This window comes from Cygnus olor, chromosome 1 (assembly GCF_009769625.2).
Source record: "Cygnus olor isolate bCygOlo1 chromosome 1, bCygOlo1.pri.v2, whole genome shotgun sequence".
Classification (NCBI taxonomy): domain Eukaryota; kingdom Metazoa; phylum Chordata; class Aves; order Anseriformes; family Anatidae; genus Cygnus; species Cygnus olor.
In genome coordinates, this window is record NC_049169.1 from 45,780,719 (window position 1) to 45,836,378 (window position 55,660).

Here is a 55,660-nt window from a genome sequence, read left to right on the forward strand (position 1 = left end):
AGCCAGTTACCACTGTGCAAAACGTAGTCAGCTAAATGTGGCTAACTTTGCAAAGTCTTTACTGCTCTCCCAAAAGTGAACAGGTCTAAATGCTAAGAAAGGGTGACAACACACCTAAGAGAAAACAACCACAATAACTATTCTATTTCTGTGCATAGATAAACTACTATAAAAACAGGGTTTTTTTTTTTTTTTTTTTTTTTTTTTTGTTGTTGTTTTTTTACTTTCACAAGGCAAAATAACTTGTAGCTGGACCAGAACATTTGTGTGATGTCTGCAATTTATTTGAAAGTTACTTAGGTTATAGTGACACCTTATGGCAGTTTTATTATATTTTACAGAACGATTGGAAAGTTAAGATCTACAGCTTGTTAAAGCCTGTCATTATCAGCAAGGAACTGCTTTGATGTTTTTAGAAAGCATTTACCTATAAATTACTGAAAACCTCAAAATAGTCTGGTTTTCTTTTCACTCTCACTGAGGAAATAGCTTTCTAAAGATGCATAGTCTTTGGAATTGTCTTCTCACCATGTTTAACAGGTTATCTATGCCAGTCAGCACATGCATACGCTCTATTAAACATTACCTATGGCAAATACAGGCTGTTACTGAGCTGATTCACCAAATTGTCATGTAGTTCATTGTGTTCCTCTAATCCCACAGCTAAACTCTTTAAAAGAAAACAGCATGAGAGAAGCTAATGAAAACATTCTCCCCCTTTAAATGTTGTTGAAAACCAAACCTGTAGAATACATAAATACCCAAACCAGATACTAATTACAAAGAAATAGTTGATCAAAATCAGAAACTCATCACATCAATTTAAATGCCATATTAGCTTGAAATAATGACCTAAAGAAGAATTATATTAAAGTGAAGAATTTAAAGAAGGACATTTAACAAAGAGTATTTTATAAATACATCAGTTATTTTCTTGGACCCAGCAATTTCAGCAGTCTGGAACACACGGGTAATCAAAATACATAGTCATTTTATTTTTCCTGATCTTCTTGCCCTGATTTAGTAATATATAATTGTTGTAAGACAAAATTATTTTTAGCAAATCTCCCCAAAATTTATCTGATGGTGTGCTAGGACAGATTGTTTAGACAAAAGTTTGTTGCTCTAATTATAGACGTATCTGATGGTTTCTTCAGCATTTTTGGCTATTTGAACTTACTTGAGGTTATTTCTGTGACTTCAGCAAAGCACTTACAGCTTTGACGACGTAGCTAAGAATCTATTTTATCAGCATGACAGAGGCAGAAGTTTATTTTCTATTTTTATTTATTTGTATTTTTTGAGTTCTTAAGACACTCGATGGAAAGCAAACTCTCTAAAGTTTTACTTAGTTTACTCTTACAGAGACTTACACTAGCATGAAGTAAACACACAAAACAACCCCAGCTTGTGTAGTAACTGACACAAGCAGCTTCCATCACCAAAGCGCTGTGTTCAGGCCAATGATGATAATGCTTTTATTGATGCTGTGAGGAGTTTTGAACGGAGTTTCTCCTTTGATTATCCTTGATTAATTATTGCAGAACAGTGTAAAAAAGTCTTTTGAATGTTCTGCAAAAGATGCACTGTGAGAAATTCCACTCAAAAGGCAAAATAATGATTAATGCACAAGTAAAAAGGCCAGAACAAAAACCTTCAAGAACTGGTAAGTAGATACAGGCAGGACATAAATCTCTAGCATTTCTAATTTTCAAGTTGCTCCACGTCCACAACTGGCTTACTTTGCAGTAAAAAACTGTATTAGAACCATAATAACATAGCTCAAAGATAGACTTCATATGCAGGAGGAAATTAAAAAAAACAAACACTTTTAAGACCTCTACTGTTAAATCTTAAATTGATGTTTAAAGTACACTGTAAATTATTTGAAAGCTATCAAATAACTAGTATTTACTTAGCTGCTCTTGGGTTTGTGCACAGGTAGGATTTTAATTCTGAATTGCAAACTGTATTGCTTTGGGGGGAATGTTTTTACAAAACAGACTGGAATCCCCCTTGTCACACCAAGAGCCAGCCTTCCAATCTACCAAGCAACTGCAGTGGTCTCCAGCTGGTGATGTGAGCACAGTGAGCTTCAGAGATCCAGATCAGAAGTGTACATTTCCACTAGCAATAGGAAAAGAACACCAAGTGAACCATGTCTTTTTGCATAACTCCTGACAAACAGCTTATTTCCTACATCTACCAAGCTGCATTCCTCATGACTGCAAACTTGATAGGGCAACACAGCTCTAATCAATTTTAGATCAGTGTTTATAATCTTAAAGCTCTGGTGTACCACATACACCAAAGGAGGAACTAGAGATACCAAATAAAGGGATGGAGACATAATTAGCTCCCAGTATCAAAGTATTTGACACAAGGAACAATAAACTGCAAAGTTTTCCATCTTTTCCTGTTTGAAGTCATCAGTTACCTGCATTCATGAAAGAAAGTATGAAATTATGAATTCTAAGCCACTGCAAACCAACCCAGAACAACTGGATTTCAGCGCTTAAGACTTTCCTGCTCAAGAAAAAGACAATAGTTATGAACCCCACCAATGCCCAGACCCAGAAACGGAGGGGACAAAGAGAACATTAGCATGTCAAGGACTCTCAAGTCAGAGATCAGGACCATGATTTTCATTGCAGGGTACCATCAAGTACATCACTACTGTACTGAAACCGTACTCTCTCATCTACTACCATGGACCGAAAGCTGGCATATGGGAAGGCTGTCCTCCCTTGAGATACAGACAGGGTAGGAATGGGGATGCTGTCATCCACAGCAAACAAACATGAAGAGGGAATTGGAGCTACTTGCTACCTTTCAACTTCTACCTGATCCACATCTTTCTTCCTTTACTCTTCTCTCTCGTATCAGCTCCAGCCAAGGATGACGTTTCTAAGCATCTGATCTTAGATGTCTCATACTTGATCAATTTATGCCATACACAGATCTGAGCACTGGCTTCCTTCAAAGCACTGGCAAACTTGTGAGCCTGACAAAGCAGCATATTCTGAAAGCCAGGTTCAGAGTAAGGGCTAGTTTCTGGGAAATGAGCGATGAAAACGCAAATTGAGATCACTATGTAGCATCAAAACCCCAGATTCGGGCGTGGGCTTAGTGTATTTTCAGAAGTAAATGCTAACTTTAGAGATATCTAGTCTGTCAGTTTTTCCTAACAACTTTCATTCTTTTGTACAGGAAATATGATCACATTTCAAGGCAACCACTTGTGGACAGCAACCACGATAAGAAATAAACTCAAAATTACATTGTATAAACTATGTTTCAAACAAAATATAAAGTGAAAGTTTTCCACACAAGTTATTTTATAGAAATTGAAAATAAAATTATCATCCAACACCAAAATATGAAAAGTTCATTTATTTCTATAGGCAACCTCATTCACAGTACAAAGTGATATGAATTTCTCAAAACTGTCACTGTACCTTTTACATTTTTTTTTTTAAGTAACTGATCTAAAAGTTGATACAAGAATAAATTTGTTTCTGAAGAGCTGTCCGTTAAGTTGGAGATACACTAATGCCATGCTATGACAGTTCTAATTATGAATCACAGCTGACACTACAGTAACACCACTTTATACATGAGAATTTTCATGTTTTACAATCAAAACATAGAATTGCCACTAGTACAGAGACTGTACAATTAGACAAATAAACAAATATTAAATATTTTGCACAAGGCCTGAGTTCACTATAACACATTTTGATTTACAACTTCATCTCAGAAATCTGTACAGCAGTTAGAACTGTTTCAGAGAACTTAAAGACAATACATCTTCAGGGGCTTGCTTATATGTTCAGTTGATACAGGTGTGAGGCCTGGAAGGCAAGAGGATTTGGTGTATGAATCCAAGGTTTTACTGCCCTGCATACTTTCCTTGTACAGCAGTCAAAACCTAGTGGAAAGATAGGTACGAACCAGGACCTCACTTGAAAAATCAGCTAAATCATCTGAAATTCTCCAGATAGTTTTCCTCACAGCTATTTCAGAATAAAAGTTCACAATGAGTATACAAAATGCAGCATTTCTCTTAACAAAGAACAAAAGGGTCACATATACAACAGGATATTTCTGTATTCCCCTTCTCTACATTTCTTTAATTGGAAATGGCACAAATTAGTGATATCACTTCCCCCATAAAAAACTCATCAATAAACAAAAATCACTGCAGAGTCCAAAAATTTCATCTGTAATGAGAGACCCAGTTTTCATAAACTTACCTTTTAAAAACCGTACTCTTTTGCTCAAGTCATGTAGATGTAGGTGGACTAAACAATATGAATTTATAACACTTAACAGAAGTATCATATAATTTCTTGCCTGTATGGAAGTCTTGTGGGATTTGATTTAAATTTAACTTCTCATTTAATCTTTGCTCTCATGCTGAAATTGATCTTAAAAATCTGTAATCTTGCAGTCCAAATACACACCTACCTACCTATAGACATATAGACAACAGGGATCACAGTAAAAAGAAGATAACTTTTTTTTCTAACTTTAGGAGGCCACTAGGATATTTCTGGAAGTTCCAAATCAACCTGAAAGAGATATTGCTAACAAAGCTTTACAGGAAAGAAATGTTTTAAATAATAAGGCTCGAAACATTGCACACCCATGCATTCAAAAATTCAGCATTCTACTTGGGAGTACTCAACATCTGGGCAGACCTCTAAGGACAACTTCCCTAAGCCATTTCTAATTCACAGCACTACTGAGAGAGGCAGACATACAATCTTCATTAAAACAAACTAGGACACTCTACCCATGTTCCCAGTAAAATTTCTCTTCATCTCCCAGATAGGTGGTGGACTCCATTACCTTTCAAAAGACTGGTACTGCCGTCCTCTTTACATATGCAGGTTCCACAGGCTGTTTGCTGCCTGATCCATACCACTTGTACAAAAAGAAACAGAAAACCTGCTCCTTCCTCCATCCTTGAAATGACACTCACAGCATTTCACTCCCATTTCTCTCCTCTTGAGAAAGGCAGGCCTACAGGCTTTTAAGCTGCTCAGTAAGTCAATAGTTTCAAGGTTCCTCTCCAACAGCCCCAGCAGAACAGGTTTTTGAAGCCTCTTCAGTACAATCCTTCCATCTACAGGATTAGTTTTCTAAGACTGGGTTTTCACAGAATGCTTCAGAGACTTTTAAACTTAAAAAAATACAAAAACATTGAGCTAACAATTCTAATACGGAAAAGACTGTCTTGCTTGGTACAAAAGTATTCATTTAGCATACAACAGAACAGCCAAAGCACCATTAATGCTTATGCTTAAAATGTGCAGATATTTCCACTTTTCTTTGCATTTCTCCTTTTGTAGTAAATAGATAAATCAATTAAAGAACAGGAACTTACTTCCCTCTCCTCTTTGCTCCTCCTTTACAAATGAGCAGAAAGTGAACCAGGTGAGCTGGACAGGCACAGTGGATGCGCAGGGTAAAGGGCTGTAGTATGATGATATAACCTGCCACGTTTCCATATATTATTATTCCTTTAAATTAGGTTGAATATACAGTGCAGAAATTTTATGTAACTTAAATTTGTCAAAGCATTATAATAAATATGCATATCAGCTTACTATTTCTGTAACACAATTTGCAATTTCTTCATCAGATACCATTTCAAACTTCTTTTTTAAAAAAATAAGGTTAGATAGTCCCCTCTATTTCAGGCCAGACTAGATGTAACTGCTTTCCATCCAAGTCCAGAAATAGAAGGCCCCTGGAAGGCCCACGATTTATAACATAGTCCCTTCCTCCTACTCTTATCCAAACAATGAACTGGATCTGAAGTACGGCTGTTGCTTTCAGACAGCGGTGTTCACTTTGGCCACAACATGAGTCTTTCAGCTTCAGAGCCACAGAATGATGACGTGCAAGGGGAAAGATGATCTGGACAAGGCTTCCTAGAGAAAAGCTATTGTAGCAGGCGCTAAGTGGCATACGGCCTTGGTGACTTACTTCTTGCAACTGCTCTTCTCTCTAAGTTAAGCAGAAATAATTGGAGAAGTTCACAAATATATAGCTTCCTGACACACTAAATAGGAAGTACTTGCATGGAAGAGGGATGCGACCCTCTGATTTTAACTGAAATTACTTTTCCATTTGTATTTTTAAATAACTGAAAAAAAAAAACTGCTATTGTTTTCATAAGCTCCCTTTTCAGTTTTTTTTTTTTGTAGCTATTCTTCTACTCTGGTCATTCTGAAAATTGTGACAGAAATCAAAATTATGTTCTGAAATACAAAAGAGAAAACATTTCATATTACTTGAGCAAGATAAAAATATTATTCCAACACATTAGCACTGCATGGAAGAATTTCTCTTACTTTTAACTTGTACATTTTTTTGGCTTTCTTACAAAATACTTTATATTCTCCAACAGCCCATGCCAAAAGTACATGCCCCAAACCCCAGAGTTTCAGAGTCTAGTATACAAAATTTTATCACAATCTGATCAAATTTTTTCAGTTAACTTTCCCTCCATAGCTACTTTCCCTCCACCATAACTTAAACCTAAATCCAGTTCTGAATGCTTCTCACAAAAGAAGGATCAGGTACTGAAAACCCAAGTCACGACACTGATGTGTAAGACTGCCTTTACCATAGATATGGTAATGTAATATACTGTAGAGTCCAGAGAGATGTTATTTTTAATATAACCTTATTTTCTCAATAATTTAGAGGAATACAGATTCAAGTAATTCTTCAAAGTCTTGCCTTAAGTTACCCTAACAAAATGTAGGTTTCTAAAGTTGACATAAAAGACGACATTAGTGTGATTGAGAGTATAGAGTACTAGTGACTGTAAATGAACTTAAATAGTTTAACAGTTCTAGTATCGTAGTTAAGTTTACACAGATATTTTAACATAACCTACGATGTTTACCATGAATATTAACAGCACATAAGCATCACAATGTGTTAGGCATTGTTTTCTAAACCACAATTTCACTGGTCCCAGGTATTTTAAAATAATAGGACTAAGGCAGCAGCTATAATACATAAACAATTCTTTAAGAAATATGCTTAATGCTATTACCGCTTAGAACTGTGGAAATATACCAAAATACAAGTCACATTTACAGCATAAGGCCCTTTGGTTTCTTAAGCAGCAAATGAAAGAACGATTTCTTCAGTGAAAGGCTTTGAAAAATAAAGCATGTAGGCTTTCCATAAAAAAAGGTAACTAGTTCTTTCCTTCTCAAAATAGCCAGCTAGGGTCTCCGAAATATTACATAAGAAAGTTCCTGAAATTCCTAGGAAAGCAGAAATTAAAACCCAACAGTAGTATCTGACAGAGCAGAGATTCTATCATGGGCAAGCTGAACATCAGCCTTCTGGGAAGTAGAAGAAACTACTGCTTCATTTTCTGGAGAACTTTATTAAATTTGGAATAATACAATAAAAGGGATCTGAAATACCTGTGTATTTACCATATATTCTAGAGCTTACAAATCTGTATTTGAGAACTCACTTCATAGTCATCTATCCTTCATAAGGACTTAAATTAAAACAAAATTAAAATATAATAGTTTATTCTAGTCAAGGCAATTTATGGCAGTCTGCTTTTTCACAAAACCATGTGAAACTTCTACCAGGCAGCCCTTTCTCGTCTTCCCAACAGAGCCCAAAACAATTAATCCAAGATATTTCTGTGTAACCAAACCAACTGTAAGAAGCTGGGGCAGTCAACACTTGAATTTTACAGACATTTTTTTTCTGGGAGGTTCCATAATAAGTCATATTCTTCTTTTTCACACCAGTTGGAAGCAGTATCAAGGTAACCAAAACACTGAAATGTATAGTAAACACGACCAAGTCACCACATGCATTTTAAAATCCCACTTAAGTGGTATGTGGCTTTTGCTGTGGGTTTGGTAACAAGGATCTGACATTGTAAAACAGGTTGTCAATTGGAGCAAAGTTCTTCCTCTATTCCAAACTTGGACAAAATTTTATAACCACTCAATCTTGCAGTTTACTACCTCACCAATCATCTCATAAGAGAAGAAAGGCAAAATATTTTTTCTTAGCCTCTTTCACAGTTATCAGTTAGAGATATTACTATATAGCATGGCTAACAAAGCATTCTGAGGTAACATAAGAATGTACTTTCTGCAAACTGTCATAATAGCGCATAATGACAGTGTGAAATTCAGGTGACAACTTATCAAAAAAAAAGTTGAATTTAGCAGACACCAAAAAAAACTGATCCACAGGACAGGATAGCACTAAGTTGTATTTGCTAGTGTTATTACCCCCTAAGCACTTCTGTTTAAGAAACACAGTTTTGTATAAATCCAGGAGTTGATTAAATACACTTCTAAATATATTTGAAATTTTAGCTCCTTCTTTTTCAATTCAATACATGCATCCTACCTTCAGTGCTCTGAAGTTGGGTAAAGAGATGGGAAATCTTTAGTACATAAGATGGCTGTGCACTTACGCAATTCCACTGCATTACCAGGTGAATGCAAGAATTAGTCTTTTTTCCAGTGCAGAATTCTTTACTTTGGTGGGTGGAAAGTTTCCCCAAGCCATGCTTTTACTAATCAAAAAAGATGTTAATCAGCTTACCCATGATTCAAATTTTATCAATCTTTGAAAGAAGAAAACAAAACATTTTACCCAAAAAGATCTTTTAAGTCATTGCTAGCTGAGCTGCTGTTTGTCATCGTGTTTGCTGGTTGTGCAAAGTTCTGAGGAGCAAAGAAAGGATTACCCTGTATACCAAAGCCAGGCTGTCCTATCATGTTCATCTGAGGTCCCATGACTGAACTGCTCACACTTGGGGACCCTTGTGGGGGTACAAACTGATTAACCCACTGGTTTGACTTCTGTTGAGCCAACTGTTTCATGCTAACTTTGGGTTTTTGAGGACCAAAAAGGTTATCTAAAGCAGACATATCTGGGGGTCTGTTTTGTTGTGTCAGTGGAGAGATTGCAGATGCAGCACTCATAGGACTGTAATTTGGCATATTGGCAGTTGGTACAATGTTCATCTTGGTTGTTCCTGTTGCACTTGGACCACTGAAGAAATTCTGAGTAGTGGGACCACTTCCCATACTGAATCCAGCAGTCTGAAAACCCATAGTAGTATTCAGTCCATTTGTTGTTACATTTCTCTTTGTGCTGTCAGCAGGTGATGAAAATCCCATTCCAACACCCATAGAAGGGACAGACGAGAAGCTGTTTGAAGATGCCACTATAGCTTTGTTGATGGAATGGCTAGTCAAAGATGACATATTATCTATCAGTGTATCTGTCAAGTCTTTTGTCTGCAAAATATATAAAATGTAGTTAATATATAAAATGTAGTTAAATGCTTTTCCTGTATATGCACACTAGTAACAGTAGTTATCACTGCTCCCGCGGAAGTGGCATTCATTTTTCAGAAACTCTAATTTATTGCATGGAATTGGGCATCAGATGTAATTATGTATAAGTGGAATTAGGTTATTCTCATTCTTTGCTACTTGGAACTAATCGTTTTGCAGTTTTTCTTTCACAACGAAGACTTTACATCAAGTACTACTTGGTATATACCAAGCACAATCTGCTTGCAAGCCCCCCATTCCTAACTCCAAGAGCTTTATGTATTTAGATAAGAAAAAAATTGCTCTGAAGACTTTTTATTTTTTTTTTCTTTCCCCTATATGCTTTTCCCATATCTAAACAATGGTCTTCAATGCCTTTAGAAACTCTACAATTTTAGAAGTGGGAAATATTGCTAATGATACAAATGGAAGGGAGGTCAAAATTTAGTTTTTCTCAACTGTACCATTGTAGCACCAGTTGGAACAAAGGTGATTCACAGGACAAAAATGCTAAATACACACAGTAGTTGAAAGAAAAAAGCATCACGGCTCCAATGGAAACAGTACAATACTTTGCTGTATCTCACCTGCTTCACTGAAGGTGTTATTGCAGTTGCTTGTGGCTTAAGAGGTGGTTGGCTTTTCAGTTTCTGTGCCTGTTCTTGTTCTTTAGCTAACTTTTGCTTCTCTTCAAGTGTAAGTGATGCCTTGAAAAGGGAAAGTACTAACACTAAGTTGGACAGTATGGTTATTTATTGTTATTTTTATTTTATAAATAGCACTGTCAATTCAACAATATGTGGTAGAACAGAAAATACTACTTATATAAAACAAAGTGGATAAGCACAAAATCTCTTACTATAGATTGCTAAAAAGTACTTAAATAAATACAATATTAAAAGCACCATAATGAGAAATTCTGGGCAGATCTGAAATAAAAAGGTATCGCAACAAAATCATTTTAGCTTTGACTTCTTAATATTGGGCATAAGATAAAGTCTTCCCAGTTTTTGAGTTCACGTAAGTATCTGCTGGTATTTGATACAGAACTACAACCAACAGTGGAATTGAAAGGGAATTTTATTTTAAGATTGCTTAGGAAGCCTTTCAGGATTTTAACTCTTCTTAATGAAGGATAAAATCATAAAAATCACACAATGGTTGAGGTTGGAAAGGACCTTTAGAGGTCATCTGGTCCAACCACCCTGCTCAAACAGGGATAATCCCCCTCCACCTAAAATTAGGGAAAGGCTTCAGATAATTAGAAATAGAAATGATAAAACGTATATAATCTGGGAAGGCATTTAAATAGTTAATAGCCATAAAAATAATTTTATTAATTTTATAATTGAGTATTAACTGCAAGCATAAGCTATGTCATGCTTTTTCTTTGTTTCCTGTACCGAACCATAATTTAACATATCCTAAACATAACATTAACAATCCTTAACATATTGACTGTTCTTTTTCACATAACTTTGAATTTCTGCACTAGAAGTTAGTGTTGGTTACTACATGAAAATCTATTTTTGATCCTCATCTCCATTTGTGATTTTATAAAAAAAAGTTGCCTGATCTACTGAAGCTTTAGTTTTACTAATATCTGTAAGGAGGAAGAAAGTGATGAAAAATTTATAATCCTAATTTGCCTACTTTGTGCAGAGCTATTTTTAAGGAAAGGCTTTCACAGAAATTCAAGGATGTGATTTGAACATTTTTCAGTACACTTTCACATCTGAGTAGGCATTGCAATGTATAATACAGGAACAGTTTTTCTTTTAAAGCTTTAAATATGGTAAATATTTACACATACTCATTTTATGCAACCATACCAAACTTGTAGTAGACAGACACATATAAGAAAATTCCAGAACAAAGAAAAGAAACCCATACCTTTTTCTGTTTTGATGATAACTCATTGTCTTTATTGTCAGGCCCACTAGTTAGAAGGTCCGTTCCAGTATTATTGAATACCTTGTCAATCTATTTAAGATCACACAAACAAAATTATGTGAAATGCTAAAATTTAAGATAATGTAAATATTGACTTATTTTAAATTTTAAATTTCTATATTTAAGTAATGCAATGAAATACTGACTCTTACCTGATTACTTGCACTACTAGATCTTGCCTCTTCGGACACATTCATTTGATTAGCTATATCCAAAGATCTATACAATATTATAAAAAGATAGCTTTACAGTCACATCCACAACACTAATTCAGCAGCATAGAAAATTCTTCTGCATTTAAATAACATGTAAAAAGTGCTACAACAGCACTGCCATATTTAGAATGCTTACAAAAGACTGGAAAATTATAATATTCTAATCTGTAAAGGTTTCCTAACAATCATTTCACGTGGTTTTTAGTTCCTCCCTTTGAATGAGGTGACACAGACTTTGGGTAGCTCAAGTTAATTTGACTCAGAAACTTCAAGAGTTCAAAAATATTTAAATACTGCTGCCTTCTACCACTGCCACTATGTTTATGTTTCTCCAGCGGGCTTGTGTTCTCAACAACTACAGAAATGCAACTATTCTTGGCATATACATGTAAGGCACAACTGTACTACTGGAGCTGAGTATGAACTATAATAAACTGTGACTGAACAACATAAGGGTAAAGGATTTTACTTTATAAAACCACTTATATCAAAATAACACTATCATTCTAGGACTAATACATCTTTGCTAACAATTGCGCTTATTTGAGGTAATTCTCAACCACTGAACTGAGAATTACCTAGATTTTATTGGTATGGCTAGTTTTCTCATATTTGCTAAAAAAGAAATTTCTGCTTACTTAGTTCATCTCTAATACACATGCACTTACTTCTGTTGCTCTTGCATGACATGAAGTTGCTCAAGTTTTGTTTTATGCTCTGCTTCCAATCTATTAAGCATATCTCTTATAACACAAATAAAAGAATTGAACTGTAAAAGAAACATACAAGAAGTTTGGATTTTGCCGTGACAGAATTCAGACGTGTAACTTAAAAGGCAGTATCTCATAAAACTTACAGTATATGATGTGAGATAAACTACAGGCTTTTAAATTATTTATAACCCAGTTTCAATACGTTGTGATAGATACTCAACTACAAGTGGAGTGTATACTGAAACAGTGAAAACAATATACTACTGAAAAAAAACAGAAGTGAGATAACTCAGACAAAAAGCACAGCTGAATGCTACCAGATACGTTTCCCCTCCCCCAGAAAAATCCTATTAGGTATTCCATTTCGTAATTATTTCATAGGAACACTGCTAAACCTTTACATTATCTGCAACATTTACATACAAAACTAAATGAAGAAACATTAAGATTGCACTTTAACTTTTAATCTGAATTATAATTATGCTAGTTGTTAACTGCTTTTGCAGGATATTTGGAAGGTGACAGCGTTCACTTTGAAGTGTTATACTAGATCAGTTATCTCCACTGAGAAAATAAAGTTAAGCATGCAAATACAGTAATATTGGAAGCATTTATTACTTTTTTTTTTTTTAAAAAAGAGACAAACAGCAATTTTTTTTTTCCCTGTGACAACAGTTTAAATATATTCTCTGCAAATTTATCAAGTAAAAGCATGCAGAACATTTTTGTTCCTACCTGATTGAGATTAAGATTGTTCTCAATACTAAGAGGAATCAGATGGGGCAATACTTTTCCTGCAAGTTGTTCTTTGGTAATTCCCAACTTCTTATGAGTAAATGTGCATTTGTAAATACCTGACATACAATATCAAAATAGCAAAATTGTTAAGTTTAGAAAATAAAGTGAACAAACTCCAAGTTGCGCTCTCTGTATATTGATCACCTGAGTGAGTACATATTGTTTCTTTGAAAATAAGAAGCAAGTACTCATCCACAATATAAACACATTACAGCAACATGTTTTGCTAACATTCAGAACAAGAGAACACCCAAAGTAATACTTGGCAGCTATGAAACCTGGTATTACTAATCAATGTATTGTTCAGGTCAATTATCTAAGAATACGTACCTTTGAAGAGATCACCATGAGCAAATGAGTTACCACTAACTGACAAATTGCCAAAAGAAACTAACCTGCATTAACTAAGTGTTCTTGCCTAACAGGACAAGTGACTAGGAGTAATTATTATGGTGCTGTAACTAACACTGATTGCATTTTACAAAGACTCTTCTTACCTAGAAGTTTGGGTCTGTGTTATACATAGGATCAGAAATCATGGGACATATTTTATTTGTTGTGAAATCACTGAAAAAGAAACAGTGACAGGCACAAGGGATACAGCGTTAAGCATACCAGTTCTATACAGCTCCTGAGAGAAGGATTCCTGTGTGCTTAAATAGTTCATTTCTGGTGGCAAACACTGAACATACTGGCACAGAAAGTGCTTCATCTGCTATGGTTTGTATTAGAACAGAGTGGTTAGCTGGCTAAAGGGGATACCACACACAAGATGCAAAGCATTATTATTCCAAAAAAAAAAAAAGGGGGGAACCCTAGTATAATGAATTGATTTCAACCCATCATTTCCAAACGGCGGTTCGCTTATCCACTGTATCCAAGTAGAATTCCAGAATAATACAACTGAGGTAAAAGATACACTTTCCCTCATTCTTAGATAGCAAATGCAAGCCAAAGAATCACGGATTAAGGAAGAGAGGGCAGCTAAAATTACTACAGATAGATGCCCTCTTGCTGATTTTGAGCATGTTAAAATAGTTTTGCCATCACATATTTGTTACTCTGATGTTACAGCTTAACGAGGATTGCTGTGTGTATGATTCAACTGTTGCAAATGGTCTTCTGTCTACCACTTTGCTAACAGTAAGATAAATGGTCACTGTCCTCCACACCTGGCCACACAGTCACCTCTTTCTTGGCGGTGACTCTGGTCAACTGGTCTCCGCAAGCCCATTCAGGCTGTTAAAAATCACACAACCTAAGTTAGCCAAGCACCAGAAAAGCACAAGTGGGAGTGAGGTCTCCCCCTCTAGAAGTAATAAGCCATGCCAGGTTTTGTTAGCAGTTTTGTGAAACCTCACCCAGACTACATTCCATTTCAGTGCAAAGGCACTGTATGTTTGCTTAAAACTCCAACAAAATAAGTCTAACAAAACCGGCAGTGAAGAGCAATACATTTGTACAGACAATGATTTATAGCACCTGACACACGAGAGTGGTAAGAAAAGCCAATAATTACACCTTAAAAGCTCCAGCAAGGTGCTCAGCATCCGAAGAAGGAAAAGATTATCTACTCTTCTCAAGAAAAGAAGCTCTGTCACTGTGTGGGCCATGAAAGTGTCACAGCTTAAGAACTGCAAAGAACACTCATAACTACGTTGGGCCTTGAAGTCTACAAATATATATACTAGTGATCAGAAGTACCAACAATACATAAAGTAACTGAACTGAGACATACTTAAGAAACAGAAACAAATAGTTTTTCATAGACGTTTTTAGCAACACATTATGTAAAGATCATCATGATTACAAAGAATCTCTGAAATTTACAACATCAAAAGCATAAAAGAGAAAGTTGAAAATATTAATTACCTAGAATTCCCATTAGCACTGCAGGTTCCTTGGATGGAATTTGTTGTAGAAAAGGTAGAATATCATCAAGCACAAACCATTTATCTAAGTACTCCAAAATCTTTCCTAGGCAGACTAGTGAGTTTACCCGGACCTATGAAGTATGGTAACAAGATTTTAAACAAAAATCTTAACTGTATTTTGCCTAAGAACACACAAAACTCAGAAGAAAGGCATTTCTGAAACTACAACCTTCAGATCTGAAATTTCAAGACAATTTAAAGCAAACTTTTGTGTTATGAAAGGAAAATATACAATTGCATATTGCTCACAAAAAATTTAGCTTTTCTACAAGAGAAACACTTAACATATAATACTCTGGAACACACTTTACCAATAGTTACAGTATTGTTAACAGCTGGCAATTGCCAACAACACTTTAAAAATTGTTAAAGTAAACAAAGAAGTAAACTATTTTGAAAAAAGTAAAAAAATCAAAGAAGAAATTTGGGCACATTGATGATCTTTCCTTTGAAAACACAACAGCAGTAAGAAACAATGGAATTAACACTAACAACATTTTCTGAGGACTAAGAAATAGATAAAATTATTAGAATACTTACAGCAAGAGAAGAAGTTTGCAAACATGCATTTTTAATTCTTGGAATTAATGAATTTTTCATTGATGGATAATCTATTAAATTGGCAAACGTGGGAATTATGTTTAGGCAAAGCTCCTATAAAAAATATTTCACATAAGTTTAAAGAGAAAGAAGCCTGTTTATTATAAAATTAGTACTAATATTACTCAAGGTCAAAATTAGTTTAAAATGTCTTCTCAAGCTTTCCTTTTAAGGAAATATTCATCATGTTCAGCTAAGCAGACTCACTTAAAAATACCTAGAATGATAAAACAATGACACACAGATAGAACTTGGAAAATGTATTTTGAAAGAGTATTCATAAATTTATAATAAAATACACAGATAACAAGAATATCTTGCATTTTCACAAAGCACCTTTACAAAAACCACAACTTATATTACGAGGGTCATCAAAATGTAATGTTTTTCTACAAACGTCAAGCAAATTTGAGCGCTATCAATAATGCTCTGCAGCAGTATGATAGCAGATTGAATTATAAAAGAGCATATTTAACATACTTAAGAAACAAAAAAAAAATTACCCAGTTTCAGCCCAATCTCAAAAAATAAGAGACACAGCAATACTAGGTATAGGTTGCAAGTAAATACCTGAATAACTGAACTGCTACTGCAGAAAAATCTCAAGCCAAGTATGTAGAAACAAAAACTTCTCTCCATAATACTGCAAAGGCTTTGCAAGGGTAAGAGTCACATCTGTTTATCCAAATCCTTCTTTAATTAATATTGTGTTTATCTCCCCCCTCCCACTCCTGAATACCTTTGGCTAAATGGAAGTTAATTCCAGTGGAAGTTAATCCACTTCTAGTGGAAAATTCCATTTTCAAAAACAACAAAAAACACCTTAGAAGTGTATAGAAAACAAAGAGAAATTAAAATACAGATATGTAAAAATGTCACCGGAAGTTAGTTGTACTAACATGATTTTACAGCAAAGCAGATCTTCCACGTTAACTGTCAACACAGATGTTCATATCAGCGGGACCTCAGCGTAAGGCACCTATCTCTAACTGGTAAGAGCATGCATGCATGCACAGTTTCTGCAGCACAGGTAATGTGTCATAAAGGTTCATCCTACTTTTTGCTATGGTACCTAGTTAGAATCCAGGATAAGAGCATTAGAACAACAGTTAAGTGGTTACTCCATGTGAAATCAGGCAGTTTTAAATAAAGGTGGCAATTGCTATACCTGGATCTGAATTGAAGGTGCTTCCAAGGCTCTATAAACCATTGGTAGAACACTGTTCTTTATTTCATCCGGTGGAGTTTTGGTTAGGAGCAAGTCCATTTTTTGCAGGAAGATCAGTAAGATCTATGAAAAGAAGGACAGTTCAGAAGCCAAAAGTTTTAACTCCAGAAATGTATACTTACAATTTAAAGTATATTGCATCTATCATTAAATGTTCAGAAGTTTTCTTGTAACTCAGTAAATGGTATCACTTACCATGTTGCTTGCCTGAAGGCATGGAAAACAAAAAACACTTTGACATATTATTGCATTTTAAGAACAGCAAATATAAATCAAACAAAATGTCTTCTAGACATATTTCTGAAATAAGTAGCCATAATGACTGAGGAGGGCGTTCTTGTTTCTATTTACAACATGGTCTTTTGTTAAAATCAACCCACAGAAATTCTTTACACACATCACTACTGAAAAATCTAAAGACCCCCAAAAACATGGATCAAATGCTGTCTTCAAAGCATCTAATCACAACTCCACCTGTAAAAGCCGCATTCCATGTGAATCTGAAATCAAAACTGGGAACAGATGAAATGAATATTACAGCTACCACATGGACATAAAATAGCTTTATTCCATTTCATGTTGGTATTGTATATCATAAAATGGAAAAAAAAATAAAGCAGAAAAAAACTCACATCTAGCTTGACTAAAAAGCAAAACAAGAATGGCACATTTGCAAAGTGGGATTCATCTTGCTTAGGCTTAGCCATCCAAAAGTTAGCTGCTAGTCTTATTCATCCAGACTTGGTCTCCAATACAGAGAGCTTTGCAACTCATTTCAAGGTAACCATCTGAAATAGGTGAGACAACCTTCTACTGCTGACTGACTTTCCACTGATATCTAGGCTCCTTATAGAAAGTGGGTTGTAGTGGATGGATGAAGTGTGGTAGGTGGTATTACGTTCATAATAAAAAGCCAGCTATTTCACAGGAGAAAGTGATTTCAATTTTTAAGTCTAAAAATATGTAGCTATCAGTGTTTGAAGGTCAAATAAACAGAAGCATCAGAGTAAAAATACAAGTGTACTAGGATGTTAATTTATAGCACTCCAGTTATTCCACACTAACTCCAAGAGCGTGATATGAACAAACAGTTTAATTAATTATTCAATGTTAATACTATAAATTCCATCATATGAAGACACTGTGAACACTGGATAACAATTTCTTCATACTGAAATGCAGTAGCCTCCCAAGATACATTTGCTTCAAACTCAAGTGTCCTACAAAAGCCAAGCAACAAGCTTCGAACAGATCTAAAACATCCTGAGAGGGTGTTTGGAAGAAACACTTACAGACCCTCCCCATTAGTTTAAAAAAAACGGAAAACAACAACACAGGAACTCTAAGTTTGTGCCTTGCACAGACATGATGTTGCCAATCAGACCTGGAATTCTGTTCTCTGGGACCACAAACTTTTTTTTTTTTCCCCAAATTCATGGTATATTGACTTTGAAAACCTGTCCTAGACGTCTTAGAAAAACTCTCTCAAACTTTAAAGTCCATAGAAATAAAAGTGAAATGAGTCATCTAGTACATAGCGCACACTAAAAATATCAATATATAAATATAAAACCCATTGTGCTCCAGATATAACCTTGAGACAAACTTTTTGCAGAGAGGATGCCTCACATATCTGACGTTAAAGGTAGAAAAACACAATGTAATCTTTTAGGATGAAACAGTAGAAATGAAACATTTATTGGCTTCCTGTCAATTAGACATTTAGCTTTTTCAAGACAAAACGAAAAACCACAATGTACCAAACAAAAAGAACACTAAGAAATTCTAATTTTCTGAGCTATTCTGAGGTAATACAGCTGTACCCTTTCTCCCCTCCCCAGAATAATGGGAGTTCTCTGATGTGGTTTTCACAGAAATAAAACATCTACTTGTTCATTCCTATGTTTAAAGCCTTCTAGTGCTTTGCAAAGAAATAACAGCAGCCAGCATTAAAGCAAGGTGAGCTAGAAGGAATGCATAGCTACCTCTTATCTGTTGAGGTGTGATGCCTAACATAGCAACAAAATTCTCAAAAATTGTCATACATAGAGTTGAAAAAAGGATACAAATCTTTTGCTCCTTTACAGTAATTATAACTTACTACTTTTATGCATATAAACAACAATTAAAAAACATATTTTACTTGCACTGTCTCAGTACATTTGTCGAGTAAGATGGAAAAAGTTTGCAAATCTGTGCACAGCCCCCAAATAAATGATTTTATTATCATAAGTAAACAGCACTTTTAAGAGAGTTTAAGAGAGCGTCAAAGTTTGAACTTTTCCACTCCAAGATTCCAGTGTTACTGATCCAGACACGAGCAAAAAAAACATAGGTTCAGTTACCAGTTGAATATGTGCAAATATTGTACTGTACAACCCAGCGGAGATCAGCCATAATAGTGATATAATGATTTAAAATATACCTTCTACAACCAACTGAAGGTAAGAGTTGAGTAGAAAATTGAATGTTTCCTTTATACTAATCTAATCTAATGTATAAATGCAAATATACCTTCAGAAAACCCAAATAAAAAGGCAGGAACAGAGGTAAATTTTCTGAAAAAATCTGTTTTGTATGAATCAAGACTGACTGTCTGGACAATTACAGAGCAGGTTGGGCAACCTGTGTGAAGGTAAGAGAAGAGAACTAGAACAGTCATTTTTCAGAGAAGAAGCACTGAAGAGAAAATCTGTAATCTGAACCGTAATCGAAACAACTGTAACATACCTGGATTGGTTCTTGCTGCTTAAAAACAGGACCAAGATCAGGCAGAATGAGCCTGATATATTCCTCTTTGGTGCATTCCTCAGCAATTAGTAGAACATTGGGTAAAACAAAGGGTACCATATCAGGATTCACAAACTCAGAGGTCAAGCAAGGCAAAATTCGCTGAATTATAACACGCTGAGAGACAAAAACAATCATACATCAAGTTATAACATGCTGCTATTGTGCCATTTCAACAGCTTTTGTATTAACCTGATATTAATCCCCGCCCCCCACTCCCAAAAAGACAACTTTCAATTTTGAAAATATTTTCACAGTATAGTTAAGCTAATTTAAACTGTGCTACTTTGGTTACTTTTCTGTTTGCACTCAAGACACAATTGGAGACTACAACCTATGAAGGACAATAAAAAGCTATTAAACGTACAGATAACAGGACTTTAAATCACTTATATGAATTATGAAAACTCATTCTACATACTTGGTTTAGAAAAAAAAATAACTTTTACCACCAGAAAATTTATATATCAGTTTTTCACTACCCTATTACTCACTTTTTTCGGAACATACGAAGCTACTATACTGCCCCATAGACTCCAAGTACATTCCCACTACAAGTAGGATTCAGCTGACAAAATACAGACAATTACAATGTGGAGGTCTACTGCAGAGTTAGGCAAACTTAAATGCTTTTAAAATCAATAAAGAGAAATACACAGCTCAAGGGCACAGACCCTCTCCATAATTTGTTTTTAAGACAGAAAAAAAGTGAATGCACTAAAGACAATGTGGTTATCCTATCTATGCCCTATCTATGCCCAAATTCAAAACGTCAACAATTTTTGATCAAAGGGAAAAGCTAAATTAAAAAGAAGATAGCGTTAAATATGAAGTCTGAATTTTGCACTGTGTAGTTCAAAATTGAATTCAATTAAAAATAAAGAAATGTAACATGATGGTTGAGAAGTTCAGCTATTCTATTATGTATTAAACTACTTTTCCATCATTTATGCATTATGTCTTACATAAATTTAAGAATACCACAAAAAGAAAAGGAGTCAGTCTAGACAGTGTCTAGCACTACAGAGGAGAAAAGTGGAATGACAGACCCTTTGAGGTTTCTGGGTACTGGTAGTACAGCAAAGCATTTAGTCTGTTGAGGGAAGGAAGCTTTACATCCTTCAACATTAAAGTGCCACAAAGACACTGAAGCAATCCTAGATACAAATTGGGAGAAAACGTGGCAAGATAACTTCAAATAGCTATGACAGCATCCGGAAACAAAGGGAAAGCCTTATAACTGGGAAGAAGATAATGTCCTTTCAAAGTGGAATGAACTACAACACGACATGCAACCAATGATTCCTTACACATGCTATAGCACAATTTGCCGTTTCCCGTTCCCAAATTTATTGATAGTTGAGAAGAATTTCCACAAATTATTTTCCAATCTCCTTCCAATTCTGACAACCTCATGGCAGTCCATTATGGTACAACACTATGTATTTTTAAACTATTTTAAGAAATCATACAGACATACCTTAGGCAGCTTTGGCAGAACCTTTGGTAGCCCTTTAAAAAACTGTGATTTCTGAAGGTTATCCCTTTGAAATAACGAATCAAAATACTGAAGTGTCACTGCTCCTACGTCATCAAAGAATGGTATCTAAAAATAAGAGAACAAGTTTATGATCTGGAGGGATACAATATTGACAATACTACAAAGATTCCATACACAATCATATTTTTACCTTCTCAATGCATCACAGTAAACCTTTACAACAAAGTAGCTGCAATTAATGATTAGAAAAGTAAGTTTTTACATACTAAGTACTGTAACATTCACAGATAAAGGTTAAGACAATTTTCCTAGCATTTTAAAGTACACAATAATGCACATCATGTTTATATAAATTAACTTCGTATATGAAATAATAATTTGTCTACAAAAAAGGAAAATAAACTTTAATACTAACAGAACATCATTCATGAAAGACTGATGCAAATGCACAATGTGGACAGGATTTATTTATTTTTGTTAAATCTAAAATTCATCCCTGAATATTCAGCTTTTGGTTGGCAGCTGAATGAAAAGAATAGAAGGGTGTCTATCCCAGACCTACACAAACTGGAATGGGATGTTCTGCATTTGAAAACTTGCATGGTTAAGAGTCCTCCTTTCCGCTAGTTCTGTTTCAGGGCGGGATATATCAAACTTCATGGTCTTGTCATGCTTAGAGAATGTCTCTCAGACCATTTAGACAACTGTTTTCACTTGAAAAATTTATGCAAATTGAAAGGATATAAAATCATATAAAGAATTTCTGCCATCAGGCAGAAAGAGAAGCTCATAGGAGTAGAGCAATAAAGAAAAAAATAAATCTGCATAGAATTCAAGCTAGTCTTAGCTTGAAGCGTAGACTTAAATTCTATATTCTAAATCACATACCAAAAGGAGTCTTAAGTACAGGATCATGGCACTGTGCACAGGTTACCTTAACCTCATTTAAAATAGCAAGGCCCATGTAAAGCTCCACATTAGCTTTAGGAAGACCTTAAAGCAGCCTTCCAGTACCTAAAGGGGGCCTACAAGAAAGATGGAGAGGGGCTTTTTGCAAGGGCATGTAGGGATAGGACCATGGGTAATGGCTTTAAACTGAAAAAGGTAGATTTAGATTAGATAATAGGAAGAAATTCTTCACTATGAGGGTGGTGAGGCGCTGGCATAGGTTGCCCAGAGAAGCTGTGGATGGCCCATCCCTGGAAGTGTTCAAGGCCAGCTCAGATGGGGCTTTGGGCAACCTGATCAAGTGGAATGTGTCCCTGCTCATGGCTGGGGGGTTGGAACTACATGATAATACACAAAAATCATAAGCCAAAAGTTAATCCTGAAATTCACTGCTCTTTGTCACTTCATGGCTTTAAAATCCTTCCAGTACATTTTTAAAGACTGAATTTAATAAAATGTATCATAGAAAATACTGTATTGGAAAGTAACAAAATACTGTTGTACTGAATGATTATTTTAAACTCTGTTTCAGCATACACTTCTTTCATACTAACAAAGGTTAGAGTAAGGACAACTTTAGGTACCAGCTAACACTACTATTTCCCAAGTAATTCAAAAACATTTAACATTTCAACCAAAAGATTAACAAGAAAAAAAAAACTTTAAAATAGCTCTATTGTTTCTACAAGTCAAACACTATTTTCCCTCTTTCGTATAGCCACTGTAGTTTCCATGAACTGACCTTAGTCATTTGATCTGCGTCTGGTCTGACTGCTGGAGCTACATTTAAGAGTAGCTTTACATGTTCACGCACCTCCTCTGGTATATTCTGAAGATTACTGGAGCTTAAACGGCTCAGCTGCACAAGTAATTAAAGCACATGCACCATGAAGTCAGAAAATCCTGCATATGACTATTTCCAATATACATTAGGACTATACTTTGTCCTCTTGCTGGTTTCTCTACCCACACCTTTGATATCCCTCCCTCCTCCCCTTTCACAACCCATTTGCTTCTGATACCTCGGTTTTCTTTCCGTTTCCCAATAGCCTACCTGTGTCAGGTCACATCCCCCTGTTCCCAACTTCTAATTGTGTTCAGGTTATTAGAGAACACAAAAAGCAGTATTTTTAAAGAGGTACACGTTATTATCTGAAGTCTTGTTTAGACATATTAAAATACATTACATAATATTAAAACAACAGGCACCCAAAGAAGATACAAAGGAAATTTGCACATGAATGTACATTATGCCAGCTGTTCCAACTGACTGTCTTCTGCTAATGTTCATAGTCCACAAAGAATGTAAAATAGCTGGTAATTAAATGGACACCAATCGATCAAATCACTCTGAACTTGGCAATCTTCGCCAGTCCTACACTGGTCATTCACTGCTTTCTGTTAAACACTGTTCACCCTAACAGGTAAAGCATTTATCCTACAAGACCAGCATTCAACATGGTTACAGAGCAAACAGCTGAAAAACAAACTTTGTAGTTCATAAAGTTGGTACACGTAACTTCCTCTACACATATTTTAATTTTCCATATTTTACTAGGATTTTTTTTTCCTTATTGTAAAGACAGCATGCAAAGTAAGATAACATTACTGGATTGGTTGTGGTGGAGCACTGGTATCGTGTTTAAGATATTTAAATCCGCTTTAAAACAGTCACTTTTCAAATATGAAAATCAATGTATAATATTTATAAATAGAATACCTGATCGAGTTGTCTACTAAAACTTTTATAAATATCCTGCTTGTTGACCTCAAAAATTGGTTTCCCTTTATTAAACACTGCATACATAACAGCTCCTAGGGAGTACATATCACTGGCTGTCTCACAGCTCACAGAAAGAATGTATTCTGGTGCCAGATATTCGGGATTTGGAAGACACAAGGATGGCAAGTTTGGATCCCATTCCTTACAAGGGAACTTTGGCTAGGAGAGAAATAAAAAAAAAGTACATTTATTAGGGATTTTTATAGAATTTAAATAGGAAACTTGAGCAGCAAAAAAAGAAAAACTAATCCACTCAAATTCAATTACGCATGAAACAGAAATGGAGTAAGGCAAAACTATTAAGAATCTATGTCTGTAACTTCAAGTGATCAGCTCGCAGTTCAGTCTGAACATTAGAATTAGTACCAGTAATGTGAATGTGATAGCACTGCTGTAAAGAGGGAAACAAACTATGATAGGAATTCATTTCAGGAGATAGCAAGCGGGCACAGAATGGATGTTACAGACTAAATTATTTAGGCACACGCCTACAGGTGAGCATTCTCCTGTACATGCTGCAGGTGAGCAGAAGTGCCACAGGCACTTTCAGCTGGTCTGAGACCATCACTAGCCTATTCTGAGCCTACTGAGCCAAGTTGGCCTCTTTCTCTTCGATGACCAAAGGCATCAGTCCAGACCTGTACCATATGTTCAAGCCTGTACCGTATGTTCAAACTTTCTGCCAACAAAATAGAGGTAAACATTAAATAAATGATTCTGTATTAACATGCAAGCTCAAGAACCTGGTTTCAGATAAAAATCTGAATCTGAAATTTAATAATGAAAAATATAAAGATCTATTACCTCCTGTTCAGATGGATTTGTTGATTGGATACAAAAATCAAAGCCTGTAATTTTCCATGCTCCACTCTTATTCAAAATTATATTTTCAGGAGTAACATTTCCATGGACCATCTTCACACTGCTATGCAAAAAGGACAAGCCTTCAGAAACCTGTTAAGGAAAGATTATTTCAGGTTAAATATTTCCCTAGATATGCTGTACAACATTTATAAAATTTCTGTCACGTCTACAACCTTATTTCTTGTGGTCATGGTTATATTGATGTTAACAGAGAAGGAATTTTTCACCACTGACTTTAGACTACGTTTTAAAAATTATGTATGAAGGAAATTAAATACAGATAGGTAAGCAGCAGATGAAATTACTAACATTGATTAACTATCAACGTTGAACAAAATTTTCACCAAATAAAACCTGAAAGCTATTGTCCCTCCACAGAAAGTAAAGATTCACGAATGACAGCTCTAGTACAAACATTTATATAGAATATAAAAAATTCATTCCGTTTCTTATTTTCCATGTCAGAATAAGCAAAAATAGCAGCAACTTATAGAGCCTCTAGTATTCATCCTCTCTTAAACTTATAGTGATCAGGCCACTATCATCTCTCGCTTTGCAATTATTTGATTTACTATAGACAGACAAGGTAAACTTTGTAAAATGATGATTAATACTAAACGCACAAGAAAATTTTAAATGCAAAATTGACATACCTGAAGCAAGCCATATTTGGTCTCCACATCATAAAGTTTGTATTCTTTAATGTCGGATGGTAAAGGAGAAGGTAGATTGTCCCAGCTGCCAAGAACATTAGCTAAACTTGCACACACTGGTTCTGTACAAAATGCCAAGCAGTCTCTAGAGAGAAAACAGATTAAAAACAAAAAGTTTCCTGTAAATAAATGTAATAGAACTCTTGACTGCAAACAAAGAACAATACAGACATCATATCACACATTATTAGACTTGGTATTAACCTAAAAACATGTTTTATTTCAGGTTTTGAATCATTGTAAGCATTTATATTAGAGGTTTTATATATATTTACACATATATAAAAATAACTTAAAATTTCAAAAAATCTTACGAAAATATATAAATCAGCTTGAATTATTCTATTCTGATAACACTCTGATGATATTATTCTGATAACATCACCGATGATGCACACAGAGCTTCATAAAAAGTGGTGGTGTTTTTTTTTTTTTTTTTTTTTTTTTTAAATCGGTACTTTTCTTGTCCTGACTCAAGAAAAATCAAACGAATAATTCTTGCTATTGTTAAACCTTGTAAAATCAGGCTGTTAGCTGTGCCTAAAACTGGCATGCCCCCAACTGAAGCAATGCTTAATGTAGTCAAACTGTAATCAGAAGCAAAATTAATAACATGTAAGGTAGCATCTGAATATTCTTTTACTTTGCAAATTAATATAAAACAAGTACACTTGTATAAGAAGCAGTGTGGCCAGCAGGTCTAGGGAAGTGATTGTCCCCCTGTACTCAGCTCTGGTGAGGCTGCACCTCGAGTACTGTGTTCAGTTTTGGGCCCCTCACTACAAGAAGGACATGGAGGTGCTCAAGAGAGTCCAGAGAAGGGCGACGAGGCTGGTGAGGGGTCTGGAGAACAAGGCTTATGAGGAGCGGCTGAGGGAGCTGGGATTGTTCAGCCTTCAGAAGAGGAGGCTCAGGGGCGACCTTATCACTCTCTACAGGTACCTTAAAGGAGGCTGTAGCGAGGTAGGGGTTGGTCTATTCTCCCACGTGCCTGGTGACAGGACAAGGGGGAATGGGATAAAGTTGTGCCAGGGGAGGTTTAGGTTGGATATTAGGAAGAACTTCTTTACTGAAAGGGTTGTTAGGCATTGGAATGGGCTGCCCGGGGAAGTAGTTGAGTCACCCTCCCTGGAGGTCTTTAAAAGACGTTTAGATGTTGAGCTTAGCGATATGGTTTAGTGGAGGACTTGTTAGTGTTAGGTCAGAGGTTGGACTCGGTGATCTTGGAGGTCTTTTCCAACCTAGACGATTCTGTGATACACACAAATATGCTTGTTATATGACCTGCACTTTGCCTGCAAAGTGACTGCTTTCCTAATTATTTGTTCTACTGCTTTCTTCGTGAACAACTGAAGGTCTTGTTTATGGATCTTTGTATTAGTGGTATCTAAAAAGCATAGATGAAGCAAGTTTCCACACATAAAGTAGACTAGTTGTAACACTGTGCTTCCAAATTTCAAATGTTGAAGTCCTGAATTTTTTTTATTGGAGAAAGCAGTGTAGATGGTAGTGCACGTTGTTGGTTTAAAGAAGGAATATTTCATGAGAACACTAAAACATTGCATCAGTATGAACACAGAAAACGAGGCTGAGTACCACTAATGAAGATATATTTCTGAATAATAAAATTATAGGCAAGAAGACTAACCTAACTTTTTGTTTATTCCTTAAAAATAACACAGAAGACACAATGTCTCAGCATGAATCTACAACAAAGCTTTTCTGTATCTCAATAGATTAACATGCTTGTTCTTTGTAAAATAAGGCTGATGAAACATGCAAGACTCTTACTACTCATCCAGATTAAGTGACTTAAGTCTTTCCTGCTGCCTTTCTGAAGGGAAAAAAATGAAAATTAAAATTCCCTGATTCATAAGCCTCAGCTACCCTGACTGAACCCTCATCACCATTCTGTTGAGGGCATCCCCTCCACTTCTATTAACACAACTAGGGCTACAAAACTCATTCGGGAGTAATCACAAGGAAGAATCAGAGCACAGAAAGACAAAGTTCTTCATTTTTAATCCAATTTCAGCTTTACCATGGAACTTATACATTTAGTTATAGTTAAGGCATAGATGATAAAAAATACCTAGGAAATGGTCTGTGTTTTTCACAACACACATACTCTGGTTGCTGTTGTTTTGAGAGAATAAAAGGCTTTTTTTTTTTTTTTTTAACTTTAGGAGTTAATTAAATAAGGACCCAAGACAGAGTAACGGAAGGATAGGCAAATCTAATTAAAAGAACTGAACACTGCAAGGGCTGATGTCTGCCGTACAGTGCAGCTTCTTTAACTGTTCCCTGAATAACATCAAAATGACATTCAGAGTGACAATAAAAACTTGAAAACCCTCATGACCTTCCCCAGTAGGATCAGCTTTCTATTTTAACACAAAACCTTTGTTTTATTTGTCAGATTTTAGTGTGATGTTATCACTACAGTTGAATAATAAATGTGTAAGACTAACCCATTATTGTGCCTAGTGACCAATCATACATAAATCAAATAAGCACTACAAAAATGCACCAAATTTTGTCTCCCTCATTTGGCATTTGAGGATCTTATAAACACATGTGGCCACAACGGATACAATTCACCCAAAATCTCCAATCTCCCACGCATGAAGTATCTCATAAATGGAACAAATGAATGAACAACCTTTTAAAGGAAAACGAATATAAGAGAGTTCTTTAAAAGTGAAATTAATTGAACTACCACATATTCTTGCTGTAAGGGTCATGCGTAGTTACAGCTAAGATCACACAATAGATTATCAATTAGATTTACAACAGGGATGCATCCTATGACTTGGTGAAAAAAGATCTGAGGGTGGGCAGAATACCGTTCTCACATGAGTAAATATATTGAGATGTATATAAATATATACATCAGATGTACATGCTGAACGCTCCAGGTATTTTTTTTTATTCAATAAAACAAAAACTAAGAAAGTCTGTTCTAAACTTTACCACAGGTTACCTGGATTCTTCCAACGGATGTTGAACAGTAAGCAGTCGAGGGTGTCGAAGTCTGGTTAGCTGCTGAACACCTCGTTTTAAAGAATCAATAATCTGATCCTTTTCAAATTTTTGGTACTTGTCTATTAGCTTCTTATCAAATACAAAAACAGCCACTTCCTAGAAATAAGCAACAAAAATCTTTCAGTATATAACACATCCAAAAAACAAAGCCTATACACAATTACGTATGTGCACACATTTTTTAAATCAACAGTTCAATGCTACCAATGCAAGAAGTATTTCAATGTGTATCTACGTATATATCAATGTTTATCTACTTACTCTGTCCTAGTCATAATCATTGTGTTTGCATATAAACTCTGGAATATATATTTTAAGATTATTGTGCTACTGCTCCCAACCTTACAAACAGTAACGCATAAGCTATAATGTCTACCTACAGAATGACCAAGCAATGGATACACAAGACAGACAATTGCTTGATTTTAAGTAGACGGAAGCATTTACATTAACTATGAACAAATAAAATATTCGGAGGATATGCATTCATTTGGCATTAAATATATCAAGTGGTACTTTATTAAACTACACCCTGTCTCAGAGTTATGTTCCAAACCAATATGTTTTATATTAAATTAGATTTTCATGAGAGAATTTATGGTGACAGAATATGTGAGTAATCACTTAACCTGATCATTCACAAGATAACACATTTGGAATTTTTTTTTACATTTCACATGTAAAATGAAATGCCAGAAATGCAACAGATTTTAAAATAGAGGAAAGAGTTCTTCCAACCAACCTCTGCAAATGGAAAAGGAGAAAATTAAGGAATTTATATGAAGCTTCAAAATTACATAATTGGATGTGAAATAAAAAAAATTAGACTACATCTCCACTATGGAGGCCATTAAACAGAAATAAATCAATTGAAGAAAAAAGGAATTAAAATTTTATCATGAAACAAAACTGAAGCCTTTTTATATTCCTACAACAGTGTCATGATGAATAATAAAGTTAAAAAACAGTAGAAAATAATATGAAAACACACAGTTTTAGTTCCATGAGGAAGCATATGCTCTAGTACTGCACATTTTATATCCATTATTTTAATTAAAATCTTCAGGAACAGTTACATTATTCATTAAAAAAAGACGACCTCTAGCAATAGACTAACATAAATAAATAAATAAATCAGTCCAATACACAAAAATAAGTTTATATTTTTTATCTGGTGCCTGTTTCATTAAACTGTTAGCAGGTGAATGCCTATAACTAACTCAACTAAACACACGTTTCCTGATTCTGTCCATCTCCTCTCCCTGTTCCAGCCCCAAGTGGGATGAGTCGAACAGTAACATTGACATAACGCAGGGAAGAACCAACCACAGGGGATGGCAGACATACTTTTTACTCACAATTCAAAAGAAACACACGTTTTCCAGTACAGTGCATTAATGGTTCGAGCAGTGAAGTGACCAATAACAAAATCTCCAACTAATATCGCAGTTCTGAAAACATTTCTGTTTTCAACAGTCAACAATATCAGATAGTGAATATTTAAATCAGAAAGCATGGGACATCAGCCATATTTTGAATATTTTATGATGGCTATAAGTCCTGTTGGTGCTTGCTGCAATCCTGCATGATTTGAAGTTTTTCAGAACTTTTACATAAGTATTTGAGCTAATTTTGAATATATGTATATGAAATTGCGGTATTCTAGATATGAAAATGATTGCTGTCACATTGACTTTGTAGGTACAGATGCCCTTTTTTTTTTTTTTAAACGTTATGAAGTTTCAAGAATCAAAACAATTTGAGCTGTGTGGCAACTTTCTTTCAATACCTTCCTTTTCATGTAACACATCTGATGCCAGAAGAAAATCACCATGGTGCCCATGGACTACCCACGTCCCCTAAGATGTTTGATGCATTCTGGTATTAATAATTCAAAATACAGCATTCCGAAATGGGAGATATTCAATTCCATAACCTACACCAATTTTATATGCAAGCATCAACAACATAGTATATTCACACCCGTAAGTCACCAAGTATCGTGCAGAAAAATGACAGAAGAGCTGAGTCTATAGAGAGACCAGAGAGACTGTGGAACATACTCAAGTTACAAAAATTACTGAAATGATATAATATACCTGGAAACACTTAAAAGCATTCAGAATTTTGCACTGCATAAGCCAAATAACCCTGTCAGATTTTGACTATGAACACATTTTTGTTCTTCCTTTTCTATTTTACAACACCTGATATTCAACCCTAAAAAGGAAGGAGGGCTACTGACTGTAGCTGATAGAGGTTCCCTTTGCTGGTGATATAATTCCTTTCATGGAAACTTGAAACTGCAAAGGTTTATGTAAAGTTAGTAATTCTTTCCACAGAAAGACCTAGGAAAACTTCCAATTGTATTTTTTACTTCATAGGCTTAAAAGAAGAGAAACTTCCCTCTGCAAATGACGACTTGTTTAGTTCTTCAGTTGCATCATAATTCCAACTTTATGATATGAAAATAAATCCAGCATAAAAGAGAATAAAATACATTCAAAAATACAACTGCTTTAAAAAAAAGAAAGTGAAAAAAATTAATTTAAGAAGCATTTGTACTATGTTCTTAGTCATATGGTCTGAATTTTTGGGTAGACCTGTGTGGTGCCAGGAATTGGACTCGATGATCCTTGAGGGTCCCTTCCAACTCGGGATATTCTATGAAATTAGGGGCAAAACAGCAAAATCTTTACTTACAAAAACTTCCATTCATTACATGACAGAAAGTAAACACACCTTGTTCAGCATGCTCTTGTCTCAGCAGTATACTGATAGCTCCACCACCTGAGCCAGGAAGAACGGACAAGTACATAGAGCTGTAGACAGCCACTTAAGAGATCTCAGTTTAGATCACAATTCTGTTCACAAACATGAGCCGGTCCGCACCTTCTTTCTCACCTCCTACATGCTTAAAGTGCTTTACTTCAAAGCAGTATTAGAAAGGTAAAGCTCAGTGATGTTAACACAGTTGTATGCTATGATACGCACCATGCAAACACTTGCCAAGATAAAGATCTTAAAGAAATCATCTGTTGTTAGAATTTTTATCATGAATCACTGAAAAAAACCAAACAGTTCTACAATACCTTTGCCAAGGAATTAAATATCACTCTAAGTATTTTGCATACAACTTGTAAAAATGCTGTTAACTGTGCAAACAGGAGTAAGCATTGCCCACAACATACAAGACACAGGACATATTTTAATTGGGCTATAATCATATTAGCTCACCTGTAACACTTTTAGACCCTAAGCAGAAAAGGGTAAATCAGTGTTCTTGGATTGTGCTCACCTATTTCAGGGGAATCCTGTTGACCACTGTCCCAAAGACCTGTTTTTCACCAATACTTGCATTTGTAAAGGTTTTGTATCCTTGTAGTACGAATCACTAAATGTTCCAACTTCCTTTTTTTTTTTTGTGGCTTCTTTGGGCAGTTTTTATTTGTGCTGGGTGTGGATGAGATGGAGTTCACTTTCTCTATATAGCAGCCCATATGGTGCTGTGTTCCAGACTTGTGGCTGAAACGGTGCTGATAGCACATCTACCTTTTGGCTGTGGCTGAACAGAGCTTGTACAGGGTTCAAGGCTTCCTCTTTTTCCCACTCTGCCCTGTCAGCATGTGGGCTGGAGGTAGGCAAGAAACTGGGAGGAGACACAGCTGGGACAACAGATCAAAACTGACAAAAGGGGTATTCCATGCCATATAATGTCACATTCTGCAATATTAACAACGTAGAGGAAGAACAAGGGGTAGGGGGAGGTTTGTCTTCCAAGGTGGCCATTGTTCAGGGACTGGCTGAGTATTAGTCTGCCTGTGGGAAGTGGTGAACAATTGCTTTTGCTCTGCCTGTTGGTTTGTGCTCCCTCCCCTTTTTCTACACTTATTAAGCCATGAAACCTGCAACTCTTCTCACTTTTGTTCTTCCTATTTTTCTCCCCTGTCCTGCTGAGGTCATTGAGTGAGCAACTGTGTGGGTGCTGTTTGAAGTCTCCCAACACATCCTCAAAGTCCACTTCCAGTCCTGCTTCATGTGGGATCTGCATTCCTTATGAAAGGCACACCAGCTCTGGAGACTTGCTAACATTGTCAGTTTGAAATATGCATCCATATTTACTCAACTAAACACCTTATAAGCCAAACAGAAAACAAAAATCCAGCTCCCATCTCAGCCAATACAACTGCTATAAGAAAAAAAAAAAGGAAAAAAAAGTAATTCCTGGATCTTAAGAAACCAGGTAATGAAGAGTCAAAACTAAAAGCAAGTCCTACCCTGTTCTCATGCAAAGAAAAAGAAGTATTACTGATGTCCATCAACAAATGCCATGACCAAAGGAAACAAATATAAACAGTGCACCTATTAAGCACTTTTGGTGCTTCTTAGTAACTTGTGCCCCATCGCTTCAATTCTAGCTCTTGGTGTCCTCTACCCCCAACCAGAAAAAGGCAACCAGGCAGCCATGTCATACTTTCCTCTTTTGCCCCCAAGAGAAAGGCAAGCTACCCAAAGACTGCAGAAACACACTGGGTTTGTGTGTCGATAAAGAAGCAAACACAACTACTAAGAATTTCTACGTAATGACTCTAAAAGCTGTGGAAATACAATGATAATGTAATAGCAACACTTCTGCCTATCCATTTCATTGCATCTTGAGAAAGGACATTAACGATACAAAACACATGCAAGTACTATAGTACTCCATCACTCTACTTTCAAGGACATATAGAATAGTGTACAGGAATAATGGCAGAGATTAAGCACAAAACAATAAGGAAAGGAAAAAAACCACAATACTGAATAACTGCAGTTCACCATCTATCCTGTGAACTGAATGATGTATTGATCTTGTGGAAATAAATGTGATCAAGTTGTTAAAGACTAAGTTCTAAACATAGAAACAAAGGGAATTCTAAGGTAGAGTGCTTGATTTTAGGAACTTTGTTTTGCCTTTCACATGTTTTCCTTTTTACTTATATGCACTCATACGTTTAAAAAAAGTTTGCCTTTTTTAACCTTGCTTTCCCATCAATTTGTTTCAGACATAAGGTATACAACACAACTATTTCAGTTTTGAAATTAATTAACCTTTATAGTTTGAATAACAGAAAGTTTTAATTTTAAAGATACTGCATGTACATTAGCCAAAACCAAAAAGCTGATTTACCTACCATTAATATATTTAGTACTATCACAATAAAAGCTAAACATGACTGTAGCAGTCCTGAAGTACAAACCATTATCTCTTTAATTCTGCTAGTTTTTATGATTAAACTGGCAAGAACATTCTGAAGCAATCTCACCCTATCTTTTTCTTTCATTGCTCTTTCTACACAGAAAAAAGGACAAGTACCACATTATGCCAGAAAAACCTAAGCATATAAAGATGTAATGTTGTGTAACTAGAAAGGGTGTAACTAGAAAGACTAAAAAAATCTTTTAAACAAGCAGTAAATCAGCTATCAAATAGCACGAGACAAATACATGCACACAGGTAAGTATTTTCCTCACTTTCTGTTAGGTTACCATTCAGTCACCAAGAAAGTAAGCAAGAAAAGGCATGACGTATTAAAAAAAGTAAGCATTCGGAAAACCAGGAAAAACAGCAAGGGAGGAACCAGGTAGAAGTCTGAAAAGAATGTATCTACTGTCGTATCATACAGATCTACTGTCACAAGATAGGGAATTTTGTAACTGTCACAGACTTAAAATAGAAACCGAATTAATATACATTTGAAATCTGAACTTCAGCTGACCAACTTCTGTAAGACAGATGACTTTCACTTGTTCTGAGAACAAACATTTCAGATAAGCTACTGTTGCAAAACTAGTGATCCAAACATAGCTGGTTTTATATGGCTACAATGACTTATTACTTGTGTTGTTACAAAGTAACAAGAAGGGTGATTAAGTCTTACATCCAGCTTGTCAGATCGTAATATACATTTGCTGTAAAGATACATAAATAAGTAATTAAATAAAAGCTAAGGGCTTGTAGCTCCATGCATGACTTCACAGCAATAACTGTTACCACTTTTTAAAAAGACAGCCAGCCACTTCCATATTGCCCAAGCAACACTCTAAAGGTACGTGCAAAAGAAAAAAAAAAAAGGTAACATTAAACAACAGATATAGTGCAATGCAATTGAGCACAGTGTTTGTCTTGATGGGCAGCTTGGTTCTGCAATATCAAACTATGCTGACATGATGTTACCTAACCGGCAATATTAATAATGAATGGTAATTACATGTCAAATCACCAGCCAGCTAAAATTCTCTGCAATACAACTGCCTCTGTATTTTTAATGACCGAGGATGGCATACAAACGCACAGGTGTTTGTAAGAATTTATGGAGACAATACAGATTTAAATACGGTAACACTTGAACTAACCTTCTGTAAAGTCAGCCATCAGAATGCTCATCCAAAGCTGAAAAAACATGACTGACTGGAAACAAGTTCCGTATACTGTCAACTGGGCAGACTGAAAGGAAGTTTCAGTAACTCTCTTTACCCTCAAAGCTATGCCTGGTTCAGGTCAATTACTTACTGAACACTGAGATTGTATCAAGTCTATCAAAACTATATTTTCAAAGTTATCACTGCTTTGAATAAGACAAAAAAAAATCATTACATTTGGTAAATTCAGTAAACAATGGATGTATTGAGTCCTGGAACAACTAGACAGATGCAGGAGAATCATATAAGCACAATATATGCTTAACATTATGCAGATTCTGACACTATCAGATCACACATTCCCCACATATTATTCACTCTGCATGTTATGTTTCTCTTCCATTTGCTACAGTTTATTTTCCTACCATCTAACAGATTATACCCATGTTTTCCAAAGTTATTCCCTTGTATCCTTTTCCTTTTGGCACATCTGTAGCATTGATTCATTCTCTAAGTGACTTCATATCACTTCAGCATCAAGTTTAACAGAAGGCTGTATCTTATTAACTCTTCTATTTACTCACTGAAAATTCTATTTCCTCTCCAAGTTTGAAAGAGATATTTCACATTTCTCCCATACAACAAAATCACGCTCTATAATAACAGCTCTTAAACTCTGTTTCTGACAAGCCTTCTTCCAAAGTCACTGTTGTAGTTCGACCCAGCCGGCAGCTCAGCACCACATAGCTGTTTGCTCACTCCCCCATCTGGGATGGGGGAGAGAATTGCGGAAAAAGGTAAAACTCATGGGACAAGAAAGCATAATAGGACAGAAAAAGAAGGGAAAAATAATACTATATATAAAACAAGCGATACACAATGCAATTGCTCACCACCTGCCAACTGATGCCCAGCCAGTCCCTGAGCAGCAGCCGTTTGCTGCCCTGTCCAACTCCCTCCTGTTCTACTGTTCAGCATGACACCACAGGTATGGGACATCCCTCTGGCCAGTCTGGGCCAGCTGTCCTGGCTCTGTCCCCTCCCAGCTTCTAGTGCACCCCCAGCCTCCTCGGTAGCACTGCAGCATGAAAAGCTGAAAAGTCCTTGACTCAGTATAAGAGCTGCTCTGCAACCACTAAAACATTGGTGTGTGATCAGCATTATTGCTCTCCTAAATCCAAAACACAGCAGCATACCAGCTACTACGCAGAAAATTAACTATCTCAGCCAAAACCAGGATAGCCACAATTCCACTTTTACCTACACGTGGCTTCACATGAGGCAAAAGTTTATATACTAGTGCTCTACATACTAACACTTTAAGCAGAGTTACTTTAGAAGGCAAATATACCTGGCTGAAAGTTGCACAAGAAAGGCAAACCTCACTTCCACCACACCCTCCTCCTCTGCCCCACACCCTTCTGTCACTCTATCTCCTGACTTAATAATATCTCTAACCTTTCAATTTCTGTGTGGCAGCTGAGCAAAAAAATACAGCTTATTTTTCTGAGATCAAATAATGGCACAGTTCACGATCTTTTAATACTGTAAAGAGTTAGTATTATTCCCCCCAGAACTGCAAGGTAAACTAAACTGGAGAACTGATCCATGTTAAAACAAACAAGCTTCTTCCTTCTCGTCAGATCAGTTTTAACTCAAGTTAATTCTTGATCTTCGTGTCAAGTTTTACGCTACGAATACAGAACCACTTCCTTCTCTGGCAGCGAAGGCTGAATGTATCTATAACCTATGTAGAGGAGAACATTATATTTAAATAGTTTTGGTGTCTTCAATTCATTTTACACCCTTAGAACTCGTCTGCCCAGTTGGGTTTTGTTTTAAATACCACTTAAGAGCTGCTACCTACCAGCCTGTTATCTAATGCTTATAAACACAGGTCTTTACTTGACAACCCACCTGTTTTGTTGATTTTTTAGTTCCATTAAATATCTTCCAAGCAAGACCGTTACCACCACTGGCAATATGTCGGCCAACATCAAACTCCCTGGTCACAGGATTTCCCATGACCGCGCTGGTGACATCTGCCGTTACCTTCGTAACGGTACTCTTCAGTTTATTCAGCATGGACTCCATGGTCTCTACCAAGGTAGTATCCTAAAAGAACAGGAAAAAAAAAAAGCATCACAGTCTCTCAGAAATTCTATTAATATAAAAGAAATGTTGAAAATTATAATATCAAAGGACATCTAACCAAGGATCCAATAGGATATAGGAGTAACCCCCCCAAAAAAGAATACTGAAATAGAATTTCCAGGGCTTTGCAGTCAGACATATTCATACTGCACAAACAAATTTGTGAGCACACATGTGGGGACTGTACGTCCTTGTTCCCCCTCCTCAAAAACTTTTGAATCTGTTAATCATTCTTCGTTAGATCTATCAAAGCAATTGAGGACTGAAACACACAACCATTTCTTGAAAACAAATGACTGAATAAAGCAGAGAACCTACAAACTGCTCCCATGAAAGGAAAGGTTCACACCTTATGCATCAATATCAATCAAGCAGGAAAACCAAGTCCAAATGAAACCAGGCTCCATTAATTCCAGCGCTTATGGAACTACACATTTTCTGCAGGGAAAGACTGCTTAAAATCCCAGATCAGCAAGTGAAAAGATTTGTATTATACAGAAGACAATTATAAAATATGTTCTTTCCTACATTGTGCCTGCCAAAATGCAAGCTCAAAATTTAGTATTTTACCCATCAGAATTGCTGACATTACTTGTCTGACCTGAGTATTCATGAGCTGATCAGCTCCTGATGGAGTAGGGAACAACAAACTGCCTTTTTATGCAGCAAAATTGTAAGTGCAAGTTTATTTATATCACCTTGCAAATTTAAGAGCTAACTGTGGCTGCTTATCATTTAGTTCACCTTCCCCTCTACTGTGCACTTTCATGGTTTCCTTAGTTGTCATAATTAGTTCCAAAAATCTGATTTGTCTATTACATGAGACAAAAGTTTGAAGAATATATCCCATTTATACAACTGTCTCTCTGATAGCAGATACACAAGAAAGAATGGAGACATGAAAGAAAGTGAAAGAGAGACACAGACATTCATCTTCTTTATCGGTGCGTGCAAAGATGAATAGAGAAGGCAAAGAAATGATTTCCTGGAATCAGTATTATGTGGTATATTCAAATGCAACATCTAAGGATATTTCTTCATCTGACTTTTCAAATAAGAATACTAATGTCTTCAACCTATAGGAGAATAAACCTAAAACAGTATATCAGCAAATATGTTGAGATCTGTAGAAATACTATTTTCACTTACAGCTTTATTTTTCATTTACTCAATTAATTGGTACAATTGGTACATAATTTGTGCAAAACTAGCTTGAAAAATAGCAGATGTCACTACTGTTCAAATGGAAGAGACTAGATTCAGTTGCGATAAAGAAGTTTTCCAAGTCATACTAACGAGGACAAAAGCAGCAGAAGGCACTAACAAGCAATCCAGGGAGCAGTGAGACTACTCAGCCCCAATGCCCATCAGATCTGATGTGAAGTGCCTATCTGCAGTGAATTAAACCTTCACCCACTGCTCAGGTGTTATAAAGCATTGTTCTGGTCTACACAGATTATCTGGTGTCTGATCAGCCAGCATTTTTCACATTCATGACATAGATGGGAGTTTGTTTCCTCTCCACGGTTCCTTACTCTCACAAAACCCGTAGTTATTTATCTTTGGCAACTGCGTATCTCAGTCAAACTTGACTGAAATGACTGCACTAAAGTTATTCAGACATACACACCTTCTCCCCCTGGTACTACAGGGCTGATTCCATACAAACACAAGGCAAATAATCTGGTTAGTACTAAACTGGACAGACAGACTTGTTTCCTAAAAGAGGTAACAAAAACACTAAGCAATTTTTCTTAAAAGAATTTTCTGAGTAACTGAAGAATTCACTCCAGCGTAGGATGTATGGCATGGTGCTAACCTAGTTCTACGCAAATGCTAGCCCTGTGCTGGAAGCAACGCAGGATGTTGCTGTGTCCCGACTACCGCAGCAGTTATATCCCACCCTCAGTAATCTTCCACAGCGAAACATGCAATTACACTACCGTTGTGAGTCCAGAGACACTTCTCCAACGTCCACTTCAGCTGAGTAACACAACTTTGTGCCTCTAAAGGGAGAGCCAGACTAGGAGACTTAAGAAAACATACTATAAAAAATAAAAGTATCAGCTTTAAAATCGGAAAAAGTTATGACTTCATCAGGACCACTCAGGAGCAGAACCAGATTATGAAGCACATTTGGGATGAAGTAGGTCTTAATATGGGGATGAGGAGCTTTGGATATGAGGAGCTGAGCCTGAATACAGTGAGATAATCTTAAGAGTAATTATGTGCTTGCTTGGTATTTACTAACTCCTTTGTTGAGAACACTGCTGGAAATAAACTATGGAATCACAGAATTCCTTTAGTAAATAATTGTATTATTTGCGATACTTTATTACAATATATCAATTTTACCTATCAATTCTGCTATGGAAAATCACGTGCAATTCTTAAGCGTGCAGCCCAAGACCAAACAGCTTTGGACACTGTCCAAGATCCCTCTATAAAGGAACTTCTCTTTAACCTGCTAAGTTGTTAGAAACAAGGATCATGGACTATTCTAATTAGGAGCAATAGGTATCTCTAGGTTTTACTCTGTAGGAAAAAACTCTATATACTAAAGGACTATAAAAACAATCCTAATGAGTTTAAGATAACCACTAATCTAATTTGTTTTTAAATTTTGTGCTATTTGTGTTCAGTTTTGTTCACTCCCAGCCAAAAAATCTGTAGCATCAACACAACATAATCTTATGTTGGAATTCTCAAATCCAGAGAAAGACTTCACAAAAATAGTTGCAGTGATGGGATGAAGAAAATGTATGCGCATGCATGCTCAAATTAGTTGGATAAACTCAAACAACAACTTCTCTATATATACAGACAGTGGAAAAATGTAGTACTAATTGTATGAGAACCGCCTTGTGCTGCGGGTGACAGACTAACTGCAGTGAGAAGCCCGGAAAATCCGCGAGGTGAGAATGCTAACAGCATTCCAGTGTCTGAAGGGTTAGGGTTTAAAAAGCAATCCTGGCAGGCCCTGTCCAACAGGCTTGACAGTATGCAAACTACTGATTAATTCAGCTAAGAGAAAACTCGTACTGAGAAACTTACTTCTCGATAAGCAGTCTGAGTTTTAAGTTTATGCCCATCTAACACCATCTATACATTTGTAGAAATCCTCATGTCAACATTTGGACTGTGTTCTACAAACGCGTTTTTCTTTGGCTCTATAAAAAATGATTGTTGTTACCAGTTTCAGTAAAAACTCAAACGTACATCAACAGGAACAGCGTACCTAGAAAACCCATACAAAAACAGTTTAAAAACTAAACTATTTGGGGTAATAACTAAAATACCAGAAAACATGATGATCCTAACTATATCTGAAATATGCCATTTTAGATCTCAATTGTAGGAAGCTGTTTGATTGTTCAGTTCTTTTAAGACTTAGCTACTATTTATAGAAAAATTAACAACCACAGGACAATAAACCAAGTCAGTTACCCAGAATGGAACTTGAAATTAAAGTTAAAAGGTAATAAATGATAAAAATACAAGATCTTATGAGTATTCATGTCCAGACAAGCAACCCAGGACAGGCAATAACATTTAAGAACTTTGCCTTCCTCCTGTTTCAATTTGAAGGGTATTCTTAACATTACTGATATCAAGTCTGTGAAAGCAAGAACCTGATCCCATTACAAAGTGTATGAAATCTAGAAACAATCCTAAGAAGACATCTGGTATACAGTATGAAGTCCCCTCACAACTGAGTGGTGTCTCTGCTAGTACACATCAGCAAGAATACATCAGCACAGCAACAATCTAACCACTTGGCAAGGGTAATCAGCAACAACCGCCCAAAAGTAAGAACTGAGACAAAACACTCAAAATGTTTAAGTAAGAGTGAATCCTACATAAATGTTCCCCACCACTTTAATTCTCATTTAAACTAACTGCATGACTTAAAGCTATTAATTTATCCCTGAAGTAATTCATAGCTTCACCTGCTGTACTACAGGGGTGCACTCCACACAGCCCCCAGCAGCACACATACACAGTGCCAGACCTCCGACCCCATAAGAAGCCAGGATTCCCCATTGCAAAACAAGGCAGGTGCACGGCTACTTCAGGCCACGCAACCCAAACTACCAGCCCGCCAGCTGGACTTGTGCAATGATGTATTCACAGAAAAAAAAAAAAAAAAAAAAAACAGGTGCTTGAACAACTGACTCTCAGAAAAAAAAAAATAAATAAAAACAAAAAAAGGAAAAGAAAAAGGAAAATAAAGGAAAAGGAAAAAGGAAAAGGAAAATCGGGCTTAACCGAGTTCTGGCACTTGTTTTAACAATGACGTGAGGATCCAACACGATGACGTAATGTGCACGGTGCCGCTGCCTCCGAGCAAGTCACCTTCATGACTTTTTTCTCCAGCATTTGGGGACTGAGCCGCGACCGAAACCTTGAAGATTCGCGGAGCGGGCCCCACAGGGCTCTGAACGGGGCTCTCCCCGCCCGTCACCCGCTGCCAGGGGGCGATCCCTGCGCTGCGCAACCCGCGGGGCTGCCTCCCGCGGCCGGCCCCCCGCACGCAGCGCGCCCTGCTCCTTACCCACTGCGAGCCCGGAGCCGCCAGCGGTGCGCGGCGGGTCCCCGCCCGCCCCCAGCCGCCCCAGGGCCGCTCCCGGCCGGCAGCGACCGCGGCTCCAGGCCGGACCCCTTCCCCTCCGCTCCGCAGCCCCGGCGGAGCCAGCGGCGCTAGGCCGCGGGCAGCCGCCGTGCCGCGGGGCCGGGCGGGCCCCTCACCCACCTCAGCGCGGGGGAAGCCGTTGGCACGGGGCCCTGCTGCCGGGCCCGGCGGGCCGCCCGTCCCGCTGCCTCCGCCTCGGCCCCGTCCCGCTCCGGTTACTCCATAGCGACGGCGGCAGCTCCTCACTTCCGCCCCGGCGGGGCGGCGGCCGAGGGGGACGGCGGGAAGTGAGGCGCTGCCGGCTTCCGCCGGGCCGCCGGGCAGCTCTGCCTGCACCGGAGGGCGGCAGTCGACGGCCCCTGCCCGCTCGCCCGCCCGCCCCCCGGCCGCGCCGCTAAGGACGGGGCAGGGCGCGGGGCTCCCCTCCCGCCCCTCGTTTCTGACGGTTCCACCCAAAATCACCTGGGGGGTGGGGATTCTGGCCGCACCCCCACCTCTGTTTGTAGGTTCTGTGTCATCAAATCCGTTCCCAGCATGAATCCGGATATGAACAACCTCTATATGAAGATTTCAAAGTAACAGCATACTACACTCCTTGGAGCGGTGTCCCATATTTTCTTACACAGAATAATACAAGTTATATTCAAGAATTTGTAGAAGTTACTGCTCTGCATGAATATCTTAGTTGTCCCCTCTACAGCTAATACACAGAAGCAGGAGGATACCTCTTCCACTTAGACTAGAGGAAAGCCACCAGGAGTTGCAAGTCCAAAGTATAAAAAACTGTATTTGTGAAGAAGGATCATCTCAGCAAATTGTTTAATTGGGACAGCTCGTTATCCAGATTTCTCATTCCCTGGAGTGCTGGGTTTAGTTCTCATCTGTATTGCTCTTATTCCGAGACCTCTTGGTCGTAACAGGAGCTTACCAAATTGGGATGGCGATCAGAACGAGATGGCTGTAACAGCACATGCTCATCTGAAGAAGAAAAGAAGCACAAGCCAGCAATGAGGATATGTATGTATCTCAATGCTCTGAGTAATCCTGGGGGCTGTCAGTATGCACCTTTGTTTCCCCTGTTCATTTGGTCAACTCTGACTGTTCAACTAGATCGATTACCCTTGGGTCATATAGATCATGAAAAACAATTTTCAGAAAATAATAGCATCTAGTTCTGCTTCAGTCCCCCTCACTGGAAGGAGACTTGTTAAAGTCCTCTGAAGGGCATGAAATCTGGTGAAGCTTCTCCTTAACTCATGTCATCTAACTGGCTAAGCCAGCCACCTTCATTCCAAGCTAGGTAAATAGTGCTTTAACATAGGGCAGACGAGAGAGGGAATATGGCCCTGCAGCTGGGAATAGGCCATTCCTGAGCCCATTGAGTATCACCAGCCCAACTAGAGAAGAATTCACCTACAGTCATGAGTCAAGATCAGTGTCAGCACCTGCCACCCTGAGTGAGTGCCTAACTGTCCTGACACCCAAGGCAGCCAGGTGTAGCAACACACACCAGCACAGCTCTCCCATCTGGCTATTGCTTGTCAACGTTGCTCTTTCCTGCCCCACGTGCACTGATGGCAGAGTAAAGGAGCTTCTTCTGATGCCACAGTTGCGTTGTAAATAGAACTAGTAACTACAGGCTGGGTCATTTCTGTTTGTGTGGAATGCAGGTCTAGGACACAGATAGGATTAACCAAGCCACAGCTGCAAACTTGGTTCACCTCAGACTATATAAGCCTGGTAGAAATTCCAAAAGGTGAGAGGAAGGGAAAGAGGTTTGTTTGCTCTCCAAAACAAGAACCCACTAACCCAAAACACCAAAACCCCTTTTTAAGAAGGAAGTGTTCAGATTACTCTTGGGCAATTTTGAGTGACCTTTTAAGAAGTGTTTAATGTCCAGTCAGTTTCATAAAAATTCCCCCCCCCCCCAATTAAGGTATCTTAATTTCTTCTTAACGTGTGTTACACCAGTAAGAGCATTCACTATTTTTATCGCCTCATGCTATCAGTTTTTTGCAGTAAGAATAATAATGAAGCTATCAGTAAAAGATGAGAACGTAATGAAATGCAACACACACATTTCATAGTATCAGGTTTGTAAAACTTTATTTTTAAACTCTGAAAATGAATTTTCCCCAATCCAGTTAAGTACAGGAAAGCTAAAACACAATCCTAACTGACAGAGAACAAGCCACAGTTCACAGTTCTGAGTAAAACACTGGTATAACAATATAAGCAACTATACTACTTATATATCAAATTTCTCTTCACAGATATTGTGCCCATGCTCTTCATAATCTTCTCTAGTTACTACCATGTCTTCGAAGTCATCGTTTTCAGAAATGAGCTTCCCACCTTCCCAAGAATAAGTAATAGGGCTGAAAAATGAATAAAACTATTGTTAATTTTATCCAAGTTCATTTAAAATATAAGTATGCAGTGATGATTTCCAGTAATTATTTAGCTATACCTAACAAAAAATATCTAAAATCAGAAGAGACTGTTTCAAGATAATTTTTTGATTGCTAAATGAAACCATCCAGCACCAGACAAATTTTGAGACAGTTTCAAATTTTACCAGTGCTAAGTGACTTCCCTTTTTATAAAATATTAAGTACCTTTTGTGAGGAAGGAAGTAGAGATGTCTTTGTATTTACTTTGCACAGGTAACAATTCCTTAATATTTAAAAATACTCTTTAATAATACTTTAAAAGGTAAAATTTTTTTGTACTATCAAAGACTACTTGTTTTGGCTCAAATGTAAATTCACTTGGTGCAAAGATGTTATCCCTTCCAAATCCATGAAGTGGCTACAATACTAATGACATGCCAGCATTCCTGTGCTGAAAATTCTTTCAAGTAAAGGACTAAACTCTAATTGTGCATACTTATGTATCCAATTCTCTTGATGAAACTATAGTCTTACTGATCTATTTGTAATAGGACTGTTCCTGGAAACACCTACTTGTGTGCTTAACTTTATTAGGCAAAGTAACAGGCAAGCAGGTGGTCTCTAATACATTGTTTGTCAGAAAACACACCAGATTAAAACATCCTTCTTGTACAATGTTGGTTCACTTAAATTAAGGGGATGAATTTAAATATTAATTATCCTTTTATCAGCAAAAGAAATCCTACTTTATATTTTTTTCTGCTAGAAGAAAATGCTTATTCTGTACAGTTTAGGGCTTACTTTTCAGGAAGAACAACAGAAACATCATAGTCAGTTGGAGTGAGGCATCGAACTTCAGAATAGACCCGATCTCTGAAGCCCGGAAAAAGGGTGTTTCCTCCAGTCAGAACTATATTCTTGAAGAAATGAGGTTGCATTTCTTTAAAATTAAAAAGAAATAATAATATCTGTAATTAGAGACTAAAGATTTATTTAGAAATTGAAGTTTATTCCCAAATTTGTTATGAATTCAAAATGGAGTAAGAAATACTCAAAGTAGTGATTATATAGTGATCACATCAGTTAAATAGTTTTAAAGCAAAACAGAAAAGTGATCACAGTCTGTTCATTAATTATCAAAGCCAAAGTCTAAAAAATCACGTTTTAATTGTCTGTTAGATTGCATGCCTACCAACACATTTCCCTTTCAAAAGGGATTTTATTTTGTACTTAAAAAAAATATATACATATATCATTTCATAGCCTCAACACCTCCGTACTTATGTGTTATCACAAAACCTATGGAAGTCTTCTTTGTAGTAACATTAATGTTACTACTACATTAGTGTACATAATCTGTAACATGAAAGCATTAATACTACTCCTGACAAACACAGTAGGCAGAAAGGTTTTAGACTTTGATGCTTGAATGACTGGACTGGCTTTGGCCAGTTTGAGTTTTCTTTCAGTGAAGAAATATTCTAAAACACAAACTAATTTCGGGTATATTCTATCATTGAAGACATGTAAGTCACATTAGTAAATGATGTTGGGAAGAGTTCAGTATACAGTGATTAACTGAAACAGAAATAGAAGCCAATCTATGTACCACCACAAAGCTCTGTTTGCATAACACGGCATCTTGTAGACAATAATCAGTCCTAGGGCATGTGACACATACCAGAAGACAGAACAGTTCACATCTTAATAATTGGCATATTGAGAGTATTAGCATCCAAAGAGTCTTAAGAAGCTAAAACAAACAAAAAACAAACAAACAAACAAAAAACCAACGACAACAAATTTCAAAACACTTGAAGTTATACCTTCAGGTAAATTCTGAATAGAATCAACAATAGCTTCAGGAATTCCCATCTCTTGAATACCAATATCTGAAGGATGGAAGAGTATTTCTGGAACTGCAAATCTTTCATTTGTTAGACGAAGTATTTGTTCACCAGTCTTGTATTTTCCACTTAACACCATCTCCTCCCTTGGCTAAATTAAAGATAAGGATAGTAACCACAGTTTAGGAAAAGAAATTATATCCTGGAGTGTTTAGCTAATCTTTTTCATATACTGCAGTGGAAGGCCAAATATTCTACATTAAGTTATACTACCTACGAAGTCTTTTAAGAATAATACAAACTGTGGTATTAAATTTGAGTCTATCAACTTACCAGCTGCAGGTTTGCCAATGCAAAATACAGTGAATATACGCAGGAGTGACACTTAAGATACACGGACTGCTTTTGAAACTCTGGTCAACTCAGTAAATAAGGTAATACTGTTAAATTTTCACTCCTATGAAGGTTTTCCAGGCTGTTCTACTAAACAGCTCTGAACTTCCTACATACTAGGGCATTTAGATGAAATTCAGAGACTTACTAAAACAAAGCAAAGCAAACTTCCTTCAACAAATAATAAAAAAAAAGGCACAATACAATAACGTTACATGATAATTGAAAGTAGGGTGCGTGACAGCACAACTATAGAAAGCTGCAAGTTTTAAATAATAGAACATAAAGTCCTATGCCAGAGATGTAGCATTTCATTTTCATGCCAACTTGCTAAGGAAATGAGTGACCCGCTGTCTACTTTCCCTCTCATCTGAGATGCAAATTAGAGGAAAACTTTAGGTAACTGCTCAGAATCCGTTTTTTCCACAAAGCTCACAGGATTCTCAGAAGGAAGGTAAAACCTACCTCCAGAAGAAGGAGGTAGCAAAAAAACAAGTCAGCACGTGGAATTACTTCTTAGCTACAGTGGTTGCAACCAAATTAACACAAATGCAGCGACTAAATACACGTGTTATTAGGTTTGCACTGACAGCAATCTGAAATCTGAGGATAGTCAAGTGCATTTGGCTTTGTGATTACATTTAGATGTACACTACAAGTTAGTATCACTGTATGTGTGAATTGCTATATACAAACAAGCTTCAGGAAGAATGCAAGCTAAATAAATTCTTCATTTTGAGCAGTTACAGAGTGTGTGGAATCATCCTACAAAACAACAATATACCGTTTGACAAAGTCAACAAAAATAGATGACTGATTTTGTCATTTTTCTACCAGAATATGGAAGGAAGAGATGGAGCCTATGCCATCATTCATTATTCAAACAATACACAATATTTCTAAAAGCATCTGAGCTACTTCACGGATTTGCCACTGAAAATTAATACAACTTGTGATACTTGGGCATTTTGAAAATTTAGCCAGTTAATGCATAGCACAGAAAGAAGTTACAATGCAGCACTAGAAAAAAGTCTTTTTGACCATCAGGAGTGTATTTGTGCAGGGGAAAACAGTCCAAAAAATACTTAAAATATTACCTTACAAAATCCTTTTTTGATTGTGCTGAAGTCTGGCAAAACATAATCTACCATTACAGTATTTTCCTCTCCTTTCAATCTAAAAGAGAAGAATGTAAAACACAACAGAATAAAGAACAAGTTCTACAACCCAACGATTTTTTACTGACTGGATTTCTCTTGACTTAACTGGAAAAATTTCTAATTTACAGGATATATTTTTTTCTGTACAAATAGATTATTCAGAAGTACCAACTTTTACATTTAATAGCATTGTATCCATACTTGGCAATCTCCATGTCCTTGTAAAAGTCTTGAGACACATAACACACATCTTCTTTTACTTGGTTAATTACATGCGTTTCATCCATAACATGCAGTTGCCTGTGCAAAACAAACAAACGAACAAACAAAAAAAAACAAAACAAAGAAGTTTGAGAATAATTATAATTCTTAGTATTACCTGTTCAAGTTTTGCATTGGAGATAGGTTACCATAATTTCAAATCACAGAAATGTACTAGTATCTAAAGCTTGCATTCAATTTACAAAAGCATACCTGACATACCAGAACTTAGTATTTTATTATATTGCAACTTAATAAACACAAATATCTACCTGCGTTTGCCCTGTCTTAAGAAGAATAGCCGTAACTCTGCAATTAGTTTTAATAGCAAAGGTATTACACCTTTGCTATCTCTTTACCTAGGTAAAGTCTCAAGCTAAAAGAACTTAATAAAATGTCAACTCTATTGAATTTTATTTGTGGTGTAGATAGAATCAAAATGTAGCACTTATTTGACAGCTGACTTATGAACTACTGAAACATCTGAGAAAACATAAGAACCTGTATAATTGTGAACATGCACACACCCTTGGCAACTTCAAAAGCGCTGGCACTGTGATGAATTAGGCTGTTGTTTTTAAATTATTTTTTTGGTGGCCTAAGCTCAAGATGGCAATTAGCAGATTATAATAGACAAAAATCCCCTTTAAACAGCATTTAATCAAAAATTCACATAACCAGAAAGAATATCCCCACAAACTTCCCACACATTTTATATCAAGTCTCAAGATGATGGTCAGTAATTAATCTCTTACTTTACCTGTAAGATATTATCTCCTTCAGATGGTTGGTTAAGAGTTTTCCTCCAACATTAATCCTACATAAAAAAAAGTAACACAAGGAATTCTGTAGTTACTAACTTCAGGCATAACAAACAATCCTCCTAAAAAATCAATAATAGTGCTTACCTGATAATTGCCTCTTTCTTCTTTTTACTTCTGCAATATGGTACAATATGTGTAAAAGAGTATCCACTATCCACAATGATACAACATAGCTCAGATGGATTATCCCGGAAATACCTGTGCGCACTAAGAGCTCCAGCTGAAAAACAGAAAATTTCATTCAAACTTTACACGAATATACACTTTTAGAATTCACATTGATATGGAAGTGCTTCAAATTTTAAATGCTTTTTTCAGACTTGTAAGAACTCAATACAAAACACTATAGCCAACAAGTGAACTAATTTTGACAGTGGATAAAATTAAGTATTGTATATCCTCTCCCCCTTTATTCTTTTTCATGGATTCCAGTGCATGTTCTGTTCCCTCTTCTGTGGCCTAAACAGATTGATCACACCACAATTTATCAAAACAATCTAAAGGGACATCTATTTTTCAAAAGGGTTAAGATGTTATTTTACCATTTCCTGTGATCCCTGCACGGTAATGCATTTCTCGACCACAATGCTGCATTTTATTTGAAATACAAAGCAAAATTAAAAGTCACCACCACCCCCAAAAGAGGAACACTGTCAAAGTCTCCACACAAATCTTTGGTAGACTTCCTCAAATGATATTTCAAAATATATTCATTATCTCTGCCATCTTTTTCTCCTCCCAGATTTGCTTTAATTATATGCAAGACACTCTTTAAAAAGTAGTATAAAAGTAAAGGTTCAATTTCCATAAAAATTTTTAATCGAGTCTGAGTACACATATTAGTGTATTATTCAAGAACCAGGAAAGAAATTAAGTGATTTGTATGTGTATGCATTTAAACACAATTGGAATTTTAACCTTGAAAATAATAAGTGAAGTAGAAGGGGATATACTCACCATTTACTCTAAGAACTGCTTGAAACTGATATTCTTCAAATAGGATTTCATTCATGGATTCTTGTATTGAACTGAAGTTAAAATAAGGTTCAGTGATAATAATGTTGGTATCTACAAAATCCACCTATGAAAAATACACAAAGATTGTCCTTAAACAAAAATTAAAAAATAATCCACTATGACATTTTGCAGCAATTGAAGACTGTGTAAATTTGAAGACATGATTATCACTTGCCATATCTGTTAGCAGAAGCTGGGCTTATAAAGTTTTACTTTTTTTTTTTCCCTTTGTGAAGACTTTATGAGCAGTGGTTTAAAACATAATAAAAGGGAGTACCTCCTTATATACTCTGCTCCTGTTACCATCCTTAGATATTGTAATGAGATACCCATGAAAAACACTACAATGCTCATAAAAGATACTTTACACCAATTCTATCAACTACAGCAAGATTTCTTTTCAACAGCTCAGCATTTGCATCAAGAAATCATGTATCTATTAACCAAAAACCAGCACAAAGCAGAAACAACAAAACTCCCAGTGACCTCTTACAAGGCCAGCGAAAGATCCTGGACTTTCTGCGTTTGCTAATGCCTCGAATTCCATTAGAGAAAACTTCACATAGTTATTTTCACCATAACTAGATACGGCCCCAAACATATTACCAGCTGTATCTCCCTCTGTAGGTTTTACTCATGAAAAAACAAACAAACAAACAAAAACTGTCAATGAATGGAATCTAGTTCCAAAATGTAAATGAAAGCTAAATACCAAAAGCCAGAACTGTATATTTTTAAGTATGAAGATTAAGACATTTAAGGTACTCTTTCATTCTGTATCCTACATGTTAACAAAACAAAACAAAAACTTTCAGAGTAAGTAACAATACACCATATTAAAAAAAAAAATACAAGAGAAGCCTTATTACACACCTTGGGCTACATCCAGTTGGTGTGACAAACAAGAAAATTGCATTTCATATATTTATATTTTATAAATTCAGTTAATTCATTGGCAATAAATGGTTAGCCAAAGATACAGCTACTTAATGCCTGTGTTTTGGCCTACTGACCTAGTTCATCACTATCTTAAATGAACAGTTTCTTAATCTCTAAACCACATTGTATCTGTCTATAATGATGTTTTTGTTTTTTTATTTTACAAACTTGAACTCTTAATTATATTGATGTGAATTTAAGATCGACATATGTAAATTGACCTCAGTATGGATACACACAAAACTGGAAAGTAAAATGCTTTTGAAATTCCTATACCAGAGCTCAAAGTCATAATTTTCGTCAGTTTACAATAAATCCTTGTGATTTCTAATGGAAGTCACTTACAAAGAGAATAGTAAGCTCAGCAGTTTTATTTAATATTTGATTTACTTATGTTAAATCCAATAGTCAAGGCTTAACCTACACAAATTGATTATTAAAAAAAAAGAGAGAAAGAAGGAAAGAGGCTCTTACTTGATACATTTCTTTTCCAAAAAGATAATCCCAAACTTGTCTCTGGACATCCCAATTAACCAGGTAACCCTGTAGGAATTTTGAAAAAAAAAACAAAACACCATTATTTAGAAAATAAAAATATACTTCACTTTTTAAACAATTACTAGAGATCGAAAAATGTCAAACAATTGATGATCTGACAGTATAAAGAAATCTGAGAGTGAAAGCGTCTAAATTCTCACAATTCTATGCCAAGAGTTAAGGTAACATGAAATAAACAATGTTACAAATATCCTCCACCTAAATCAAAGAATCACAGAATGGTTTGGGCTGGAAGGGACCTTAAAGCCCATCTAATCCAAACTCCTACTACGGGCAGGGACACTTCCCACCAAACCACATTGCCCAAAGCCCCATCCAGCCTGGCCTTGAAGACCTCCAGGGATGGGGGAGCTGTGTCGACAGGTACTATCTTTACAGAGGAGGACATACATGATTTGACATTGAGCAATCATTAAATCATCCTATTTCATTCATACCACTACATACTCTATATATTCATATATACAGCGTGCTCTTATATAAAAACCATATTCACGTGTTTATCAGTTTTTAACAGTATGCAGACAAATAAAAAGGCAGTCTAACATTTGACAAAGAGATTCTCCATAATAACAACTGTCCAACTAGCATATAAATTTAAATCACATACGTACACGTTCCAAATAGTTATATATATTATACATCTATGTTATATACTTGACAGATGCAGCATATGGGGGCAGCACCAGGTGGAAACAAGATTACATGCAGATTTTGAATTCCAGCTAGGGAACTTGAGGTGTGACACACAGATAAGGCTGCCAGAAGCTGTGCACATAGAAGAGCAAGGTAACTCGTTTCCTGCACGCACTTACTGCGCTTGGCAGCAGCGCTGTGACACTGCCCGCTGCCCAGCGTGCCTCTTGTACGCCACGACATCAAAACCTGCCGTGGGGGCACATGGCACAAGAAGTATGCCAGGAAGCACCTGCTGCTGCCCGGCAGCGCCGCTCGGCTCAGGCTCTGCCGCGTTACCTTCTGAAAGGGGAGGATGTAGAAGAGGCCCGAGGGGTCCTTGATCTCATCCAGCTGATTCGCCGTGAAGGTTTTCAAGCGCGCCGTCTTCGACCTGAACTGGCAGTTGGGGATAACGCTGCGAGAGAGGGGCACAGCTCCATGACACACGTCGCAACCGGCCTCGTCCCGTCACGTCCCCGAGCTGCGGGTCGCCTGGAGCCCATTCGGGGCCGGTGGCCACCGGGGGGCGAGCTCGGCCCTGGCCCCCCCCCATCCCCCCATCCCGGTGCTGAAGGAGAGGGCCCGGGCCTCCCCCCACCGCCCGCGGGGGCGGGGCCTCGCGGCGGCGAGTGCGCAGGCGCAGTACCGGCGGTGGGCCGGGGAGGGGAGGGGCCCGGGCGCGCGCGTCTCGCCCCACCCCGCCCCTCACCTGACGTGCGCGTGGCTGTAGCCGATCTTGGCGGTGTAGGCGCCGTTATCCAGCACCAGCGTGGCCATGCTCCCCACGGCGCCACGGCCGCCGCCGTCCCAGTATTGATCCGCCACCGCCGTGGGTCTCTGTGGTTACCATAGAGCGGAGGAGCAGCGCGCGCGCGTTGCCTGTCGGGACGCAGCCGTGCCGCCGGGACCGCCCCACGCCGAGAGCCCGCCTCCGGCGCCGGAAGCTGTCGCTGGGGGAAGTGACGAGTGTAGGGCCCGGTGCGGCTGCGTCACGGCACCGCCCCCTAGCGGGGAGGACAGGAGGGCGTGGGGAGGTGGGGGCGGCCTCTTCTCGCGGATAGCCGGTGATAGGGCTGGAGGGAACGGCCTCAAGTTGCCCTAGGGGAGGGTCAGGTTGGAAATCAGGAGACATTTCTTCTCAGAACGAGCAGTCAGGCGTTGGGACGGGTTGCCCAGGGAGGTGGTGGAGTCACCATCCCTGGGAGTGTTTAAGGAATGGTTGGACCTGGTGCTTAGGGACATGGTTTAGTGGGTGACATTGGTGGGAGGGGGACGGCTGGACCAGATGATCTTGGAGGTCTTTTCCAACCTTAATGATTCCATGATTTTGCTTTATCCGTTACATACCATCACAGTGCCTGCTGTCATTCAATAAAATAGGTAATGCAGCACTTTGTATCTCCACGTAACTCCACCAGAAATATAAACCGTAAGGATAACCGCTACTCAGTGTGATTCTTGTTCATCCTAACAAACATCAGACATCTTTCCATGAGCCACCATGTGCAGCGGAACACACTAGTTTTTAGACCAATCTCTGCTTGTCAGATCTTAAGGACAGCATCATTAATCCCTGCACTAGCAGATCCGTTCTTTGGCTCTTGAGGTGAGGTCACAGGAATTACCAGAGGCCTGTTTCTCCAGGTCAGGAGTTCCAGGATCCTGTTAGAGGACACTGTGAAGTGTTGTTTTCCTTCTTTGTCCGTTGACAGGTACCATAACAGTAAATTTTGGTTTTGTAATTAAAACTCCAAGCCCAAAACACACAAAACACAATGCTTTAGGTACTCACAGGTTTACAATGAAGCATACAACATTATTCGTAAAATCATGTAAACGTTACTTCACCCTTTATTAACGATATAAAGTTCTCAGAGTAAGAGACAAATTCATTATAGCTGTTGCTAACTTTTGTCTTATGAAATTAAATGAGAAAGGCAGAATTTAATTAATTCCTTTTCCTCTTCTAGATACCAGCTCCAGCTCTATTAGATTATCATTCGTTATCATGTAATGACTTGTATTGAATTCAGTTAGCTGTTCTTTTTTTTTTTTTTTCTTCTGTTTTAGATCTCATAAAATAAATACCAGGCCCTTAACAGTTCACTTACGTTTATGTATATAAGTATTTTAAATCACTAGGAACTAAAGATTTTTTTTTTTTTTTACTATCGTTGCTAACTGGGGACAGATTGCATACGTATTTATTGTGTTTGCTTACACACTCACCCAGATATTTGCATGGCACTTCTGATAAACCTTCTTTGTTGTTAATGGAGTACCTAACAAAGTCAGTACCATAGCAAGGATACAAAAATATGACCCTCAAAGTCACTTTTACACAGTAGCAAACTTTGTACATTGATATTTGTATATTGTATATTACAATAATTTAGAATTCATATTTTGTGATGGTTTTCAACTTAGAGCAATGGTCCATCAGACTACTCAAGCTTTGCATGTCTGGAATTGTTGTTTTTTTTTTCCATTATCCCTACAAAGCCATGCTGAATTTCTCATGCAGCAAGTATAAAACAAAGTACACACTGAAAGCAAATCAGAACTTCTTAGGTCACATTTTATTTGTTCTTTTTCCACATCCTCTACTGCCTCATTTAATGGAAAAAAAAATATTTTTGTTAATTCTTCTGTTTTCTTCATGTTTCTGAAGTTACTTTGATTCTAGTTATGTATTTTTTCCCTGTCTGTATTCCATTCCAGTTTACACAGTGAAGAAATCCACACCGCATGAAAAGTTGGACTCCATCTGCACACCCCCTGCAAAGCACAGAAATGCTGATTTGCTGTGCTCTGTGGGAATACATGGCCTCAGAATGGTCAAACAGTGCCAACTGTGAATTTGCAGGTTGTTTAAAGCATCCGGAAGTCATCCCTGAGGAATACGTTATTGCATTCTTTGATCCTGACGCCAGAAGTGCATCCTGGACTTGGCATCCATAAACTGAACACAGTGCGCCTTTCTTTGCCTAGCTGATGGTGAAAGATGAGCAGCCTGATGGGAAATGCTGTACGGCCTTGGTTTTTAGGGTCTTCTATTGAAGGGAAGGAATTCACAGATAGGCTGTAGAAACTATCTGTGGTAAATATGAGCCAAAGATCTTCTTTGAGATCATTTTACTATCCCGGACACACCCATTAGTGGGGTTCTTTGTTGGTGCCATGAGGGCCAACTGCTCTTTGAAGGAGGAAAGCCAGGAGCTGAGGTAGATTCTGCAGCCACGAGGGCAGGGCCTTCCCAGCCCAGGCCTGTCCCACCACCCCTAGCCAGGGAGCAGGGCAGGCAGGGCAGGGCTGTGGGAGTCAGCCCAGAGCCCAGGTCATCAGGCAGGTTTCTGGTGATGAAGCAGGCCTGAGGCCAAGCACAGAAGTCAATTCTCAGGTCAGTTCTTAGGAGCAGATCTGGTGGGGTCAGCCAGGGACAGACACAGCCCAAGGTTCATCAGGCAGGTCCGTTGTGACCAGGCAGATCTAAGGTCAAGAAGGAAAATCAATGGGTCAGGTTCCAGATCAGCAGGACCCATAGCAATACATGCACAGATCTGCCACTACAGCCTCCCCTTCTTTTCTTCTCCTGTGACTGTTGTTTCTTGTTGTATGTGGGTTCAACATGATAAATCAAGAGCAAAGAGCCTTGCTTGCTATATGAAGAAATCCTACATAGCAATGTTAAGGGCAAAGTAGTCAGGAAGACTAAACCACTCTTTCCTACTTGTGGTTGTATTAAGGTGACAGCTGATGAGACTCTCACAAGGTTCTTCATAAATGATTGCTTTCCTCCATTCAGAGCAGATCTTTGGGATGTTGTTTTAAGCATCATCTTCACATAGCGGTGGTCTAATTAGCACGAGCATTTTACCAGAAATTCATCTGCTTGAAAACATGGGACTGTGATTTGAAGAATCAGACCACAGTCTAATTAATATAGTCTGGGGATATCCT

The 55,660-nt window shown here is 37.2% G+C and overlaps 2 protein-coding genes across 5 annotated transcripts; both read right to left on the reverse strand.

Annotated features, from left to right (window-relative positions):
- Nucleotides 1–3,380: 3,380 nt before the first annotated feature.
- SCYL2 (SCY1 like pseudokinase 2) lies at nt 3,381–42,000 on the reverse strand. 4 transcript variants are annotated; one of them, XM_040556343.1, is made up of 19 exons: nt 41,751–42,000; nt 36,761–36,958; nt 28,380–28,537; nt 25,337–25,481; nt 24,624–24,773; nt 23,757–23,978; nt 22,779–22,895; nt 21,068–21,193; nt 19,528–19,704; nt 16,993–17,004; nt 16,738–16,860; nt 15,510–15,623; nt 14,908–15,040; nt 12,973–13,091; nt 12,193–12,293; nt 11,462–11,528; nt 11,250–11,339; nt 9,944–10,063; nt 3,381–9,317 (listed from the first exon to the last, which is right to left on the reverse strand). In XM_040556343.1, exons 2-19 carry the CDS (start codon nt 36,935–36,937, stop codon nt 8,664–8,666), a joined length of 2,805 nt encoding a protein of 934 aa, XP_040412277.1. In that variant the 5' UTR covers nt 36,938–36,958; nt 41,751–42,000; the 3' UTR covers nt 3,381–8,663. The 4 variants fall into 4 exon arrangements, with proteins under 4 accessions (XP_040412277.1, XP_040412300.1, XP_040412283.1 ...); XM_040556366.1 differs by lacking the exon at nt 41,751–42,000 and adding an exon at nt 31,184–31,231 and having other exon boundaries at nt 36,761–36,888; XM_040556349.1 differs by lacking the exon at nt 16,993–17,004 and having other exon boundaries at nt 41,751–41,998.
- Nucleotides 42,001–43,722: 1,722 nt separating this feature from the next.
- On the reverse strand, nt 43,723–52,656 carry ACTR6 (actin related protein 6). Its single transcript, XM_040556371.1, has 11 exons — nt 52,410–52,656; nt 51,998–52,115; nt 50,939–51,007; nt 49,466–49,589; nt 48,593–48,728; nt 48,445–48,501; nt 47,625–47,723; nt 47,361–47,439; nt 45,850–46,021; nt 44,825–44,963; nt 43,723–44,008 (listed from the first exon to the last, which is right to left on the reverse strand). The coding sequence occupies exons 1-11, from the start codon at nt 52,475–52,477 to the stop codon at nt 43,879–43,881; spliced, it is 1,191 nt and encodes a 396-aa protein (XP_040412305.1). The 5' UTR covers nt 52,478–52,656; the 3' UTR covers nt 43,723–43,878.
- Between the last annotated feature and the right edge of the window lie 3,004 nt (nt 52,657–55,660).

Coding starts and splice junctions, on each gene's coding strand:
- SCYL2 (XM_040556343.1), bottom strand. CDS start 36,937: ATGGAGTCCATGCTGAATAAACTGAAGAGTACCGTTACGAAGGTAACG. Junction 15,041..15,509: donor TGCAAACTTCTTCTCTTGCT/GTAAGTATTCTA, acceptor CATACTTCATAG/GTCCGGGTAAACTCACTAGT. Junction 10,064..11,249: donor TATCATCAAAACAGAAAAAG/GTATGGGTTTCT, acceptor TCCCTTTTCAAG/GCATCACTTACACTTGAAGA.
- ACTR6 (XM_040556371.1), bottom strand. CDS start 52,477: ATGGCCACGCTGGTGCTGGATAACGGCGCCTACACCGCCAAGATCGGC. Junction 49,590..50,938: donor TTGGAAAAGAAATGTATCAA/GTAAGAGCCTCT, acceptor TATTTTTCATAG/GTGGATTTTGTAGATACCAA. Junction 47,724..48,444: donor AAGGAGATAATATCTTACAG/GTAAAGTAAGAG, acceptor TGTTTTGCACAG/GCAACTGCATGTTATGGATG.